At 47.6% G+C, this 70,416-nt stretch overlaps 5 protein-coding genes across 7 annotated transcripts in view; 2 read left to right on the top strand and 3 right to left on the bottom strand.

The window, feature by feature from the left end:
• Kcne2 (potassium voltage-gated channel subfamily E regulatory subunit 2) overlaps positions 1 to 915 on the top strand; it is a 5,530-nt gene extending 4,615 nt beyond the window's left edge. The window contains exon 2 of the mRNA XM_041673407.1: positions 1 to 915. This exon is cut by the window's left edge and continues 22 nt beyond it. Within this exon, the coding sequence (XP_041529341.1) occupies positions 1 to 360 (360 nt within the window). The 3' untranslated portion in view covers positions 361 to 915.
• Positions 916 to 5,050: 4,135 nt separating this feature from the next.
• On the top strand, positions 5,051 to 17,104 carry Smim11a (small integral membrane protein 11A). 2 transcript variants are annotated; one of them, XR_005976240.1, is made up of 4 exons: positions 5,051 to 5,120; positions 14,019 to 14,129; positions 14,690 to 14,946; positions 16,912 to 17,104. XR_005976240.1 is itself a non-coding variant. In XM_041673313.1 (4 exons), exons 2-3 carry the CDS (start codon positions 14,118 to 14,120, stop codon positions 14,843 to 14,845), a joined length of 168 nt encoding a protein of 55 aa, XP_041529247.1. In that variant the 5' UTR covers positions 5,051 to 5,120; positions 14,019 to 14,117; the 3' UTR covers positions 14,846 to 14,858; positions 16,912 to 17,104. The 2 variants fall into 2 exon arrangements, 1 of the variants encoding a protein (XP_041529247.1); XM_041673313.1 differs by having other exon boundaries at positions 14,690 to 14,858.
• Positions 17,105 to 26,875: 9,771 nt separating this feature from the next.
• Fam243a (family with sequence similarity 243 member A) lies at positions 26,876 to 27,631 on the bottom strand. The gene has a single exon (XM_041672829.1). It carries the CDS (start codon positions 27,629 to 27,631, stop codon positions 26,876 to 26,878), a length of 756 nt encoding a protein of 251 aa, XP_041528763.1.
• Positions 27,632 to 37,837: 10,206 nt separating this feature from the next.
• On the bottom strand, positions 37,838 to 38,350 carry Smim34a (small integral membrane protein 34A). The gene has a single exon (XM_041672940.1). It carries the CDS (start codon positions 38,348 to 38,350, stop codon positions 37,838 to 37,840), a length of 513 nt encoding a protein of 170 aa, XP_041528874.1.
• A 19,038-nt stretch (positions 38,351 to 57,388) lies between these two features.
• On the bottom strand, positions 57,389 to 66,169 carry Kcne1 (potassium voltage-gated channel subfamily E regulatory subunit 1). 2 transcript variants are annotated; one of them, XM_041673430.1, is made up of 2 exons: positions 66,095 to 66,169; positions 57,389 to 58,232 (listed from the first exon to the last, which is right to left on the bottom strand). In XM_041673430.1, the coding sequence occupies exon 2, from the start codon at positions 58,191 to 58,193 to the stop codon at positions 57,813 to 57,815; it is 381 nt and encodes a 126-aa protein (XP_041529364.1). In that variant the 5' UTR covers positions 58,194 to 58,232; positions 66,095 to 66,169; the 3' UTR covers positions 57,389 to 57,812. The 2 variants fall into 2 exon arrangements, with proteins under 2 accessions (XP_041529364.1, XP_041529365.1); XM_041673431.1 differs by lacking the exon at positions 66,095 to 66,169 and adding an exon at positions 64,580 to 64,653.
• Positions 66,170 to 70,416: the final 4,247 nt, after the last annotated feature.

Raw genomic sequence — 70,416 nt, 5'->3', positions numbered from 1 at the left:
GCCAATTTTACACAAACACTGGAGGATGTCTTCAGAAAGGTTTTCATTACTTATATGGACAACTGGAGGAAGAACACAACAGCCGAAGAACAGGCGCTTCAGGCCAGAGTCGATGCTGAGAACTTCTACTACGTCATCCTGTACCTCATGGTGATGATTGGCATGTTCTCCTTCATTGTGGTGGCCATCCTGGTAAGCACGGTGAAGTCGAAGCGGCGGGAGCATTCCCAGGACCCCTACCACCAGTACATCGTGGAGGACTGGCAAGAGAAGTACAAAAGTCAGATCTTGCATCTGGAAGAACCCAAGGCCACCATTCATGAGAACAAGGGGGCAACAGGGTTCTCAGGGTCGCCCTGACAAATAGCGAGGGTGCATCTGGTTATGAAGGGGTGCTTCTTCCACTTAGCAAGTCCGACCTGTCCTTGCTCAGAAGAAAGCTAGCTCCTTTCTGTGTGAACACTTTCGCACTGATGGCCTGGCTGGCCAGTTGGCACGGGTGACATTTCTATCTCAGTGGTTTACATGAGCCCATTGGGGTGATACTCTGTGTTGAAGATCTATTTTAGTTGCTACGCAATATAAATGTCATGTAAATCAATTTCAGTCTCGAGACTAGAGCCAAACATGAAGCAGAGGACCTGAGCAGGGGCAATGGGAATAGAAAGCAGAGATTTACAAATCCTTCAACCTTCTTTCTCGTATGAAATATTAGTTTGAATGTAGCAAACTCAATTTATGAATAAGTCAAATGTGTTATTCAGAAGCCAAGGTTTAAATCTCTCACAGGTTTGCTGAACTCACAGGCGAGCTTACTGATTCATGGGCACAGAGGACCTGGGTTCAATTTCCAGCACCAACATGGTGGCTCACAACTGTCTGTAACTCCAATTCCCGGGGACCCAACACCCTCACCCAGACATACATGAAAGCAAAACACTAATGAACATTAAATAAAAATAATTAAATAAAAAAGAAATTGGATTCCAAGTCAGAAAAATAATTTTTAAAAATATGGCATTTCTTCTAAACATCACACTTTTTACTTATTTTCAGTCCTTGTTTTTATATATAGCAGCTTATCTTCACATGTGTTTGACAAGACCGAAGCTCTGAGAACTAGACAGTGGCTGCTTCATCCTTTGCACCATAGTGTGTGTGCATGGGGAGGGGGCATGGAGAGATGTTGGTCAAAGGTTACATAAAGGGGCCTGGGGTGCAAACCATAACCCAAACCCTCAGGAGGCTGAGGTGGAAGGAGCTAACTGAGGTTCAAAGCCATTCAAGATCCATTGTACCATATGGTCAACAACAAGGCTTTCTTAAAAGCTCATAAGTGGCCGGACATGGCATGGTGGCGCACACCTTTAATCCCAGCACTCAGAAGGCTGAGGCAGGCGGATCTCTGTGAGTTTGAGACCAGCCTGGTCTGCAGAGCATTCCAGGACATTCAGGGCTACACAGAGAAACCTGTCTCAAAGCAAACAACAAACAAACTGATCAGTGAGTGGATGTCATTATCCTTACCTACATGAGATGCTATGATGTCAGCCACTTCACAATGTGTGCATTCTCAGAACATCGTGCTATATGCGTACATACAATGTAACCTATCATTAAAAAAATAAAATGAGCTGGCTGGTGGTATACACCTTTAGTCCCAGCACTCGGGAGGCAGAGGCAGGTGGATCTCTGAGTTCAAGGCCCGTCGGCTCTCCAGAGCGAGTTCCAGAACAGGCTGCAAAGCTACACAAAGAAATCTTGTCATGGAGGGGAAAAAAATGAATATTTTGTACCATGGAGTACATGGTACTATCATGCAAGAGCTGAAGGGCACTTTGGAGGTCACCTGTACCCTTCGCCTACAGATGAGAAAACTGTAATCCATCAGGACTAGATGTCTTCTTCATCAATTCAAAGATGTGACGTTTATCTGCTTGGGTTCCCATCTGGGCCCCAGGGATGAAAGGAGAGTGAGCTCCTCTGAGCTGCAGAAGCTCACACATGGGGGAGGGGGTCAGCTGTGCACTGGAATGTGAATGGTCTTTACAGAGGTCAACAGGAAGTGGACACAGCCAGAGCAGAGCCATGAGAATCAGGACACAACCGCTGAAGGCGGGAAGTCCAGGGCAAAGGAGGGACATGCTGGTCCTTAGCATGGTGTCTCCATACCCCACATCTTTCCTCTGTCGCGGCCAGGGCACAACATTGTGAGCCAGGCTTCACACCTCGGAGCATCAAGACAAGGTTCAAAGAAGTCCATTTCTGTTGCCATATGAGATGACCTGACTGGGCAATTCTTTCAGGTTTATTTGAGGCCATGTTTCTAGAGGCTGGGAAGCCTGTGAGAATGGGCACCCACATCTGCTAGGTTCCTGGTGGAGCCTCGCATGGCTTTAATTTGTGGCAGGAAGGGGAAGGCCAAGCTAGTGTGTGTAGTGGAAACCACACACCAGACACAACCTCATTATAACTATGCGTGCCCTGGTGTTAATCCAGCCCAGTGAATGAAACTCCCTCCACCAAAGGCGATGGATTCCTTTGGTGGGGGGTAACACCTCTTAAATGTCTCCCACATCTCAATATATTGGGGACCAAGTTTTAACGTGAGTCATGGTGGCCACGAACCACAAAGCCAACCAGCATTTGTTGGTTGTAGAAGATACAACACAGAGAAAGTATCTGCTTCCTACATTTTTCATTTAACTACCAGAGATACTAAACCGTGTTGGAGGATTTCATATTCTAAGTGCAGATCTGTCATGAGTGGCCTCCTCCCTCAGACCAGAAGGCTAAATAAGATTCTGACACAGCCATCCTAGATAGCCTTGACTCAGAGATGCCAACCTAGGGCTCTATCTACACAGGGTTTCTACCCGGGCAACAGACTTTTCTTTTTAATCAGTCTCTAGTCAAGGCCCTTGAACCTTCTTCCGACTAGGCCCCAGCCTTGACCAGTAAAAACTGCATATTCTTGGTACACATTTATCTCATCGACCTTCATAGCCTACGAAGTTTGCACAAACATCAGTTTTGTTTTCGTTTTGTTTTTTATCTAACACCTCAAAGCTGAATCCTGGGGTTATCCCAGCTTCTTAAAGTACCTCCTGAGGAAAACAAACCACTGGATTGCACAGTCCAGCCACAATAGCCAGAGAGGCTGCTGGGTTCTCTTCGCACAATTGAAGAAGCGCACAACTACAGATCTCTCTTTCCCTTGGAGGAATAGTTCTTCTACCATCTAAAACTGTCTCTGACACCCTGCAGGGAGAATTCTTCCAGCATCTAGAAATAGCTCTTTGAAATACAAACATTAAGACCTCGCTGGGTATGCGCCTTGCAGGTCTGAGTCACATATGGGGAATTTTTTTTCTCTTTCAGAGCACAGATCACATGGGTCCCCCCCCCCCAACACACACACATGCACACTGTTGGTTTATCTGTTACCCAAGAAAATATAGCGGTGGCTAAATCCAGAATTTCATTATTAAGCATATTTTATCATCAACACTGGAAGGCATAGTTACAACATGGATTGTAATCTGTAATAATAATGGGGGGAACAGGAGAAATTATATATATATGTATATATATATATACACACATATATATATTCTTAAGTGGTAGTTAATATGGTCAACTTGGCAGGTTCTAGACTCACATAGCAGATAAGCCTCCGGGCATGTCTGTGGGGGATTATCTAGATTGGGTTAGATGAGAGGGAAAGACATACTCTAAGTGGGTGGTACCATTCCCTGGGCTGGGATCCCGGATGGAACAAAGAGAAGACCAAGTGAGCACAGGCCTCCATCACGCTATGCTTCCCCCTGGGGACTCGGGCCAGCCTAGACAAACCCTTCCTTCCCTAAGTGGCTTTTCCCAGGTGTTTAGTTTCGCTAACAGTGCAGACAACTAACACACTGGACATGCGTGTTGGGTGTCCAGGTGCTCATCAACCTCCCCCTCCAGGGTCAACTTCCACCAAAGTGAGGCTTTCCCAGTGAAAATGCTCGTTCAAACAGCTGGTTTTATCCCTCCATCCCTATCGGAGTTTGTTTTGCTTAGCCTGTGGGTCCCGCACACCAGATTTGAAGCCATCTCAAACGGAGCAGGGCTGATCTGATTCTGGCCTCACAACCTGTGGCGAGTCCCCGCTCTGCCGCTCTTTGTGCTTCCGTCTCGTCGTTTGTGAAATGGTTATAAAGTGTGTCCTTTACAGGCCTCATAGATGTGAATTAGACAATAGTCTCGAAGTGCTTAGAGCAAGGTTTATTTGTTACTTTCTCTGAAAAAAAAAAAATCCCTTTTGGCACAACCAAGTCTGCTTTCGCCTCTGCTTGCTAATATGGCCTACTTTATCTCCACAAAGAAGCATAACAAGATTTGAACTTAAATTTCTTGGGTTCAAATATCCACCCTGCCACTACAGGGTATTTGTAGGACTTCTAATGACAGCACCGGGCATCAGCTTCCCCCTCTACAAAAGGAGGGGTCGAAGTGGGGAGCTCGGGTGGCTACTTTCCCTCTCCGCAGCCCTGTCCAGGGCTGCTCCCTGTGCGCCTCCCCACTCGGCACGCTTTCAGGGACCAATGGTTAGAAAAGAATTTGGGAACCTAATGCAGATGCATCCTTCAGTTATCCCAAAGGACGATGCATCCATGTTGTTCCCATGGAGAAATGCTAAATCTGGGGGTGGGGGGACAACAAAAACAAACCAACTGGGGACCCCTGTCCTCAGCTGTAGAGAAGAGCAAGCCGAAATCAGCCAATGTAGCGGAGGATGAAGATGCACCGCGGCATGAACCAAGGACTCCAGGCCGCAACACACCTGTGGACCTCCCTTAAGGGTCCGATTTGGATTTCTGCATTTCTCATTACCCCAGGTGACTTGCCTGATTCCCACAACGCCTGCGTTTGGAGCAACAGGCGCCTTAAACCCAGCGCGGCACCAGGTAGCGCTGGTAACAGCCTAGACCCAACACGCTTGCGCCTCAAGTGGTGACCTTCACGCCGGTGCTTGCGTGCGGAGCGGTGCATTTCGGGATGTGTAGTTTCCCCTACGGGATTGTGGGAGTCGTGGCTTGTCAGCACCCCGCCAGGAGGCCCCACCGCCTTGAGTTGTAAGTGTGTAATTGACAATTTGGGGCGCTGGGGATCCCTAAGACACTTCTCCCCGATGACACTGGCCGCGGCCACACAGCGTGTGGGAATTCTAATATTCCGGTCACCTTGCTCTGGGCACGAAGGGAGGGAGAGGCGATAACCCCGGGCCCTCTATTTCGCCCCTTAGTGGAGCGAGGGTTGCACCTCGCATGTGTTGGGGTTGGGAGCCCTACTGGAGACCCCGTTACCCAGGAATAATAAAGCCCCATTTGATTCTGTGGTGCCTAGGATCCAGTTTGCATAGGAGCACAACGTTGAAGTTGTCCAAATGAGGTGTGTAGTTCCCGCGAGCAGAGAGGTCCACCGTGGCTCTGGTTTCTCAGAGGATCCCCAAAGTACTGAGATTTATACGTTGAGCTGCCCGGCTTGGGTGGATCTGGATCTCCTGAAAACCAAGACCTATGCAGAGCGGGCTAAGTGAGGCCCAAGGATCACCGGCAACCTGAACCTACCGTAGTTGAAATGAGGAACTGAAGTGAAAGGGATGGAGACGGGAGTGAAAACAGCTTCAGAGTTCCCACAGCTGCTTGCTCGGTGGCTGGAGTAGGTGGTGCACCTTGACTTCTTAGGCCTGCCAAGAAGCAAGGGAGCTTGTGAAGTAGTATATTGCCCATATTGTTTTAATTGGCCTAACCAAATGAGTGCACATCTTTCTAGAAAAAAAAAAACCTGTCAAGTGGAGTGCTACTTTGCAATAAAGATCAGAACTAGCAGCTTTATCTAAACCGTTTTGCTACTGTTGCGGGTTAAGCTAAGCCTGTCTGGGCCCCCAATGGTTCGTTTATTTTAATGCCTTCCAGCTGTCCTCACCTCTCCAATGTCAGCCACCTCTCATTTCTGAGCAGGCTCCAGAGTACCCGGTACCAGAGTAGACAGCTCACTCTTCCCTTTAGCCTTCCTGGTTGTCTCATTTGCAGAAGGCTCGCAAGCTGCCATGGAAATGTCTGCTTTGGACTGTGATTGATTGATTGATTGATTGATTGATTTTTCGAGACAAGGTTTTTCTGAAGCTTTGGAGCCTGTCCTGGAACTAGCTCTTGTAGACCAAGCTGGTCTCAAACTCGCAGAAATCCGTCTGCCTCTGCCTCCCGAATGCTGGGATTAAAGGCGTGGGCCACCACCGCCCGGCTGGACTGTGTAATTTAAAGCAGTGGACTGAGAATCAGCAGCTCTGCTCTGGGTCCTTTGGCCTCTTCTGTTCGCACAACCCGCTCTATCACTATGACAGATTTGCTTTTCCTTTAACTCTTCATTTCTCTCCTCTTCTCTTTGGGAGAACACACTCTCCCCTTCTCTCTCTCTCTCTCTCCCCCTCTCTCCCTCTCTCTCTCCTTGGATGACCTTGAGTTCTGATCTCCCACCTCCACCTCCCAAATGCTAGGACTAGAGGCCTACGCTGTGCCTCACTTAAGAGTTCCTTGGGGTTGAACCTGGAGCTGTGTGTGCTCCCTGACACTCTAGGGCTGGGCCACACCAGTCCTCTGTTCTTTCTCAGAGCCCTTACCTTTTAACCCTCTAGTTGCCAGCCTGTTTACTATCAGGTTCTGTTGACATCAATTCCAGAGTGGGAGATTCACTTTTTGGAGCCTGATATTACAAGTAAGAGGCTCTGGAGGTTAATGGCTTTCCTGGTCATATACCCAGCCATGAGTGCCACCTGGAGCAGAATCCCGACGTCCTTCTCCTTGCCCTATTCTTTATCCCATGCTTAGCTGTCCTGTCCTGACTACACCCTGCCCTGGTGCTTTTTGTTATCTGGCAGAACCAGGAGCAAAGGCGAGAGATTATCCAAACAGTCATACTTGGCATTGATTAGTGTTTTCTGTGTGCTGCTCATGGTTCTTAGAGATTATGGGTCAACTTCTGAAGGAGACTATACTGATGAAGGAGGCTACAGAGGCCAAGTACCCGACCAAGGTCACATTGCCACTAAACACTGTGTTTTTGCCAGACTTCCCTACCCCAGGGATTGGTTTTCACGTATTTCCTTTGGTGAGCCTCTTGGGCCTTGACTTTGGGAGTCACCAGCCTGTGTATGTCAATTCACATAGGTAGTTTGTGAGAGACAGTTAAATCACTGACTATGCATGTACACAACTCTCAATTAAGAAGGAATTATAAAAATAAAATGGAAAAGAACTTAAGTATTTTGTTTTAATATACAGCATGGCTAATCCCTGAAATGACTAGTGACCCAAGGTATAAACTCTGGCGGCAAGTTGTAACACGCAAAGAGCACATTCTTCCCACCGCAGGGCAGACTCTGCTGCTGCCTGAAGGGAGTGGGCGCCTTTAGCCACTGAAAGCACATTTAATCAGAGCTTTGAATTCGGCTCTTACTGGTTTATCTGACTTTGCACAAGCCAAGGGGAAAACTTGGCTATCTTGTGCCAATAGGTAGCTGGTTTTCAGGTTCTATAACCTTGACTAGCTCGAGGTCTGACTTCTATATATGTGATACTTTTGTAATTGAACTATTTTTTCTAAACCATCTCCCGTGAGGTTTACCTAAGGAAGCCTGTTCAAAAGGCCTGCGAAGTTTCCTGCTGCTTTTCTGATTCTGATCCTAATAAGTCCTGTGGATAGAAGCAACCCTGCCTCATGATTCTCATGCTTTCTACCTGTGTCCAAGTGGCTTTCTGGGGCTAGAGTACGGATTTGACTGACTGATGTGTGGTGGGCAAGGGAAGGGAAACCTGGGAGTGAGTCTGCTTGGCTTGGGCCACACACACACACACTGCTTTCCCAGAAAAACTAGCTGGGGTCTCCCCTTCCCCGCCCCATGGAGCTGCATGCACACCTCCCTTTGTTTTTTAATTAAAAATTTTATTTCATGAATGCATTTGCAAGATTTCCAGTCCCCCTGCTCCGTCCACCCCGGTTCCTCTCGAATTTATAACCTTTTGTTATTTTACACACACACACACACACACACAGAGACACACAGCTGAGTCTATTTAGTATTGTACATATGTACATGTGTTTAGGGCTGACCACCTGTGATGTCTTCGTAAGCAGTCCTGGCCTTGACCCTGATTCCTCTCCAGTCACTGCCTGTTTCCTTCCTCCCTTTACAAAGATGCTCTCCCCCTTCCCATATATTTCAGGTGGTGTTGCAGAGCCTTGTGCCTCCCGGGCAAGTAATCTACCATTGTTCTGCAAACCCAATTAAAGTGGGAGTTTGCCCTTGTGACTCCCATGGACTCCCGTGACTCCATCAGTCGCTCTTGTCAGCCACTGGATGCTGTTCCTGTGGCTCAGCCCAGTGGTGCACAGCCTTCCTCTTCTCTGACCTGCTCTTCCTCACTGAACCTTATCTTCTCTGGAGCCTGTGTTTGGGCGTGTTGGACTCTAGCGTCCAAACACCGAGAAGGAGTCGCCCTCAGAGACCATCTCACACACCACAGCCGATGCAAAAGCATGAGGATTTTATTAATTCTGTCATGACAGGGTCCCCCAGCATTCGGGAAGCCGAGGGACCTCGAATAGCTGGTACAGTCTACTTTTAAAGGGGCCACAGAAGCAAGGGGAGTTGTTCTTTGACTATTCTGATCGGCTTATTTGAAAGGGCTATTACCAATAATTGACTGGAGAGCTGTTGCCAGATCAGATGAGGTAAGAGGTCATTTTGACCCCGTTTCCCAGGGTACCGAACCAAAGCATACGTATATGGGTAATTGTTCAGGAACTGAGTACGTGCGAGTGTAGCTGTTAGGTCCTTGGTTCCCAGGGGAGGAGGGGAAGCACTATGGCACAGAGGCTGAGAGGATTCAGAATTGTCAAAAATGGCTTCAGGATTGTCTTAAAGTCTTACAGGCGCACTTCTCTCTCTCTCTCTCTCTCTCTCTCTCTCTCTTTCTTTCTTTTAATTGTTTTTATTATGCTATATATTTTCTCCACTCCCCTTCCTTCTTCTTCCCTCCCCTTCTACCCTCTCCCTTGGTCCCCATGCTCCCAATTACTCAGGAGGTTTTGTCTTTTTCTACTTCCCATGCACATTAGATCCATGTATGTCTCTCTTAGGGTCCTCATTGTTGTCTAGGTTCTCTGGGGTTGTGAATTATAGGCTGTTTTTTCTTTGCTTTATGTCTAAAAGTCACTTATGAGTACATATGATATTTGTCTTTCTGGGTCTGGATTACCTCACTAATACGATGTTTTCTAGATCTATCCATTTGCCCGTAAATTTCAAGATATCATTATTTTTTCTCCATTGTGTAAATGTATCACATTTTCCTTATCCATTCTTTGGTTGTGGGGTTCTTTAAGTTGTTTCCAGGTTCTGGTTATGACAAACAATGCTGCTATGAACATAGCTGAGCACATGTCCTCATGGTATAATTGAACATCCTTTGGGTTTATACCTAAAAGTGGTATTGCTGAGTCTTGAGATGGGTTGTTTCCTAATTTTCTGAGAAATTGCCATACTGATATCCAAATGGACTGTACCAGTTTGCACTCCCACCAACACTGGAGGAGTGTTCCCTTTACCCCACATTCTCTCCAGCATAAGTTTTCGTAAGTGTTTTTGATCTTGGCCATTCTTACAGGTGTAAGATGGAATCTCAGAGTTGTTTTGATTTGCATTTCTCTGATGACTAAGGATGTTGAGCATTTCCTTAATGGAATCTCAGAGTTGTTTTGATTTGCATTTCTCTGATGACTAAGGATGTTGAGCATTTCCTTAAGTGTCCTTTAGCCATTTTAGATTCCTCTGTTGAGAGTTCTCTGTTTAGGTCTGTACTCCATTTTTTATTGGATTATTTGTTCTTTTGATGACCAGTTTCTTGAGTTCTTTATATATTTTGGAGATCAGACCTCTGTCCAATGTGGGCTTGGTGAAGATCTTTTCCTATTCTGTAGGCTGCCGTTTTTTTCTTGTTGACTGTGTCCTTTGCTTACAGAAGCTTCTCAGTTTCAGGAGGTCCCATTTATTAATTGTTGCTCTCAGTGTCTGTGCTACTGGGGTTATATTTAGGAAGTGATCTCCTGTGCCAATGCATTCAAGTGTACTTCCCACTTTTTCTTCTTTGAGGTTCAATGTGGTTGGCTTTATGTTGAGAGGTCTTTGATCCATTTGGACTTGAGTTTTGTGCATGGTGATAGATATATACCTCTTTTCATTCTTCTACATGTTGATATCCAGTTATGCCTGCACCATTTGTTGAATATGCTTTCTTTTTTCCATTCCATTCTTTTTATTTTTTTCCTTCTTTGTCAAAAATCAGGTGTTTGTAGGTGTGTAGGTTGATATCTGGATCTCCAGTTCAGTTCCATTGGTCTTCCTGTCTGTTTTTATGTCAATACCAGGATGTTTTCAGTACTGTAGCTCTGTAGTAGAGTTTGAAGTCAGGGATTGTGATACCTCCAGAAGTTCCTTTATTGTACAGGATTGTTTTGACTATCCTGCGTTTTTTGCTTTTCCATATGAAGTTGAGTACCATTCTTTCGAGGTCTGTGAAGAATTTTGCTAGGATTTTGATAGGCATTGCATTGAATCTGTAGATTGCTTTTGGTAAGATTGCCATTTTTACTATATTAATTCTGCCTACCCAAGAGCATGGGAGATTTTTCCATTTCCTGGTGTCTTCTTCAATTTCTTTCTTCAAAGATTTAAAAGTTCTTGTCACTTGTTTGGTTAGAGTTACTCCGAGATAGTTTATGTTATTAGTGGCTATCGTGAAGGTTGATGTTTCTTAGATTTTTTTTCTCAGCCCATTTATCATCTGTGTAAAGGAGGGCTACTGATTTTTTTGAGTTAATCTTGTATTCTGCTACATTACTGAAGGTGTTTATGAGTTGTAGAAGTTCTTTGGTAGAATTTTTGGTATCACTTATGTAAACTACCATATCATCAGCAAATAGTGAGAGTTTGACTTCTTCTTTTCTGATTTGTATCCCCTTAACCTCCTTTTGTTGTCTTATTGCTCCAGCTAGGATTTCAAGAATTATATTGAATAGATGTGGAGAGAGTAGACAACCTTGTCTTGTTCCTGATTTCAGTGGGATCACTGTTTCTCTCCATTTAGTTTGATGTTGGCTGCTGGCTTGCTGTATATTCCCTTTATTATGTTTATATATGTTCCTTGTATCCCTGCTCTCTCCAGGACCTTTATCATGAAGGGATGTTGTATTTTGTCGAAGGCTTTTTCAGCATCTAATGAGATAATCTTGTGATCCTTTAGCAGTTATAGGTCGACTTAATTTGCTTATCTGATCTTGATTTAATTTTGGTGATATTTTTATCCAGAAAGTTGTCCATTTCCTTTAAGTCTTCCGATTTTGTGGAGTACAGGTTGTTGAAATAGGACCTAATGACTCTCTGAGTTTCCTATGTCTGTTGTCATGTCCCCCTTTTCATTTCTGATTTTGTTAATTTTGATATCTTCTCTGCTTTTTGGTTAGTTTGGATAAAGGTTTGTCTATTTTATTGATTTTTCTTGAAGAACGAACCCTTTGTCTCATTGATTCTTTGTATTGTTTGTTTCTATTTTGTTGATTTGAGCTCTCAATTTGATTATTTCTTGCTATCTAGTCCTCCTGGGTGAGTTTGCTTCTTTTTGTTCTAGAGTTTTTAGGTGTCCTCTTAGCTCACTAGTGTGGGATTTTTCCAGCTTCTTTATATAAGTATTTAGTGCTATGAACTTTCCTCTTAATACTGCTTTCATTGTATCGCATAAATTTGGGTATGTGGTCATTTTCGTTGATTGACTTTTAGGAAGTTTTTAATTTCTTCCCTGATGCATTGCACACCTCCTTTTAAAAAGAGGCTTATGGACACGCAAACTGCAGTTCCCTAGCAACCCTCAGTAACTCCTGTCTGGTGTCTGGTGACCAAGCATATCCTGAAACCAGGGGACATGGCCAGATCCAACATTTACTGGTTTGGGGTGCATGCACAGTAAGGCAAACTATGACCTCAAATGAACATTTAGGGGGGAAATCCCCATTTGCCCTCCTTTGGCTGTGCCTTATTGGAATTGGGCACATACAGGATTAACATCAAATACATCATACGAAAGGGTGTGAACTAAAGCTTACATAACTCAGGCTCATCAATTAGAACCAAAAGAACACCTATACCTCAGCCCTAGCCATCAGCTCCCACCCTGTCCTGCACTCACAGAAGGAAGCCATGAGCAGTAACCAGCTGCCCTTGTCCACTCCAGCTCAGGTAGCCCATTGCCTTCTTGTAGAGCATCTGGACTGTGCTATGCTTCTGGATAAAATTCCTCACCTTACACTTTTCATTCTGTGTACTTTCAATGAGATGCCAAGAACCCTGGGACACCCGTTTATGACAGAGACCTCCCGTACCAGATGGGTTCAGATTCCAGTGACACCTTTTCTCTTCCCCCTTTAAAGTAAAGGTCGTAGAATATAGACTAGTTGGCTTGATTAGTACAGCCGGGCACAGTAGAGCCAGCTGTCAATGCCGTGCTGTGAAGTCAAGTTCAGAAATAGTAGGACCATCTGGTTGACCCAGTGTGCAGGCTGTCTCAGATCTCAAGTGTTTTGGCTGTGGGGCACGTGTCATCTCCTAAGGGAACAAGCCACAGGCCCTGGAGAACGTGTATTCTCTAGCGAGCTCTATGCTCTCACTTGCTCTGGGTCTCTTTTACTCTTTGGAAGGATTTTTGTAGCAGGAAAGCTGCTTGTTAGATCCTGGCTGCTCAGCTCCAAAATAATCACATAGAAACTGTATTCATTAAATCACTGTTTGGCCCATTAGCTCTAGCTTCTTATTGGCTAACTCTTACATGTTAATTTAACCATTTCTATTAATCTGTGTGTCACCATGAGGCCCTGGCTTACCAGAGATTCTAACCAGCATCCATCTCAGGCAGAGGATCCATGGCTTCTCTCTGACTCTTCCCTTTTTTCTCCCAGCATTCAGTTTAGTTTTCCCTGCCTAATTAAGTTTTGCCCTGCTATAGGTCCAAAGCAGTTTCTTTATTCATTAATGGTAATCACAGCACACAGAGAGGACTCCCGCATTACTTCCCTTTTTCTGTTTAAATAAAAAGGAAGGTTTTAACTTTAACATAGTAAAATTACATATAACAAAACAGGTATCAAACAAGAATTACAGTTATAATATTTATATCTACTTTATCTTTTATCATAACTAAGGAAAACTATAACTATCAATTCTTCAACTCCATCAAAGACTCCAGAAGGATATAATACTACCTAAGTAAACAGAAAGTACCTTGTAAGCAACTTCCAAAACTTTACAATTCACAGAGACATCTCGCTGCCACCATGTAGCCCTGCTGGAGACAGACGCTGGAACTTTAGTCGGTAAGCCACAGCCACGTGGCCATACACAGATTAATAGAAATGGTTTAAATTAATTTGTAAGAGTTAGCCAATAAGAAGCTAGAGCTAATGGACCAAGTGGTGATTTAATTAATACAGTTTCTGTGTGATTATTTTGGCTCTGGGCAGCCAGGACAAACAAGCGGCTCCTTGCAACAGATTTTTTTCTGGACAAATTAGCTGTTAGCACAGTGTTTTGGCCTCTCATTTATCCTTTCCCTCCAGATTTTTTTAAAGCCAGGATAAACACAGGCAACACTCACAGGGACCTCCATCCCTAAACTTTCTTGTCTTTGAGTCAAGAGATTGGAGAGGGGACATTTGTGAATGTGGGCTTTGGGTACGCGGAGGACTCGGATGAGGACAGATGTCTCAGGAGCAGCACTGTGCAGGGGGCTGTGGAGAGCCACCAGGACGAGCTCTGGGTCACCTTGTGCAGACCTCTTGACCCAGCTCTGCAGCGCTTGCTCTCTGCTCAGGTGCCCGTCTCTGCCAAAGACGTGGCTTCCTAATGTGTCTGCTTCTTTCCCCAGCTCAGAACTCCCAGCTCCTTGGACCCGACCCCCCAGCCGCCTCTCATGCTTGTGTCTACGGGTTGCATTGGTCGGAAGTGAACTCCCAGGCGGGCCGCCATGAACTGGAAGGTGAGACTGGTTTTAAAATGTGTAGTTTTGTTTGTTTTGCTTTTGTCTTTCCGCATATATCAGTCACACTAGGAGGACACCTGAGTTGATTAGCTGGCTTATTTATAGCTCGTGGGGTCCGGACATTCCAGTCTGGCTGTGGACCACGGGTGGGGGTGACAGACGGCGTGGACAGAGAATAGAAGTAGGTAAGACTTCTCACTCCCACAGCAGACCTGCAGCTGTGCTCCAGTGGCCTGAGGACCTCCCCTGAGGCCACTTCCTGAAGGTTCACTTGCACTGTGAGCTGAGCTCCTCTGCATCAGTCAGTAATCAAGGCAGTTCCCCACCGACATGGCCACCGGCCAGTCCAGTCGAGGCGACTCCTCTAGCCTGGGCTTTCTTCTCAGATGGCTGTAGGTTGTGTCAGGTGGTTGGTTACTACCCAGGACGCCAGTGTGTTCCACGCACCTAGCCTCGCTCTGAAACACTGTAGGGCCCAGTAGCATTTGCAGAATGAAAGCGGCTGGCAGAGACTCACGTGACTGCGAGAGCAATCACATGTGTCTTTCTCCCTTGAGGTTCTTGAACACGTGCCCCTGCTGCTGTATATTCTGGCGGCAAAAACCTTGATCCTCTGCCTGGCCTTTGCGGGCGTGAAAATGTACCAGAGGAAAAGCCTGGAAGCAAAGCTGCAAGCCGAAAGGAAGCAGCAGTCGGAGAAGAAGGAGAACTGAAGAGACCTCAGAGGTACTGCGCTTTGTAAGCAAAACCTGTCCTGAGATCTCTGCATCCTCAGGATGAAGGCCGTGAGAGGACACAGGGGCCCCACAGACAGGTGCAGCACCCGACCCTCTGCCCCCACTGCTGACCACTCAGAGTTTCTGTCCTCTGCTTGGCTGCCCTTTCACAGAACACGTGTGCGCACACATGCATACATGTGTGTATGTGAGTGAGTGTGTGCATGTGTGTGTTCCCACTGCTGACCATTCACAGAACATCAGTCCTCTGCTCCAAGCTTGTTGTGATTCTTAATGGCAGGTGTGTGTGTGTGTGTGTGTGTGTGTGTGTGTGCTCCCACTGATGATTATTCACAGAGTATCAATCCTCTGCTCCAAGTTTCTTATGTGAATTAATGGCAGATATGTGTGTGTGTGTGTGTGTGTGTGTGTGTGTGAGAGAGAGAGAGAGAGAGAGAGAGAGAGAGAGAGAGAGACTTACCAGCTGCAGACTTGTGAGAAGCACAGGTACTAAAAACTGCAAAACAGTATTTCATGAATCTGCTAACATGCCTGGCAGAGGAGGATAACCCTGTTATCCTCAGGATGAGGTCTGACTCCCTGGTGGCAAATAATCCCTTCCCAGTCCACTCACAATCTGGCCAAACCTCATTTGCCCCCTCTCCAGTCCACTTCCACAGTAGTGACCATGCCCCAGCGTCCCTGGCAGCTCCTCCCCGGCAGCTCCTCCCCACCATGGGGCTTGTGTTGCATTGCTGGATGTAGCTGGTGCCTCCCGGTGTGCTGTGTGCTTAGGATGGGGTAGGGAGGGCTCTGGAGCGTGCTGAGGGGAGGGGACTCAAGGCTCCTGGAGGCTATTCTTAAGACCTTGTCAGAGGTGTAACACAATCGCTGGCTCATTTACGGATCTGTTTCTTCACTTATCAAGCCTGACTCTGGACCTCTCGATTCACATATGGTGAGCAGGGATTCTAGATTGTAGATTATGGTTCTAGAATCCAGCTACAGAGCAGGATTCTACACAGCCGAGCATTTCCTACACGGCTGCATGGATGCTTGTTGAGAATCCGGCCTCCCGGGCTCCTGCTTCAGGAAAGGGCACCATGTCCCCAGCTCAGTCTAGGCAATTGTTCTTTGAAACCCTACCAGGGGGTTCTTAGTCTGCTCAGCTCCAAGTTCCTGTGGCAACCGCTGAACTACTTCAGAGCACTGCCCTCTTGACGCCATGCTTCTGAAAGTAGGCGGTCCCTTGGGCTGTTGGGAGAGAAGCAAACAGGTTTCTTAGCGATAGCCAACCTGGAACACTGAGGGTGATTTGGGGCTGGGCATTCTCCCATGCATTTCGTTAATGGCTGCATCCCTCAGCCCCTGACAGCTCTCTGGGGCAACATCAGGCTGAAAGAACAGTGGGGAGCAGAACTGGGAACTGAACTGCCCTACTCGCCCCCCCCCCCCCACCTCCTCCCAGCTGTAGGAAGTGAGACCACAGACACACTGTGGCCCTGCCACTGGACTGCAGAGCCTGCTGCCACTCGCTGGTCCTCAGGGACTGCAGACTTTGGCAGGCAGAAGAGTCTACTGCCCTGGAATCTTGCCTTTCAAATATTATCTCATTGACTGAAATGCAAAACTAACCAGGAAGTGCATGGTCTCAGTGCTAGCTGTAGGAGAGGGAGTGATTAGCAGTTGAAATGCTGAGGGCAGATCATTAGTAGGAATGTTGGTTGGATCTGTGCTGATTCCTGTTAGCTGGGAGGACAGAAATGTCAGGTGTAACATAATTGCGCATTGTGTCCCACACTGAGCTGGTGCCAAAGCACGGTGTGCTCACCTCCACGTAAACTGGCAGGAGATGGCCTCGCTCAGGCTGGCAGCTTGTCCAGAGCCTGCTTTAGAGAAAAGAATCTTCAGGAGGAAAGCAAGGCATGTGTCCAGATGCACAAGCAGGCCAGGCTTTGCAGCCTCCGCTGCAGTCGGAATGTCGTGCGTTGATGCTGAGCGTGCAAAGCAACATTGTTGTATCCAGCGCCTCCTTCATTGCTGTGGTCTCCATTCCTTTCTAGATTTTTCTATTGAAATGTCAGCTTGGGTGGATTCCAGCAGAGAAGAGAGAAGAAAGACCTAGCAATTGCTGGATGTCAGTGGAGGCCCCGCCAGCCAAGACCTTTAACTTAAATGATGAACAGCGTGAATTTTTTATGTTTTTAGAAGAACCAGTATTTTGTTACTGAAATAAAATACATTTCTAAAAAAGGCTGTCTTTGTTCTCTTTCTTCCTCCTTCCCTCTTTTTCCATACCTCCTCCTCTCCCTCCTGTTCTCTTCTTCTCCCCCTTCACACTTATGAGAGGGCTCAACTCTTCTTTTCCCTGGCACACGCTGGTTGTGGAGTTGTGATGGCTAACCTGGGGAATACACACACACAGGCCCAGACAGAGGGTGGCATCGCTAAGGGGACTGTCCTCAGCAATGGCAGCATCGTTAGATGCCTCAGCCAGCTTGTTTCCATGGTGACTGTGTGTGTCATCAGAGAAGCGGTGTGCTTGTCTGTGATGGAAATGTGAGAGCTGGACCCTGTGCTGTTTGAGAGGGTTTTTATGGTGAGGGATAGCAGGGGGAGAAGCCATGTAATAGCACAGTAGCTCAGTCAAGAAAGAGCTACTTCTTGGAGGCTTGGTGGCTCACACGGGTTCCTGTTGTTTTCCTTTACCCGCCCCCACCTGTGCACTCTCCTGCCACTAGGGGGCGATCACTCACCCATTGCCTGTGATGATCTTACTGCCTTTGTAAATGAAGCCTGGGCTTCTGTAGCTGTGTTTTAAATACTTGGCTGGGAAGCAGTGACTGGAAGTTGGTAGGCAGGCAGGATGGTGGAGCCCACAGCCGGAAGTCCTGTTGGGACCTCAGCAGCTGGGCCATAACTGAGAAGACACAGTTAGAAAACAGCCATCCCAGAGATGGCTCTCAGACCTCACAAAGAGCACTAAGGGAAGCCTATGTTCTCCCCGTGAGACATCCTTTGTGTTCCCTGTTTAGATCCTTGTTAACCCCACATGCCTTCGTGTTCTCCCCGTGAGACATCTTGGGACCCCTCGTGCAGATCCCTGTTAACCCCACATGTATCGTGCAGCTCTGTCTGTGTGCCCTGTCTTAGAGCTTCCCCCTTCCTCTCTCCCAGATGTACAGTGGTGCAGTAGACAGGCCCAGCCTCCCCCTCCTCTCTGCTCTCCCAGATGTTGTACAGTGGAAGCAGTGACTGGAAGTTGGTAGGCAGGCAGGATGGTGGAGCACAGGCCCAGCCTCCACCCCGTCATTCGCAAACTCACATCTTGCTGAGCCTGGGGACTGCTCCCCAACTGAATCCAGACTTCCTAGAGCAGCCAGGCTTGTTTCTCGTGGGAATCCTGACCCATTGTCAATCATGTAGATGGCACTGAAATATTCGATGAGTGTGCAACTGATGGCATCAAAGAACGGGAGCAGGGAGCTTGGCCAGGGCTATAAATGCCTGGAGCAGGGAGCTTAGCCCAGCCCATAAATGCCTTCCCCAACCCATCTTCTCCCCATCTCCCTTGGCATAATCCTGGGGTTTTGTGTTTGATTTTTCTTTGAGACAGGGTTTTTCTGTGTAGCCCTGGCTGTCCTGGAACTTGCTCTGTAGACCAGGCTGGCCTCAGACCCACAGAGATCCACCTGCCTCTGCCTTCCGAGTGCTGGAACTAAAGGCGTGCGGTACCACTTCCAGGATAATAATCCTGCATTTTACATAGCCATAGTGCCACCAACTTCAAGAATCGTTTCTCAGCTTTCCCTGTGACCAAGTTGGGTCAATCAAGTTTGAGCATTTTAGGACTTCCTGAATAATATTTAGAAGGGATGAGAGGAGGGACCAGAGAGCAGTTTCAGAGTTAAGAGCCCTGGCTGCTCTTTCAGAGGACTCGGGTTTGAGTCCCAGCACCACATGGTGGCTCACAACAGTCTGTGAGACCAGTCCCAGGGGATCCAATGTCCTCAGGCCTCCATGTGTACCATGCACGCACTCATGTGGTGCACACACATAAATGTAGATAAAACACCCACACAGAGGAGAATTTATTCCTTAAAAACAGATATAAGGGCTGAAGCGATGACTTGTAAGAGTGCTTGCTACACAAACGTGAGGACCCTAGTTCAAATCCTGCATGCCCACATAGAAAGCCAAGGCACAAGAACCCTAGTTCAAATCCTGCTTACCCACCTAGAAAGCCAAGGCACGAGGATCCTAGTTCAAATCCTGCTTACCCACATAGAAAACCAAGGCACAAGAACCCTAGTTCAAATTCTCCTTACCCACCTAGAAAGCCAAGCATAGCCTGGGCTTCTGTATCATAGTATGGAGGCAGAGACAGGGTAATCACTGAGACTTGCTGGCTGCCATGTTAGCTCTAGTTTCAGTGAGAGACCCTACCTCAGAGGAATAGGGAAGAGAGTGAAAGAGCAAGTCACCCAGTGTCCTTCTTCCTCTGCATGTGCAGGTGTGTGCATCTGCACACACACCACGTTCACACACATACTCACACAAGAGTGGATGAGATGGGCAGCCACTGTGCTCAACTGTAAAGCACTGGCCTGGAGGACTCGAGGCTCTGGGTTCCATCCCTAGCATGCAAACAGTAAATTAAAGAGATGGAATGAGCTTTGCGTCCTCCTTTCTCCTACGCCTGCTAAAGCAGGATGCTAAAGCAATGGGTTGTTCATCAGCCATTTTGAACTATGAGGTAACCTTGATGCCCAAACCGGGTCTGAGATAATGGAGCTCTAAGGGAGTCCCTGCAGGTGTCATGGCAGGCGGGGAAACAGTCTGCAAAGAGGTGAGACTGAAAACGCCGTCCAGTCTGACTTAGCCTGGATCACACTGCAGGAGTCTGATGCCAGGCAGTTTGTTACCAGCATATTTAAACACCATAGAATTTGGGAAAAGGTTTCTAGGCAAGATTCCCATTTCAGGTTTCCAGGCAACGACCATTCCCATTCCAGGTATACAAAGTTTAAGGTATTACTACATAGAAACTCACTTGCAAAGTCCATGTGGCCCCAAAGGCAGATTCTGTAGTGTAAGGGCCGTGGATCTGGTATCGTCTCTGACAGAGGTAGCATAGAGGTCAGCGGGCTGTAAAGCAGCTGTGACATGACCTAAAGGACGGGTTCTATTTACTGGAGCTAAAGATAAAGGTCTAGGGAGGGAGGAGTCTAGGGTTTACGCTCTGGGAGGTTTGGGTGAGGTCTGCCTCTACAGACAGCAAAGGTCCCCAAGTTGCACTCCCAGCTTTCTGCGTGGAATACAGGTATTTCATCTCCTCCATTGAAGAGACAACCTCACCTTTCTAGCATTCCCAGTTTCCCTAGGGATATGTGAGTAAAAACACAGCTCTGCTGTGCTCCCAACAGAGCTAGGACCCTGGGTCCTGGTGCCTGAGGGCCATCGTGTGCCCTGGACAGCCCCTTCTTGGCACTTTGTACTTTGATTGGGGAGAGGATGCACCTGACAGTCTGGTGACATCTCTGTGTATTCCTGGCCCAACCTAATGCCAGCTGATGTATGGAGCCGTGAAGAGATGGGCACAGGGGCTTCCCAGCAGAAGACTTGGATTCTGGTTTCTCATCATCCTGTTACTGGTGGTGTATGTGATGGAAGACAGAATCTCAAGTGCTGAAGATAAAATAAAGGAAATAGACTCATCAGTTAAAGAAAATATATCTAACAAGAGCTTAACCCAAAATATCCAGGAAATATGGGACACCATGGAAAGGCCAAATCTAAGAATAATAGGTATAGATGAAGAAGAAGTTCAACTCAAAAGCATAGAAAATATATTTAACAAAATCATAGAAGAAAACTTTCCCAACCTAAGGAAAGATCTGCCTGTGAAGATACAAGAAGCTTACAGAACACCAAATAGACTGGATCCAAATAAAAAGTCCTCTCGCCACAAAATAATCAAAACACTAAACATATAGAGTAAAGAAAAGAATATTAAAAGCTACAAAGGAAAAGGGCCAAGTAACATATAAAGGTAGACCTATCAGAATTACAGCTGGCTTCTCATTTGAGACAATGAAAGCCAGAAGGTCGTGGTCGAGCATTTTGCAGACATTAAGAGACCACAGATGCCATCCCAGACTATTATACCCAACAAAACGGTCAATCACCATAGAAGGACAAAACAAAATATTCCATGACAAATCTAGATTTCACCAATACGTAACCACAAGCCCAGCCCTACACAAGGAAGATGGCTATACCAACAAAAGCACAGACAATGGATGGTCTCATAGCAGCAAATCCCAAAGAAGGGAAAAGCACACAGATTAACATCACCAACAATGAAAACTAAATTAACAGGAGATAGCAATCACTGATCATTAATATTCCTTAATGTAAATGGACTCAACTCACCTATAAAAAGGCACAAGCTAACAGATTGGATATGAAAACAAAATCCATCCTTCTTCTGCATATAAGAAACACATCTCAACCTCAAAGACAGACATCATCTCAGAGTAAAGGGTTGGGAAAAAACCTAAGAAACAAACGGGTGTAGTTATCCTAATATCTAACAAAATAGACTTCAAGCTAAAATCAGTCAAAAGAGACAAAGAAGGTCATTTCATATTAGTCACAATGGTTTAAAATGAGAAGACAACAGCAATACTAATCCAGAAAACCCACAAACACATGGAAATTAAACAATGTTCACGTGAATCATCAATGGATCAAGGAAGAAATAAAGGGAGAAATTAAAGACTTCCTAAAATTCAATGAAAATGGCCACACAACATACCCAAATTTACGGGACACAATGAAAGCAGTATTAAGAGGAAAGTTCATAGCACTAAACACCTACATAAAGAAGCTGGAATAATCTCACACTAGTGAATCAACAGAATATTTAAAAACTTAAAACAAAAAGAAGCAAACTCATGTAAGAGAACTAGATGGCAGGAAATAAATTGAGAGCTGAAATCAACAAAATAGAAACAAAGAAAACAATACAAAGAATCAATGAGACAAAGAGTTGGTTCTTCGAGAAAATCAACAAAATAGACAAATTTTTATCCAAACTAACCAAAAGGCAGAGAGAGAATATCCAAATTAACAAAATCAGAAATGAAAAGGGGGACATAACAACAGACATGAAGGAAAGACCGAGAATCATCAGGTCATGTTTCGAAAATCTGAACTCCACAAAATTGGAAAACTTTAAGGAAATGGACAACTTTCTGGATAAATATTATTTACCAAAATTAAATCAAGACCAGATAAGCAAATTAAACAGACCTATAACTGCCAAAGAAATAGAAACAGTCATCAAATGTCTCCCAACCAAAAAAAGCCCAGGACCAGATGGTTTCAGCTCAGAATTCTACAAGACTTTCAAAGAAAAACGAATACCAATACTCCTCAAATTATTCCACACAATGGAAACAGAAGAAACATTCCCAAACTCTTTTTATGAGGCTAAAATTACCCTGATACCCAAACCACAGAAAGACATCACTAAGAAAGAGAATTACAGACCAATCTCACTTACATTGATGCAAAAATACTAAATAAAATACTGGCAAATTAAATCCAAGAACACATCAGAACCATCATCCACCATGATCAAGTTGGCCTCATCCCAGAGATGCAGGAATGGTTAAACATATGAACATCTCTCAACATAATCCACCATATAATCAAGCTGAAAAATAAAAACCACATGATCATCTCATTAGACGCTGAAAAGGCTTTTAACAAAATACAACATCCCTTCATGATAAAGGTCCTGGAGAGAGCAGGGATACAAGGAACATACCTAAACCTAATAAAGGCAATATACAGCAAGCCAACAGCCAACATCAAACTAAATGGAGAGAAACTTCCAGAAATTCCACTTAAATCGGGAACAAGACAAGGTTGTCTACTCTCTCCATATCTATTCAATATAGTTCTTGAGGTCCTAGCTAGAGCAGTAAGACACCAAAAGGAGAACAAGGGGAAACAAATTAGAAAAGAAGTCAAACTCTCCCTGTTTGCTGATGATATGATAGTTTACATAAGCAATCCCAAAAATTCTACCAAAGAACTTCTACAACTCATAAGCGCTTTCAGTAATGTAGCAGGATACAAGATTAACTCAAAAAAATCAGTAGCTCTCCTGTACACAGATGATAAAAGGGCTGGGGAAGAAATCAGAGAGTCAACACCCTTCACAATAGCCACTAATAGCATAAACTATCTCGGAGTAACTCTAACCAAACAAGTGGAAGACCTATATGACAAGAACTTTAAATCTTTGAAGAAAGGAACTGAAGACACCAGAAAGTGAAAAGATTTCCCATGCTCTTGGGTAGACAGAATTAATATAGTAAAAATGGCAATCTTACCAAAAGCAATCTACAGAGTCAACACAATGTCCATAAAAATCCCAACAAAATTTTTCATAGACCTTGAAAGAATGATACTCAACTTCATATGGAAAAGCAAAAAACCCAGGATAGCCAAAACAATTCTGTACAATAAAAAAACTTCTGGAGGCATCATAATCCCTGACTTAAAACTCTGCTACAAAGCTACAGTACTGAAAACAGCCTCGTATTGGTATAAGAACAGACAGGAGGAACAATGGAACCAAATAGAAGACCCAGATATCAACCTACACACCTACAAACACCTGATTTTTGACAAAGAAGGAAAAAATAAAAAAATGGAAAAAAGAAAGCATATTCAACAAATGGTGCAGGCATAACTGAATATCAACATGTAGAAGAATGAAAATAGATCCATATCTATCACCATGCACAAAACCCAAGTCCAAATGGATCAAAGACCTCAACATAACGCCAACCACACTGAACCTCATAGAAAAGAAAGTGGGAAGCACACTTGAACACATTGGCACAGGAGATCACTTCCTAAGTATAACCACAGTAGCACAGACACTGAGAGCAACAATTAATAACTGGGACCTCTTGAAATTGAAAAGCTTCTGTAAAGCAAAGGACATGGTCAACAAGACAAAACGACAGTCTACAGAATGGGAAAAGATCTTCACTAACTCCCTATCAGACAGAGGTCTGATCTCCAAAATATACAAAGAACTCAAGAAATTGGTCATCAAAAGATCACATAATTCAATAAAAAAAATGGAGTACAGACCTAAACAGAGAACTCTCAACAGAGGAATCTAAAATGGCTAAAGGACACTTAAGGAAATGTTCAACATCCTTAGTCATCAGAGAAATGCAAATCAAAACAACTCTGAGATTCCATCTTACACCTGTAAGAATGGCTAAGATCAAAAACACTTATGAAAACTTACGCTGGAGAGAATGTGGGGTAAAGGGAACACTCCTCCAGTGCTGGTGGGAATGCAAGCTGGTACAACCCTTTTGGATATCAGTGTGGTGATTTTTCAGAAAATTTGGAAACAACCTTCCTCAAGGCCCAGTAATACCACTTTTGGGTATGTATCCAAAGGATGCTCAATCGTGCCACAAGAGCATGTGCTCAACTATGTTCATAGCAGCATTGTTTGTCATAGCCAGAACCTGGAAACAACCTAAATGCTCCTTGACCGAAGAATGGATAAGGAAAATGTGGTACATTTACACAATGAAGTACTACACAGCAGAAAAAAAATGATGACATCTTGAATTTTGCAGGAAAATGGATGGAGCTAGAAAACATTATTTTGAGTGAGGTAACCCCGACACAGAAACACTTTTATCACATGTACTCACTCATAGGTGTTTTTAAAACATAAATCAAAGAAAACCAGCTACAAACCACAACCTCAGAGATCTTAGACAACAATGAGGACACTAAGAGAGACTTACATAGATCTAAAGTACATGGGAAGTAGAAAGAAGAAAAAGACAAGATCTCCTGAGTAAATTGGGAGCATGGGGACCTTGGGGGAGGGCTGAAGGGAGGAGGGGAGAGGCAGGGAGGGGAGCAGAGAAAAACGTAGAGCTCAATAAAAATCAATAAAAAATAACGGAAATTAAAAAAAAAGGATGTGAAGATATTGTCATGTGGACTCTAAGTACAAAGATGGGAGATTTGATCCAGAAGAGCAAGAAGTGATGAGACCACTAGTCAAGGGGTGAGCAATCCATCAGAAGCTGTGAGAAGCATGTGGCAGCCTTTCCTGAAGCCCGGAGCAGTGCAGCCATGCTGGAGCCCCAAACAGTGTGGCCAAGCTTGATTCAAATCAGTGAAACTGATGTCTGCCTCCCTATGCCCTCAACAGGAGAGAATGAATTGCTACTTCCAGTCACCAAATTTGCAGTCATTTGTCATAGCAGTCACCAGAAGCTCACCGAGCACAGTGTAAAAGTCGGGTCTGCAACAGGTGAAACTTTGTAGGTCCAAGTGGTTGGTGGTTTGGTGTGTGACACCCCTTCTTTATGATGTATGTTAACATCCTCTTTCCCCCAATTTGAAAAGACTGCTGAACTCACCGCTCATCACTGAAGAGCACTGGGCACCCCTTTTCATCCCACAACCTCTTTCTGAATAGCACAGGAACGTTCTAGAAAGAATAAAGTCAAGCCAAGAATATGACGCACTCTGCATCTGTCAAGAGCCTGGCTTCCAGCTTCACCTGCAGCTAAGGCTACTGGGAGTTGGTGAAAGTTCTCAAAGGATATTTTTTAAAATATTTATTTATTTATTTATTATGTATACAATATTCTGTGTAAATGCCTACAGGCCAGAAGAGGGCACCAGACCTCATTACAGATGGTTGTGAGCCCCCATGTGGTTGCTGGGAATTGAACTCAGGACCTCTGGAATAGGAGGCAATGCTCTTAACCGCTGAGCCATCTCTCCAGCCCTCAAAGGATATTTTTTAAGATTTTTTTTTTTTTTTAGGTTTGGCAAAACCAAACACAAAGTAAGAGCAGAGTTCTCAGACCCCTTTGCTCCTGCCTCATGGCTTTCCATATTTCCCCATGTTGGTCGTTATTTTATGCACCTCAGGGCGATTACTTCTGTTGTAAAGTTGTCGCTTGAACAGACACAAGGAGAATGAACTTTGTGGCAGGTGGCAGAGGGACAGGCTTTTTCTGTCCTTCCGGCCCACAGCAGACACTCTGAGTTTAGGAAACTTGAGGAAGCTCAGCTCAGAGTCCTGAGATGATCAACCACGGCAGCCTTGGACCCTCCTGGTGGGATTCTTGCAGGCTGGATATGTGGTTCCATAGCACCCCGACTCATGCTACCTACTTACCATGTGATGTCTCCCTGGCTCCCTTTGGTGGACCTCTCGCTTGTCTTAGATGTATGGTGGGGTTTGACCTGCACGGAGGCCACTCACCTACCACCACCCCGCAAAGAATTATTGTCTCCTTGGCTGTCTAATCATGTTTTGCTCATGGCAAGCTGGATCTTCCTGGATTTTTTTTTTGGCTAAAGATTATTAGTTTAGTACTTAATTTTCGGTGTTTTTATTTTTTTCAAATATCTGTACACTTGATTCTCTTTCTTTTTCTTTTTTTCTCTCTCTTTTTTTTGGTTTTTCAAGAGAGGGCTTCTCTATAGTTTTGGAGTTTGTCTTAGAACTCGCTCTGTAGACCAGGCTGGCCTCTAACTCACAGAGATCTGCCTGTCTCTGCCTCCCAAGTGCTGGGATTAAAGGCGTGCACCGATACTGCCCAGCTCTCTCTCTCTCTTTTTTTCTTAAACCTACATTTTGGCCATACATCCTTTATCCCCACTCTTTAGCCACTACAGACCTCTGGGCTAGAATCCCCCCTCCCATGAACATGATCCTTGAGGTAGCCATCACAAGATGAGAGTTGAGACCCCCATAAATAGCAACAAGCTTTAATGTGGCCTCTAGCAACCACAGGACTTTGCCAGAACCCCAGGAACCTCTCAGCCCAGGCGGCCCTCCTGTGAGTTCACTCCCGAAGTGTCTGCCGTCACAGTGGGCCAGAATCGTACTCCACAGTTAGCACTGAAGACTAGGCGGCTCGTCACTCGGTAGAGGAGATGCTCTTAAGAAAATTTCCCGAGATAGTAGTTCTCCCACCTCCGCACTTTGTTGGTGAGGGCCTTCCACTTGCTCAGGGTGACCTTCTCAATCCCTTTGCTGATTAAGTCACTGAAAAGTATGTACTGGTAAGCGTAGACGTGGTCGGCTGACTGCAAGCAGAACTCTTTCCTGTTGTTGATGATAAACCATTTCACAGAAGACCAGGCCGAGTCTAAGGGGTTCAGGTAATTATAGGGGGAAGGCAGCGAGATTAGCTCATGGCCATAGGACCTGGCCACTCCTGGGGAGCACACGATGCTTGTTAAATTAACGCTTGTTGGGACATAGGCCTGGGCCTCCCCTTCCTTGTCCGCCTTTGGCTTCATCTCATCTTGCTGCCTTCGCCCTTTGACCACAATGGCGCACTTCCCGTAGGCCTTCTTTACAACATCACAGAACTCAAAGAAGACGCCGTCTTCCTGTTTGATACACAGGTCATCCCGTAGGAACATCCGGTATTGCCAAGGCACCCACCCCTGACTGCCTCCGGCATGCAGAACACACCAGGTTGGCGTGTGTATGTAGTAGCTGTCACTAAAATCTTCCCCAGTGACAAGAGTTTCTGGGATCTCAGTTTCCCCGAAGTACACAGTCTGATATCCATCATACTGTAGCGTTCTCAGAGTGTTCAGATACTGGAGGCATTGTTTCTTCCTGACGCTGTCAAACTGAGCTCTGATAATGATGTTCTTCAGAAGAGCGTTTGTTAAACGAGCCATGGGGGCCCCCCAAGTGGCTTACATTTCTCCATCTGGGGAGTTCTAGAAGGAGTAGGATGCTGACCTCAAAACGGGCTCTCCCACAGCTGCGCCAGCGCAGTAGCCACACTTCAGACGCAAAGCATCATGGATGTTGACCTCACAAAGGGCTTTCCCACAGCTGCGCCAGCGCAGTAGCCGCACTTCAGAAGCAAAGCATCACCAGCCGCGAGGCGAGAACACCAACCACGGAAAATGCTGCCTAACATCACTCTGGAATAGATCATTTTAGGATGGTCTGTCACGTGTCTGACTCCTCTCCGTTTGGATATCGAGATGAATATTATATTTATTCATCCATTTCAGAGGTATTTACCGGTTGTGCCGTGTGCCAGGGGATAGCCATAACGTGTTCAGGGAGGCCTGGAGTGTGAGGGTTGTGTGCCTCTGTACATGCGGGAATTGTGCCACCTACCTGCCTACTGTTAGAGTTGTTTTCCAGGTGACAGAGTAAAAGAAACAAGCTGCATGCCCGTCCCTCTCAGGGGCTGCTGTACTTGGGCTGATTCAGTTCATTATCTGAAAAGCATTTGATTTGGTATAGCTTTATGAGATAAGTTATTGCTATGAAACCCTAAGTGGCCCAGTAGCTGGCCCAGGCTGGCCTTTTACTTTTAGCAATCCTCCTGCCTCAGCTATTTAATTTCTGGGATTGCAGATGCGCACAGCCCCACTCAGCCTCACTTTGGTCTTATGCTTGGGAAACGACTGTTTGCTTCACTTCCTCTGCCCTTTTACTTTCATTTTCTTTGCGTTTTCTTGTCCTTTAATCAGAGCCAAAAGTGGTTGATAAATGCGCTAAGCTCCAAATGACAGCGTGGCAAAATGATTTGTCCGGTCATTTGCATCTCTGTCATCCTCTTCCCTGACCCAGGTCTACCAGGGTTTTCTTGGGTCTCAGGCAAACCCAGAATATCACCAGAGCCAAGTTCACATGAAGCGCGTGGCTACCAGATGTCCTCCCCACCTAGAGGCCGCAAGCAGCAGCCAACGTTGGCTTTGTAGTTCTGGCCATTTTTTTCTGGAGATGTTCCTTTAGCATGGAAAACACTTTTCCAACAAATTGGATGTAGATCCCAACTATGTGAGCAAAGAGCTCTGAAGTGGTGATGGCTGCTGTGGAAACTCCTTCAGCCAATAGCCTTTAAGATACCAGCCCACTTTGGGAGTAGTCTCATGTACCTTTACCCAATAGTCTTTAAGATACTGGCCCACTTGGCCATGGTCTCATGTATTATAAATGCAGACTAAAAGCGCACTAGGGTCTCTTGGTTGCTGGTGTCGGCTCCAGTTATCAACACACGCAGAGTACTGTGGGTCACTACTCTTTCCGTGAGTTTATCCGCAGATAAATATGCCTTTGTTGTGCTCCATTCCGGGCTATCGTAGAACTCTTGTACAACAGCAGATGATAGTCTCATAGTCACACGTTCAGAGTAGATCCCAGCTATGTGGTCTGAGCGCTCGGAGGTGGTGATGGTGCGTGTACAGTTGGCTCCCTCTCCTGCCCTGCCCGAAGGGTTCTAAGAGGCTGCAATGCAGTACAAATCTATTGAGTGTAATGATGTCAATTTTGACACAATTTTCTGTTTCTCTTATTAGAAGTTATGGCCATCTTGGCCATGATGAATTAGACTGTCAGTGTGGTTTTGATTTGCATTTCACTAATGGTTAAGAATGCTGAATACTTTTCATAATTTAGTAGACATTTGTAATTTTTCTTTTGAGAGCTGCCCATTCATGTTATTAATCTTTTTGGTTATTAATTTCTTGAGTCTTTAATATGCTCTAGATATTAATCCCCAGGGTAGATTTTCTCCTACTCTTTCTGCTGTGCAGGAACTTTTTGATTTCATGCACTCTCATTGGTCAATTCTCGCAATAATTTCTTGAAGTCATCTCCTGAGTCTGTATCTTGAACTGTGTTTCAAGATTTCAGGTCTTACATTAAGTCTTTTTCTACAGGGCAAGAGGCAGGCCCACCTCACTCTTCTGCATGTGGGTGTTTCCCATCACTATTTGTTGAAGAGACTGTCTTTTTGCCGATATGTTGTGGGTACTTTTATTGAAAACCAGATGAGTGTGGCTGTGTGCGTTTACTTCTCAGTCCCTGCTCTGCCCCGTTAGTCTGCATGTCTACATGTCTGTTTTTGTGCTGGCCATGCCGTTTTGGTTTGTGAGATTTTGTTACTGACATGGAAAAAAAACCCTTAGTTTATCAATTGATGTTATTTGTATTACTTAGATATTGTTTTGTGCTAGCATTTCATTTTGTTGTTTAAATTGTAATTTGAATATAATTGTGCAGAACTGCCAAAACTAAGTAAATCTAGAGAGCGGGATGTGTTCTGAGGGGTATGGGTCCTGTTTTCCCCTCCATTCCTCCTTCCTCTAAGAAATCATTGTGTTTAGTGTTTGTTCTCCAGTAATTTCTATGGGAAAATATAATCAAATGTGTATACCTGCACAAACAGAAAACACATCATGTGTATTCTCTCATACTTCTCACAAGTTTGATCTCTGGAAGTGGACCTCCGTATGTGGAGGGTGATGTTTGACACCCAGAAAACCCACCCACGTAAATAAACAAGGAATCAAATGTGACACAGAAAGATGCCCATACACCCATCTTTATTATGGCTCTCCACAGTAGCCAGAATATGAGGAGTGGGCTTCGATACCCATAAATGGATGAGCAGATAAAGAAAGTATCACACACACACACACACACACACACACACACACACACACTTACTTTGCCCCCTCCAGGCAATGGAATGTTATTCACCCTTTAGAGGGAATGTAATTGGGCCAGTGAGAAGGCTCAGGGCTGTCGTGGTTTGAATGAGAATTCCCCTTATGGTCTTGGATGTTTGAATACTTGATTACTGATGCTGTTGGGGAGATTTAGATAGCACAGCCTTGCTGGAGGAACCATGTCACTGAGGGTGAGCACTGAAGTTAAAAGCCTTGTGCCATTGCCGATTTGCTCTCTCTGTTTCCTGCTTGGAAATGTTCTCTCTCGGCTTCCTGCTCCAGCCCCATCATGCCTTCCCATCGTGATGGAGTCTTACTCCTCTGGGATGGTGAACTCTTCCTTCCTTCTGTAAGAGTCTGGTCATGGTGTCTTATCTGAGCAGCAGAAAAGTAACTGGCACAGGTTGTAAAGGCACCTGCTGCCAAGCTTGCCAGCCTGGGACCCGCATAGTGGAAGGGAGGAGACTCCTGTTACATGATCACTTTGGTACCCACACTACCCACCCACATAAGTAAATAAATGCATGCATGCATACATACATACATACAAAATTCCTTTTCGAAGAATAAAGCACGAGGTTTGCGGGAAATGGATGGAACTGGAGAACCATGTTAACTAAGACAGACTGGGGAAGACAGGTGTCACATTCCCCGAGTATACATAGAAGAAAAAAAAAAAACCTAAAGTAGGAGAGTGTTGGGGAGTAAGAAATTAATGTGGGAGGCAGGCTGTAAATGCAGACAGTGCCTGGACAAGGAGATAAGAGAATGTTACATACATGTACCAAAGGGTTATAAGGTAACTGTCGTTTTGTGTAATCATGTACATTAGTAGGAAGTAAATATGCAAGAGAAGTTGATTGGTGTTGAGATGCAATAGTCCTCCCCTTAACAAGCCAGGAGGAATCTTCCTTCCTTCCTTCCTTCCTTCCTTCCTTCTTTCCTTCCTTCCTTCCTTCCTTCCTTCCTTCCCTCCCCATTTACATTACCTGTTAGTAAATCGTGGAAGGACCACGGTATCCCCACAATCTTGTAGGAAGAGTCCACGAGTCCTTGCAGAAGGGACAGGACTCCGGCTGCAGTGGAAGGGAGACTGGAGGGACCCTAGCTTCCCCAGGAGGAACGGGACAGGCCCCAGCGTGAGAACCCAGGATGGCACCCCTGTGAAGAGGGGCTTGTATTTCAGCAGAGACAGAGCTTCAGGAGTTGTGGCCTGAAGGCGAACATGAACAAAATAATCCCACACTTGGAGCCTAGGCAGTTTGGATGCTCACCTTACTAGACCTGGATGGAGGTGGGTGGTCCTTGGACTTCCCACAGGGCAGGGAACCCTGATTGCTCTTTGGGCTGACGAGGGAGGGGGACTTGGTTGGAGGAGGGGAGGGAAATGGGAGGCGGTGGCGGGGAAGAGACAGAAATCTTTAATAAATAAATAATCCCACACTCGCTCTGAACTGAGTATAATAACGGGTTCTTTATTTAGGGGGAACTCACAGATCACAGGCCTCCATATGAACTGGGAAATGGAACCGAACCTAGCATCCAGGTGAGAAGGAGGGTGGGGTGGGCAGGCACACTTTTTGGTATCCCAGGCCATGCCCAACCTGGTCCATCCTCTCAAAGGCCATTATCTAAAGGAGGTTCCCCACCAGTGGCCTTTCCTTCAGGTTGAGGAAGAGGTAGGTGCTTCTACAGGCCTGTGGCCTGACCACATTTCAATTTCCCTCAGTTTTGTGAGGTCCATGTGCACGCTGCCTGTGAAGTCCAGTGTTAGTGGAAACCCCACTCAACAGATGGCATCAGGCTTGTCTTCCACCACCTCCCAGGTGATATCTGCTCCCTTGATTGTCTTCAGCAAGGACCCTGGGAGGCTTTGTTAGACAGAGAGCCCCTCATTCCTAATTCTTGGTCTTGATTGTTTCCCAGCCACTGACCCAACACTATGCCTTGGTTTCAAGTCCCATGTCCCCAGGCTGTGCCAGGGTTGGGACTTCTCTGTCTCTCTTCTTATTGCAAAGGCTGTGCCGCAGTAAAATCCCACTCCAGCAACAATCTCCTCCCCGAGTAACACCTATTGTTAAAGCACGCTTTAGAAACTATCGTTAAATAACTGTGTTCCACTACTTTCCTAGACTCCAGGGGACTGGAATCTGATGGTTCTATGGAGGCTGCAGACTCTATCCAGGGGACGGTGGGGTTAGAGAGACTCAAAGTGGTGACCAAAAGTCAGTGAGAGTAGATGGGGGTGGAGATGGACCGGTGGCTGCCCGTGTGAATGAAGTCGCAGCTCAAGGGACAACACTTCCCAGAGTGAAGTCACTCGGCCTCCCTGTGTTGATGCTGTCCATGCACATCCCGGTTGCCAAGTGGTCAGTCTGTCCTTTCACACACCTGAGGAGTGACAGTACCCCCTGCTGGTTCGGGTCTCCCAGAGCTAGAGGGCAGATAGGAAACGTTCTACAAAGGCTGTGTACTAGGCTTGGCCCCCACCCTCTAGGGCCACTGGGGAGGAGGAGCTTTCAGGAGCTGTCAGATGTGTGCTAGGGGGACAGAAACTCTGGTCTGTGCGCCTGCTGTCTGTCCTGGTCCTCTGTCTCTATGCGTCTTCCTCCCCCCTCTTTCTCTCCCTCCTTCCCTCCGTTCCTCCTTGTTTTGAGCAGGTCCCCCCACCACAGTTCCCGCCCTCAATACACAGTGCTGTCAACCCCCACGATAAGTGTGCAGATTCCCATCTACAAGAATGGCAGAGGAGGGGCCAGGCCAAACCACACACAGCGGCCCTCATAAAGGCTGTGGTCTTTGCTACTGGGTATTCATATGTCTTGTTCCTTACCAGTTCAGTAAGCAAGTTAGCATTTCACAGTGGGTGCATCTGACAAAAAGTGAAAATAAGAATTTAATATAAGATGCACAAATTTAGTTGCCTTTGGAGATATGTTAGAGCAAGTAGGACTTGGGGTTGAGGTAAGCCAGTCAAGGGAGGACTCCTGAGAGGACCCCTGGGATCCTGGAGCTTTGCTGAATGTCACTCAGAGGTCACAGTACTTAGAAACTAGTCATACAAAACACAAAAGAATCCAACCTCCCACTAAGCCTCAGGCAGCTGCCACTATAAACAGATGTATACTGTGGCTAGCTTCTCACTGCACAGCCCCAGCCCCGCTGTTTGGAAGCCACAACACTTACTGATTTAATCAGATTACACTGAGATGTGCACTGTTGGGGCTCCCAGGGGCAGCACAGCAGGGCATTGAGGTCACCCCCGGGGACTGCTCAGGTCCAAGCCTTTGTGGCCCACTGCCTGGGCACTGGAGTCCGCTGGGCTGAGACTCTCCGATCCAGCTCCAGCTCATCCCGCCCTACACCTACAGCCCCTACAAGACACCTTCAGGGGACAGTTGACCCAAGAACCTGACAGGTTCCTAACCAAGAGCCTCTTCTGATCATAGACTGGAGGACCTCTGCCCTTGCCTGGCTCCCTTGGTGGCTCCTTTGTGGCATTGTCCCTATCTCTTATGGGTCTGACTTGACAAGAAGGAAGAGGTCCTGAGAACAAACTGAACCAAAGCTCAGCAGACAGCCCTGCCTCGTGTGTGTGTGTGTGTGTGTGTGTGTGTGTGTGTGTGTGTGTGTAACTGACTGCTGGACCCTTCCAGTCTCCCCAGATGTGCTCCTGGGGTGATATTTCCAATGAGAAAGTGGCTCTGTCATGTTAGATCACCATACAGCCGTGCAGGCCCAGCTGCTAGTGACTGGGAAACAATGTGTTAGTCCTGGGAGCGGCTCTCTCCCCTTTACCTGTTATCTAGTAATCAATCCCTGTGCCCATGTTATTGAAATAAACACCATCGCCCTGTTTACAAAGCAGACAGAGAGAGGCTAAGTGCCCTCCCTTCTCTTCTCAACCAAGAGCAAACTCCTTGACATTTTAAAAGGAAATCCTTGAAAGGAAGCATTGGTGTAAAGTGTGCTTTCCGGAACGAGGATCGTTGGTCAGGACAGAGCATGGGAGTATGCGTGTGTGTAAGGATGCGTGTGTGATGTGTATGATATATAGGTGTATATACATATGTATATGTATATATGTGGGGGTATAGTAACATATGTGAGTACATGCCTGTGTGTGGAGATGATTCCACATGCACACATGGATGTGGACATGGATGTGTCTTTATGTGTGTAGGCACATGTGAGACTGTAGGTGTACACACAACCCTCATGAATGTCCTGTCAGCCAACCTTAGTGTGAGGATGCCTTCCTCGGGCCTGCAGCCCTCCCATGGCCGTCTTCTCGTGGCGTTCCCAGCTGCCTGGCCTGTGTAGGAAGGCTAATGAGCAGGGCCAGGTAGCAAGCTGGTAGGCAGTGTTCTTCCATGGTCTCTGCGTCGGTTCCCTCTTGAGTTCCTGCCCCAACTTGTCTCAGTGATGGACTGATCTGGAAGTGTGAGCTGAAAAAGAGCCTTTCTTCCCCCGAGTTGTGCTGGTCATGGCGTTCATTATAGTAACTGAAGGCAAGCTAGGCAGATGTAATAGAAACGTCACGGGGCTTCGAACTCTGATAGACACTGTACTGAAGCCTCTGCTGGCTGTGTGACATACAAATGGCTTAGCTTCTCTTGGGTCTCGGCTTCCTTGACCCTCCTTTGCAGCATCTGTGAGCGGGTGGTCAAGGCTGGTGTGTGTCCCTGCAGCAGCACTGCCCAAGACCCTTCAAACTAGACCCTCCCTCCGTTGTACCTTAAAGGGTTAATGGCTGCCATCGTAGACTTAATGGCCCCTGTACCCTTCCCACAGAACCCCTTTAGCCCATGTGTCCCTTTGGCCCATGTGAACGGTATCCCCCTAAGAGCATCCCTGCTCTGAGTTTAGACTGAATGACGTACTCCATCATGGCCCACTGCCGGGTCCAAGGTGTGTCTGTGTTGTGGTTTATGTGTGAGGTGTTCCCCCTTCCACAGACTTGTGTTTTGTAAATTTTATCCCTAGATGATGGTTCATTCTCAGACATGGTATATAAACTTTGGAGGAAGTGGGTCCCAGGAGGTGTGCCTCTGTAGGTTTTGCCTGGTCCCCAGTCCCTTCTCTCACTGCATCCTACCTGCCATGAAGGGAAGATGCACCCTCACAGGCCCCAGCAACAGGGCACACAGGGTAGGAGCATCCTGCCACCGTGATGTTCTGTCCAAGTACCTAGGTGACTCTGGCCAGACCCTCTCCAGCTGGGATTCCAAATTAACCCTTTCTCCTTGAGATTATTCTTTCCCAAGTGTTTTGGTCACATGTGGAACCAAGCAACATGGCCTGTGTCCTCCAAGTCCTTATAAACCTCAGGGTTCTTTCTTGGACCCCTAGAGACTTGGATTATGAGAGGGGCCAGCCTTTGTCCTACCCCTCCGGGGGCAGGTCAGCTTCACCCTTGACAGAAATCTTGTCTGGCCCTAGAGCACTCCAGAGTGTGGGATCGAGGTGGCCCCTGCTTTTATGTGTGGTTTTACTAAGCTTTTCAGGGAACCCGTGTGACATGTATTTGTAAGTAGGGGCTCTGGGACGAAGAACCCGCCTGGCTTGGAGATAAGGCAGCTCCCAGCTGCCTATGTACTGGTGAGACCGGTCCATGCCTGACCTGAACAAACTGGGGGCCACTTGTGTAGAAGGTGACGATGGCCTTTCACAAGCCAGGAGGACTACCACTCCTCAGACAGGACAGCACCCTCCTGACAAGGGACAGTGGCAGTCAGTGTTCATATTCTCCAGAGAGCTCCAGGCATGTGAGCACATGGCATGGCAGGCATGACAAATGGCTGTGGCTGACCTCGTCCACGGTGTCGAGTTTTCAGAAGTGTCTGCTTACAGCATGAATGTTGAGGCTGGATGGCATGCGTCTCTTTTCCTGCCTGTCCTATGATAGATCAATCAATCTTTTCAATTCTGTTGTAATTGTTATCGGGCATCTCATACATACTTCCTGGCAGGGTCCATATATCCTGGACAAGAATCCCTGTGTCCCACGCTGATGTCATCCCTGCCAGGTTTGGGAGTGTCTGGCTGATGGGGGTGTCCATGAACTACACAGAACCGAGAGAGGGCAGTTGTTTATAAATATGATCTGCTCTGGCTCCTGGCTCTGTGGGTGCCGGGGCCCTGGGATGCTCTAGGAGGGAACCTTTGCAACCCCTAACTGCTGGCCAGGATTACCTGCCTCCCCACTGCTCCTCTAAGAACCTCTCGGTGGTGTGTGTGTGTGTGTGTGTGTTTGTAGGTAGATACAATACACCACAGATATATTTACACACATGCACATTCACACACAGAGATCTGTGTAGAGACAGACTGAATTATATATTCATATGTGTGTGTTTGTACACAAGAAAGTGGAAAGAAGCTATGAGGGAGGATGCAGAGATCTAAAGGCAGGGGAGCAAGAGGAGGTGACAACGTGTGACATGAAAGCAGAAAGGGACGCTCTTTGGAAAAAGGAAGAGGCCGGCAAGAGAAGAGCAGGGACTGAGGGAGCATCAGCAAGATCATAGTATAATGGTGTATGGAAATATAATAAGTACATTTGAGTGCTAACTAAAATTTAATTCAAAAAGGATCTGAATTCTGAAAACACCAAGTACTAAAGCCATCAACACCGTCATTGTCATTGCTGCTGCCACCTGATCCAGCCGCATTCGCTGTGCCCATTGTCACCACCACCACCCGCCTCTGTGTGTGTCCTCTGAATTTGCAAACGCAGCCACATGCAGGATCTCCCCAGTGCTTATCTTCGTGCTGCACTGGGCAGCTCTGACACTGTTCTCCTCAGGTGACTGTAAGCTGAGTTTCACAGAAGCGCATTGATAGGTTCTCAGATGGCAAAACAGGGCTAACCATGCCCAGACCAGAACCTGGGGTTCCTGAGTCCAAAGTGGCTGGCTTGTTCAATGTACCCAGCTCTTTCAAAGAAACTGAAGAACTCTTAGCTTCAGCTATGAACACGTTGGTCCTAAATTCAAGGGAGTAAGTCTTTAAAATGAAGTCACTTTTGGGGACAATCCCAACTCCCAGGTGATCAACTGCCACTCAATAAAAGGATATGATCCCTAGAAGGTGAGCATTAATCCCAAGAATTTGACTCCAGGTTCAGCCTTCACCCATGACAAGAAGCCATCCCTTTACCCTCAGGAGTATCCCCGAGTACCCTGAGTCTCCCTCTGACCTGTGGCTTCTATTGTTTCTTCTTATCCCAGGAAAATCTGAGCCATAAGCTGCTGATGGCTCTTCATACTCAGAAGTGTCATGGCCAGAGATGCTCACCCTGCCCTCATCCAGGGCTCAGTTCCTTCTTTAAGATCCCAGGCAGGCCCCAAACTCCTCCACCTGCAAAACAGCCAAGGCCTCCCAATAGTCGTCTATTGGCCCTGACTTTCAAGGGACCGCCTGGGTTCCTGTGTGGAGCCTGCCATTCTCACCCTTTGGTTCTGGGTCGTCTTGTTGAGGCTGAAGGGCAGCTGTGTTGTGGATGATCAGGGAGCACTTAGCCACCTTGCTCTGAAACCCTTTCCTTTTGAGTTCGGAAGTTAAGTTTGAGTAATAAATGTCCTCCAGGGACCTCTCGTTTCTCCTGAGGATGTTGCTGGCCAGCCGGAAGACAAAGATCACACCATAGATGCCGATGATGGCGAGGATGTACCAGGTGGCACTGGCCGCGTCTGACAGCCTCAGGGTCCTGGTGGAATTGGTGCTGTTCCTCCCCTCCACAGGGTCACGTAAGAAGGAGCTGCTGGGCTGGGTCTGGTTGAAGGCATCCTGGGGTTTCCATTTGATCACTGGGAAACAGAAAGGCCAGATGAGACAGTGTCCTGGGCTAAGAGTGGAGGAGCGAGTGCTCAGAACAGCTTTCGGAGGCTTTCTGTGTGCAAAGTGAGAACCTATCGACATACGTGCCACAATCCTCAGAAATCAGCAGTTCAAAAGACGAGTTCTTGACTATAACGTCATCAAGTTTAACCACACTTCACATTGTTTAAATGTGTTTGCATGTCAGAAGACCAAAATCTAGGAGACCGAAGAGACAGCTCAGTGGGTAAGAGTGGGTGTTGCTTTCGCAGAGGATCTGAATTCAGTTCCCAGCACCCATGTCAGAGGGCCCTCTACTCCAGGAATCCTATGCTCTCTTCTGGTCCCCTTGGGCACCTGCTCATGCACAGCATTCACCAATACATAACTGAAAAATTAAAGCTTAAAAATGTACAAATGGCAAACTATAGAAACCACCGTTTATACTGCCGATTGTCTCATCAGCCTTCAGTCCTAAAAGAAGAAAAAATCTAAAATCTCAGCAGGAAAATGTGCAATCAGATCACAGGAAAAAGAGGAAGGACCTTCAGTGTAAAGGAAAATGTCACCATGAGGGAAGTGTAAATAAAAATGGAACTTTTTTCATTAGCTTGTGCCGCTTCAGAACTCCCTGTGTGTGTGTGGACGGGGTAACAAGGCCCTCCTGTCAAGTGCTAATCAAGCCCATCAGTACAGAAGGCTTCTTGGCGGGCTCTATTGACACTCAAGATGCACTTATTGACCCTGCCACCTGTCCCGAGCAGCTGGTCCCAAAGACGCTCTAGCACAGGTCTGAACTGCAGAATCGGCCCCCGGGTTGGCGACCCCTGGATTGGCGGCCCCCGGATTGGCGGGCCCCGGATTGGCGGCCCCCGGATTGGCGGGCCCCGGATTGGCGACTCCTGGATTGGCGACCCCTGGATTGGCGACCCCCGGATTGGCGACCCCTGGATTGGTGACCCCCGGATTGACAGCCCCCGGATTGGCGGGCCCCCATCCACAGACTGAACCAGCCCTGTAGGAGTATGTGCGAAGGAAACACTGAGTCTGTCTTGAATACCCAAGGGCCTCTCTCCTCCTGTTAGTCCCCAAAGAGTACATTGTGACAGCTGTTTGTGTAGCAGTTACAACTGGCCACACAGGAGAATGTGCACAGGGTATTTTCAAATTTTATATTATTTTACATAAACGATTTAAGCATTCATAGATTCTCTAACTGTGGGAACCCTGGAACCAATCCTCCCAAGCTGCCGAGGAACTCATGGATAACTAAGTCATTACAGCCCACGTGAGGGTGAAATACATGTGGAATTTCCATGCAGAGGAGCCCTGAAGAGATTTTTAGATCTAAACATTAGTCAGTGAAAACTAAGCTAAAACAGACATAGTGTGGAAACCTGCGAGTGCATTGATTTGCCTGTAGTTTATGAGCGTACGCTCAACCAGATTCCCTTCCCTGACGCAGGTACCTGAGGTGAATGAGATTATGAAAAGGAAAGACCATTCGGTCCCAGAGGTGCAGGGCTTTCACCTGTGGTCACTTGGTTCCATCGTTTCCATGTCTGTGACAGAGCAGTACAATGGAGGAGTGTGTGGAGGAGGAAGGGGCTCTCCATATGGTGGCCAAGAAAGAGAACGGGTGGCTGGACTTCCAGAGTCCCCGTCAAGGTCACTCTTCCAATGACCACCTCCTCCAAGCCACAGCAGTATAACTGGGAGAATACACAAGAAATGGGTGCCCTGGTTGCCCCGAGAAGGGAACTGGGGGTGTGAGATGGACTTTGCGCACTTTGGTTATATGGTATGTACTTAGTTTTAAAAATAAGTTAATTTTCACAAACAAGAAGTACAAGTTGCCTTTTCTAGTCTCTTTGGTTCTGGGCAAAGACATCGCTTGCTCTTGTCTGATGGGAAGATTAAGATCTCAGCTGCTGTTTAACTCAAAACTGTTCTCTGCAGAGGAAGCCAGAGAAGCCACATCCCCCGAGTGTCTTTGCTGGCTTCAGCTCAGTCTGCGGGCCCACCACATGGTCTCACACCTCCCGCCCCCTGGACGTTTGTTTGCTGCGCTGTTTTCTAAAGCACGACATCAGAGTTTGCTTTAAATCAGAGTTCCTTGCCGGAATGAGTGGATGCTCCTACTTGTTTTACATAAAGGACGGATTAAATGTGAATCTTCCAGCCACACAGAGCCCAGGACCAGTGAGATTAGACTCAGAACTGTAGCTCTTGGAAGTATTTCTACACGCTGGTCAAATAAATAGTTTAGGACTTTGAGGAAGCACAAGAGGAAAAAAAATCTCACAATTACTATTATTTTTTAAGTAGCAAATCAACCCTATAAGAATACAGTAAGTTTTGATTAGTGTGAGGAAAATTTTTTAAAGTTAAAATGCATGTATAAACTCATAGGACTTCCTGGAAATTGCTAGAATGCTGTTATATATTCAAATGCAGAATAGAATCTACCCAGCTAAGAGCAACAGACATTCAGTTGCTTTCAAGTCAGCCTGCTCTCAATTTGAAAGAAGCTAACTATATCGACGATGCAATCAGCGTGCTTTGTCTATGTAGGAAGAGAGCAAACTAGCTTGTATTATAAAGGATGAATATGTCCCGTGGCAGGGGCATGCCCACCGACACCTGTTGTTCACTGACAGGGCAGTCGCTCCCGCTACTCACCGTCCATGAGCTGGTCTTGGCCTAGACTCTCAGGAGGCAAATTCAAGGGGCTGCCCCAGAGGGGAGAGGAGACGATGACAGGCTCCGTCCTGCAGGTCACAGCCCCAGTGTGCCCAGGTGGCACCCAAGCACTGCAGAGCAAACCCAAGCAAAACCTATCCCACTGCAAGTGAAGAGTTCACTTCTGAAGCGCAGCAGAGGGTCTGAGTGATTCCTTTGTGCCACGCGAGACAGCGCCAGCTGCCTGTGGCTTGTTAGGTCCAAAGCAAAGGACTCTTCAGTTTGTTTATTTTAAATGCAGGTCCTAGGAAGCCTGTAGCCCTCCGCTGGCAATGCTGGGTCGTTCTCTCTGAGACTGGCTGGCCAGTCCAAGCTGGATGGTTCCTGCATGGTCCTATCCTGCATTGCCCTGTTGCGGGTGTGGCCACTGCCCAAGTGTAGCAGAGGTCCATTGTCACAGGGCCAGTGTCCAAGCGCAACAGAGGGACAGGAAGACTCATGGCCAAGAGTCACCAGCTTCCTCTCTGGCAGTCTCCTGGATGAAGACCTGCAGCAGGAAGGAACAGTCCGAGGACAGCATGCGGGGATCCCTAGGAGGAGCTGGTGAGTGTACTGGCCAGGGTTCTCTAGAGGAACAGCTAATAGAAGAACAGCATGCAGGAAAGGGGTTTACACAGTGACTTACAGGATGTGACCTGGGCAGTCCAGCAATGGCTGTCCCACACTGGAGAGGCCAAGGTCCTGTCATTGCTCAGAGCAGTCCTGACCTGGCACTGAGGGCCTGGAGAATTGCTGGAAAGCTGCTGGCTCTAATATTGGTGATGAAACGCCACAGCAATAGGGTAGGTGGACTCGCCAACGAGCATGAAGGCAAGCAGGCAAAAACCAAAGTGTTCCTTTTCCCTATCTTCTCTCCATGCTACCACCAGATGGTGTGGCCCAGATGTAGGGCGAGTCTTCCTGCTTCAAATAATATGATCAAGAAAACCCCTCACAGTAGTGTCAGGCAGGCTGGACTTTAGTCATGTTGACAGCCAGTGTTAGCCATCACAAGTCCTACCCTTGTCAACTTGACACACAATGTGCCTGAGGGGGCACACTGGTCTACATGCAGAGGGCCTGAGGGGGCACTGTGAGCTGTCGGTGTCTACTCCTGATGTCCATGTTACGGTACAGTCAGCTGGCCTTTGGATTTAAATTTAAGGACTAGTTAGTTACAAGTGTTTAGGGAATGAGCAGCAAAGCCAACCCTGATGAAAGTTCATTAAAAAAATAGAAAGTGTAAGTGTAGATTTTAGACCCCAGAAAGACCCGGATAAATAATAATCCATCTGAGATCTGATTTCCTAGGATTAACTTCCCTAATGAGAAATGAAGGAACAAATGCAAACGTAACTGTGAAGGGATGGCCGCTGGAACAGTAATGTCACATGACCCCACACTTTCCTTGTCTGTGGATTTCAAAATCTGGACCAAACAAAGGTTCTCAGAAAAACATAAATTATCAAAGATGCCCCCAAAGCAGCTTTAAAACTCAGAAATGTTGGTTATCAGAGAGAAGATTGGAGGGGGCTTTAACATCGCCACCCAGAGAATCACACGGTACCTCCTTCTCAGAAGTCAGTCCTGCTGGTGCTCACTGTAGCATTTGAGTGGGGCCTTTGTTTTGCTTTTTTAAACACTAGAAATTATGAAGAAAGGAAAGAAATCTCTGGATTTATTTCAATGAAGCTAATCTGTCATTGATTCACCATGCTTCACCATGACACAAAGAAACAGCAGGCCTGCTTCATGCATGGATTTAGAAGTGTAAACACAGTAGGAACCAGTGTTGGTGGCCGTGGGTGGAGCTGGGGACACACTCTGCAGAACCAGTGGATTGTGATGGCTGTGGGTGGAGCTGGGGACACACTCTGCAGAACCAGTGGATTGTGATGGCTGTGGGTGGAGCTGGGGGCACACTCTGCAGAACCAGTGGATTGTGATGGCTGTGGATGGAGCTGGGGACACACTCTGCAGAACCAGTGGATTGTGATGGCTGTGGGTGGAGCTGGGGGCACACTCTGCAGAACCAGTGGATTGTGATGGCTGTGGATGGAGCTGGGGACACACTCTGCAGAACCAGTGGATTGTGATGGCTGTGGGTGGAGCTGGGGGCACACTCTGCAGAACCAGTGGATTGTGATGGCTGTGGGTGGAGCTGGGGGCACACTCTGCAGAACCAATGGATTGTGATGGCTGTGGGTGGAGCTGGGGGCACACTCTGCAGAACCAATGGATTGTGATGGCTGTGGGTGGAGCTGGGGACACACTCTGCAGAACCAATGGATTGTGATGGCTGTGGGTGGAGCTGGGGACACACTCTGCAGAACCAATGGATTGTGATGGCTGTGGGTGGAGCTGGGGACACACTCTGCAGAACCAGTGGATTGTGATGGCTGTGGGTGGAGCTGGGGACACACTCTGCAGAACCAGTGGATTGTGATGGCTGTGGGTGGAGCTGGGGGCACACTCTGCAGAACCAGTGGATTGTGATGGCTGTGGATGGAGCTGGGGACACACTCTGCAGAACCAGTGGATTGTGATGGCTGTGGGTGGAGCTGGGGGCACACTCCTAGCTGCCTGGTATGTATAGCAACCTGAGTTCACTCCCTGCTATCCTCAAGGAAACTGTGGTGGAAGTCAGGCTTGCCTACTCATGCCTGCACTTCAACTCTCCAGAAACAGAGGCAGGAGGAGTCTAAGTTCAGGGCCAGCCTAAGCTAAATAGTGCAGTCCTGTCACAAACAATGATTTAAAGATTACAGAAATATTGTTTGATGTTCTGAAACCCACTACTGTGATTTATCACAGAATTCTCAACTGAATGGGTTCATCTCCATAGATGAGGGATGCATATCGGTTAAATTACTATTCCATCCTGATTTTTTTAAAGCTGGATGGATGGAAAGGGGCCTGTGTCCCTGTATGCTAGTTAAATACATCTCAAGTCAGAAAGCAGACAGGTTTACTCAGGAAACATCAATGGACTTAGATGGAACGTACATGAAAAGCTAAGAAACTCCAAGAAAAAGGTCAAGAAAGAAGTCAGTAGGAGCTCTGCAGACTGTGAAGCTGTGGCAATGGAAAGCACTTCCCTCTGGCCCTGGAGCAGGCAGACAGACTAATGGGATCCTATACAGTCTGGACACAGACGGGCGGCCTTCAGGAAACGTTACAGAAGGAAGAGATTTCACACTGGTGGAGAAAAGATTCCTCAGACATGGATGGGAATCTTGAGTCGCTTGTGAAGGAGGAACATCTCACCGCCACTCAGTGCCAGACCAGTTCCCAATGGAAAGAGACTCAGAGGATCCAACAGAGTGTAGAGAGAACAGACACAAAAACTTCCCTGTGTGTGTGCACACACTCCACAACCTTGTAGGCATGTATGGAGGCCAGAGGTTGATGTGGAAAGAACTCTGTTAGTTGTCCACCATAGAGTTCTAGAGAGGGGATCTATTTATCTACCAGCCATCTATCCCTGTCTGTCCGTCCGTCCGTCCGTCCATCCATCCATCCATCCATCCATCCCTCTAACCATCCATCTATCCATCCACCTATCTGTATATCATCTATCTATCTATCTATCTATCTATCTATCTATCTATCTATCTATCATCTATCCCTCTATCACTCTATACATTTATATATCATCTATCAATCCCTCTATCATTTATCTGTCCATCTATCAATCATCCATCCATGTGTCCATGTCTATGAGTGTATGACACATGTCTGTTCAAGCACAGATGCCAGAAGGGAGCATATGATGTCTTCCTCCATTGCTCCCGCCTGTTCCACCGAGGTAGGGTCTAATCCTGAGTCCTGGGCTTGCTCCTCAGCAAGGCTGGAGAACAGAACACCTCAGCAATCTTCCTGGTTCTGCTGTCCTCAGTGCTGAACTTCCCAGGTATTTGTAAGGAAACTTGTCTTGTTGTTGGATGCTGGCCACCAAAGCCTGCTCCTCATAGTGACAGAGTGTTCTTAACTGCTCAGCCATCTCTGCAGCCATTCCACATTGTATTTTAAGACCTAGTCTCGCGTAGAATCTGGAGCTTGCTGTTTTGTCTAGACTGGCTGGCCAGCAAGTCATGGGGGTTTGCCTGTCTGCCTCCCTAGTACTAGGAGTATAGACACACAGTGCTATGCCAGATTTTTTTGTGGGTGCCAGGGATCCAAACTCAGACTCCTCAGAAGGAACAGCAAGTGCTTTACCCATTGAGCACCTTCTCTTCCCCACAAAGATTTATTTTGATAATTACAGATCTAGTAATCTTTTCAAACATGATACAAAAGTTCAGAGAGATGATGGGAAAGGGATGGGAGGGGGAGGGACACAGAGTGGGGCGGGAGAAAGTTATCAATTCCTTAAGAACTAAAAGTTTCTTCATGGAAATCCTCCCCCTTTTTACCCCTTCCTCCCTCTCTCTCCCTCCTCCCTCCCCTCTTCCCTCCCTTCTTTCCTTTTTCCCTTCCCCCCTTTCTCCCTCCACCCTGCCCTTCCTCCTTTCCTGTATGTTGGGTAGACCTTGCACATGCTAGGCACATGATCTAACACTCAACTAAGCCTCCAGCTCCATGATGTCTTTCTGCAGATAATAGGAATATAAATGCTCATGACAATCATGCAGAGATTCCATTTCACTGCTTGGAGTTGAGAAAAGATGGTCGTCGAGTGGACCTCCTCACGGTGTCATCTCTCCAGACTCACTAGAGTTTACAGCACTCAGAACTGTGTCCACACATCACGGCAGCTCATGGGTGTCACCTGTTATTATGTAGGCTATTAAGGACAGTGGGCATAATTAAAATCTATAGCATGCATACCTTCTGGTCCATCACTCATCTCCTGGGAATTTAGGGTAACAGTGTGGGTGTGTTTACAGGGTACTGGTGCAGATGTAGCCATTGCCCACTGTTTAACAGCCAGAGACAGGAAACCATCAAGAGAGGAGCAGCCGGGAGAGGGTGTCTAGGTAGCCAGCTCCTCTGCTGGTGTTAAGGTAACCAGGGAGATGCTGGCACTGTTGAGTTTAGGAGGAGGACTAGACCTTGGCTTGCATACATCACTGGACATTTCTGCATGTACAAAAGTATCCCCAAAAGGAGAGAGAGCCTTCTGTTGTCCCCAGACTGCATCGTTTTGCCCTGTGTGCACTGTCAAGTGAAAAGGAGATTCTATTGTTTAAGAGTTCATAAGGAGCCTATTAACCCTTACAGGGAGTCACTCTTTTCTGTGTGTGTGGCGAATTCTTGCTTTTGAGCATTTAAAATCTGACCCCTTAGCCTTCAGTCTATGCTCTTGATCTGCATTTTCTTGCAGGAATGCTCTATGTAAGCTACAAAATAAACCATGCATGCAGGTTGCCTTGACTTCAACCTCCTCCCTCCCCCAAAAAATCCTTTTCGAATTCAGTCATTCACTCCCAATTTCAGGCCTTCCTAGCACCTTGGATGCTGGTCTGGAATCTGCTTCTGAAACCAGAAATTGGGACCAGAATTCGTGCACCACAGAGCTGGTTGGTGGCCGTGGATGCTCTTCCCCCTTGTGGCGAGAATGTGTTATAGCAACCAGGCCATTGCCACATGGGTGCGTTGTAGGATTCTCTATGTGGCCAGCACACAAAACCTCAATAGGCAGCCATGCAGGTATCTATCTAAATAATTATTATATGTGGATTTTATACATGGACATGCAATAATAATTTTTGCAAATATTTTTGTAATAAAAATAGTTTTAAACCTGCAAAAAAAAAAAAAACCAAAGCAAAAACAAATAGATAAAAGGCAAACCAACCCAAGCAGGTGTGCATACACAAGCCACACACATAAACACCACCCAAATTTACAGGTGATAAAATTTATGCAAAGGATTGTAGAGTGTGTTCAGCCTGGTCCTTCCTCAGTGTTCTCATCGTGGCTTCCTTGCATGCCCTGGAATATACACCATAGAACCTCCATGAGGCCAATTCTACATGACCATGTAATAAATAAAAAAAAATCAAGATGGCTCTAGAATATGGCTTTGCCAAGTGCATTTTTTATAAAGAGCAAGGTCATAAATAATTTTGGATTTGTGATCCATAGACTCTTATCTGTTGCTGTTTTTGTATGGGGTGTGGTATAGGTATGTGCCTATATGTGTTCCTGTGGATGTGTGCCTATGTGTGTGCATGTGAAACCCAGAATCAGTGCCAGGTGTCTTCATGGATCTATGCCTACCTTAATTTCCCCAGGTTTCTGTTTGGTTGGCTTGGCACTCACTGTTTCAGATAGACTGGCTGGCTGTCCCTGCCCCCAGCATGGTTCCAGGTATACATGAATACTTAGGATCTAAGCTAAGGGCCTCATGCTTGCTAAGGATTCAACTTAAATTATACGCAAATAAACGTGCACGTGTTCCAATAAAACTTTATTTACAGGAGCACCAGTTACATACCTACCAGGCCCAAATGCAGAAGGCTGACAACAGCAAACCCTGGACCGGCACAGGCAACAGGAACTCTCCCGGGGCACTTGTGGGGCTGTGGAAAGGTACAGTCACATACCACGACAGTAGTGGCTTCCTATAGAGCTAAGGACACTCTTGTCTGTGACCCGGCAGCTACAGCCCCTTGGCCTTTCGAGGAGTTAAAAACTTCTGCTCACAGATGCTTACCCACCTTTGCACAAACTTGGGAGCAGCCAAGATGCCCTTCAAGCAGAAGAGTGGAGAAATAAACCATGCTGCCTTCCGAGTATAGACTGTAATTTAGCTCAAAGAAGTGGGGGTGTCGAGCTATGAAAAGACAAAGGAAACTTAAAGCAGTTGCTGAATGAAAGAAGGCAATTTAGAAAAGACAGTGTGTTGTGTAATTCTAACTACGACACTGTGGGAAAGACAGAGAAAGGTTACAGGGTGGCAGGGAGGGGTGAGTGGGTGGAGCGGGGCAGAGGGCAGAGAATCGACTGTAATGTAACAGCAGACACATGTCCACGCCTATAAAGTACATAATTCCAAAAGTTAGCCTGTTATGGTTTGAGTCTGAAACATTCCCCAAAGGCTCATCATTTGAATGCTTACTCCACAACTAGAGGGCCAGGGTGTGGGTGACTGTGAAACCCTGAGGGGTAGGGTCTGGCTGGTGGGAGTAGGGGGTTGGAGATGGCCCTTCAAGGTTACCCTGGTTTCACTGATCCTCTATTTCCCGGTCTCTGGTGCAGTGAAGAGTCTCTACCACATCCCTGCCATCTTGTCCTCGCTGCGGGATGACTGGCATGTTCTGGAAACATGAGCCCGGGGCCAAGAGGTAGCCTAGTAGGCAAAGTGCTTGCCTTGCAAATGTGAGGATGTAGTTTCAATCCCAAGACCGTGTAAAATTGCCAGGCATGGTGACATGCACTTAAAATTTTAGTGCTGGTGGGACTGACTGGGGCGATGGAGAGGATAGAGTTCAGGTCTCCCAGAGAAGTACAGCCATGGGGTCTCTCTGCAGAGACTGCAGCCGTGGGGTCTCTCTGCAGAGACTGCAGCCGTGGGGTCTCTCTGCAGAGACTGCAGCCGTGGGGTCTCTCTGCAGAGACTGCAGCCGTGGGGTCTCTCTGCAGAGACTGCAGCTGTGGGGTCTCTCTGCAGAGCCGTGCAGCAGTGGTCTTTCTGCGGAGCCCTGCAGCTTTGGACTCTCTCTGCAGAGCCGTGCAGCTGTGGAGTCTCTCTGCAGAGCCGTGCAGCTGTGGAGTCTCTCTGCAGAGCCGTGCAGCTGTGGGATCTCTCTGCAGAGACTGCAGCCGTGGGGTCTCTCTGCAGAGACTGCAGCCGTGGGGTCTCTCTGCAGAGACTGCAGCCGTGGGGTCTCTCTGCAGAGCCCTGCAACCGTGGGGTCTCTCTGCAGAGCAGTGCAGCCATGGGGTCTCTCTCTATGCAGAACACCGATGGTCCTTGCTGGCTGAAAGGTCCCTTCACCTGGGAAGGAGGTTATTTTCCTGGGACTTGGAAGAATGATGAAGTCATCGCTGAAATGAGAAAGGGCTGAGGTTTCAGCAAAGAGATCTCTGCAACTTTCCCAGAACCTGAGCTATGACCCTAAGGTCCCTGCACAGAGGGATTGTCCCCATCACAGCTGGAGAAGGTGTGTCTTTCGGGACATCGGTACCATCTCCAAAGCACTGTTGGTTGATCAGAATTTCAGCCTCCCAACAGTGATAAAGGCTCTCAGAATACACCGTGATGGAGCTCAGGCAGGGTCTCTGTGCTTAGAGAAATATCCTCAAAATTACCACCAGGGGGCAGCCGCACCCAGAAGCCTAATGCACCGTACAAAGACCAAAAAAAAAAAAAAAAAATTTTTTTTTTTTAAATCTGTGTGATATGTGTCCACTACCTTCCTCAAGAAAACATGGGACCAGAGCTCTCCTTTCCCATTTTGATCCATTTTATGCATCCAATAGCTACATACACAAGAAAGAGCCAACCCTATCAATCGATGCAGAGTGTGTGTGCGTGTCCTGGGTCCTCATGCCCGCCAGGCTTTTGCTTCTTTCTTTAAGACCTGACTTAGTGTTTATGTCCCATTTGCTCCCATCAAGAGTCACCTACTGATGAGGACTCACGATAGCTACCCCCCCTCCCCCCGGCCTATGTATTCAGGAGATGGACTTGTTGGGATTGTTGAATTACGATAGTATTCCCAGGGGCCACTACATCCAGATTCCAGGGAAAAGTTAAGTCGTTTCCAGGAAAATGGATGCAACTGAGGTAACGGTATCAAATCAGCCCCAGAAACACAGTATTGTAGGTTCCTCGTGGTTCCTGGATACGGAAGACTACATGTGTACTTGAGCAAGCCGCAAAGCTGTCCAGGGACCAGAGGACTAAAGGGGCAAAGGAGGAACAGGGCATGGGGCTGGGGACAGAGGACTAAGGGACAAAGGAGGAACAGGGTGGGGGCAGGGGACAGAAGGACTAAGGGGTGGGAAGGGGGAACAGGGCATGGGGGGAGACAGAGGACTAAGGGGTGGGAGGGGGACAGGGCATGGGGGGGAGACAGAGGACTAAGGGGCGGGAGGGGGACAGGGCATGGGGGAACAGAGGACTAAGGGGCCACTAAAATCATCTATATTATAAACCTAAAAGTTCCCTTAGAGTTGGCCAGGTCATTAAAAACTAAAATCCCAGCACAGAGAAGGGACAGAGACACAAAGTCCCACCCCTAACCAAGAAGCTGTCTGCTGGGAAGGGGAAAAGCAGTTTTCTTCAAAGCTTTGTTTTTGGTTAAATCAGTCACACTCTATGGCAGGCCCCACACCCAGGGTAGTTGGTCAACACAGAACGGACTCCACAGGACTTTGTTTCTTTGGGTGTGTGTTGAAGGGGTGTAAACGGCCGGCAATTAGAATTAACTAGACTAGCTTTAATATAAAATATTCGGCTTTAATAAAGGGAAGAAGGGGAACTTACAAAGCCAGGGTTCCAACGGAGCGCAGGAAAAAAAAAAGAGGGAAACAAACGCACATGGATGTTTTTATATGTTTATTTTGGCCCAAGGGGAACATGCCCAAAACTGAATGTGATTGGCTGAGGTTCCCCATCAATGTGTATGTGTGCATGGATTTTTTTTTTTTTTGAGAGAGAAAGAGCATAAAGTTAGTTGGGTAGAGAAACAGAGTGAATCCAGGAGGAATTGGAGGAGGGAAAAGAAATGATAAAATTAAATTGTGTAAAAATAAAAGAAAAAAGAGAAACAGAAGACTAAATCACAAAGAGCCAAGTCGCAAGGGACAAAATATTTTTTGCTCACACAGGTGTATTGTGTGCTGTGTGTCCCCACCCCATGCCCTGTTCCCCCTCCTGACCCCAAATAAATAGGAAATACTAAACAATAGCTCGTTAACAATTATGTATAGGAAAATAAAAGCATCAGCTTTGAGTCTTTCTCCTCCTCGCCAGAGCTCACTGAGGTTTTGCTTTTGTGACTAGTGGTGGGTTCCCTAGTAAGCGCCATCTTGTCCCTCTCTTCCGCTGCCAGGAGCCCTTGCTGTAATGAAGCAGCCAGGGAGGGTAAAGACTGCCCGAAGAAAGCAAAGCACAACCTTGGGCTGCTGGCTTTCTTCTTTAAGCAGCCAGAGGCCTGGGGTGCCTTCTTGAACCCCACTAAGCCTCAGACACCCCTGCTAGTGTCTAGCGTACTTCCATGGCGCCCTTCAGAGCCCACTGAACGCATGTCTCTTCTAGGGAAGTTTAAAGCCATGCTCCTTGCCAGGCCAAGGTGCTGCAGGCCAGATGAGGAAAGACGGGGCTTGTTCACACTGGGTGTTTGATGCCTCCACGTCAGCCCTGGAATGGGAGGCTCTGAGTCTTCATCCGCATTACGGGGTCATCTAAGGTTCCAGGCCAGACTTCCAAAGCTTTGTCTCCAGTATAAGGAACACAGTCAGAGCTGTGATGTCCGTCCCTATGGTGGTGAGTGTGACAGTCAGGTGAGCCAGCTGTTCTCAAAGTACCGAGTGAGGGCAGCCCAATACAGCATTTCATCAGGAGAACTTGGAGTTCCCTGGGCCAGGGCCATCCTGGGGGAATTACCTGTGTCTGTTACCATGCCTAGGCAGGGGTCCCTCTCGTTTATCTTTTCTGTGTCTGTTTTCCACTCTTACAACTCATTTGACTCACAACGTTGGGTGCTAACGCCTATGGTCAGGCTCCCCATCATCTCGGCCTCCAGTTAGGCCACCGGGGCTGTCTCATGGCAGATGTACATGAAGAAGGGAGCGATCGCATGACAAGATGGGATGACAGAGAGTAGGGAGGGGCAGGTCTTACTTCTTTTTTAAAAATTATTTTAGTGAATGAGTGTTTTGCCTGAATATGTGTATATGTATTACATATGTGCCTGGTGCCTACAAAGACCAAAAGAGGACATCAAACCTCCAAACTAGAATTTACAGAAATTGTGAATCACTGTGTGGACCATGGGAACCAAGCCCAGGTTCTCCCTAAGAGCAGCAGGAGCTCTTAACACTGAGCCATTCCTCCACACACACACCCTTACTCTTTAGAATGACCCTAGTCCTCAGAGAACTGCACTAATCCCTCCCAAGGACACTACCCGAGCAGTCTAACCACCTCTCCGTAGGTCCCACCTATTAAAGGTTCTAGCAGCTCAATGCCACCACACTGAGGACGAAGCTGCTTCCAGCCTTGGAGGGAAACCGTGTCCAAATCAACGTGCTTCCTGAGAGGTGTGTTCTGGGGCTGAGCACAAACCTAGGGTACTTCGCAATCCCATCAGCACCGTTCTCATTGCTGAGACCAGACTCCTTACGAGAGGCAACTCGAGGAAGGAAGGCTTCGTTTTGGCACAGTTTAGAATATGCGTGTGTCTGTGTAAGTGGGATGTTCGCAAAAATACAGGTGCCTGCGGAGTTCAGAAAGAGGGCACCAGGCCTCAGAGCCTCCCGGAACCGCAGTTACAGCTGTGTGAGCCACCTGGCATGGGTGCAGGGACTGAACTCAGGCGCTCTTCAGAAGTCAGTGCTCTTCACTGCTGAGCTATTGTTTTTTTAAGGCTGTTTATGTCATGGAAAGTTTTTCTTTCTCCAACTATGATTTTATATATCAGATAGTTTTGCTGGATATATTAGTCTGGTTGGCCTTTGTGGTCTTTTAGGACTTGGAGTGCATTTTCCAAGTTTCCAATGAGAAATCAGCCATCATGCTGATGGATTTTCCTTTGTGCACAATTTGCAAGTTGTTCATTGTTTTTCCTTTCACAGATCTCAGTATACTTTCACTGTCTACTTAGTGTTTTCACTCTGACATACTGTAGAGGTTTTCTTTCCTGGTCTTGTCTATTTTGTGTTCTGCATGCTTCTTGTATTTGTAGGGATACGTCTTTCCTAGTTTGGGGTAGTTCTGTTATCTTGTTGAGGATCTGGTCTCTGCCATTGACTTGAGAGTCTACCCCCTCATCCATGTTTATCATGGTGTTCCACATTTCTTTTTCTTTTTTTAAAAATTTATTTATTTAAGCCGGGCTGTGGTGGCGCACGCCTGTAATCCCAGCACTTGGGAGGCAGAGACAGGCGGGTCTCTGTGAGTTCGAGGCCAGCCTGGTCTACCAAGGGAGTTCCAGGACGGGCTCCAAAGCTACAGAGAAACCCTGTCTCGAAAAACCAAAAAAAAAAAAAAAAAAAAATTTATTTATTTATTATGTATACAATGTTCTGTCTGCATGTATGCCTGCCCACCAGAAGAGGGCACCAGATCTCATAGATGGTTGTGACCCACCATGTGGTTGCTGGGAATTGAACTCAGGACCTCTGGAAGAGCAACCAGTACTCTTAACCTCTGAGCCATCTCTCCAGCCCTTCCACATTTCCTGTATGTCCTTTTCCTGTAGTTTTTTTTTAAACTTTTCATTTCTTATTTATTTTCATTGCTTATTTATTTATTCCTTGCTTATTAATCTAAACTTTTCTTAATCTCATTAGCTGTTTCATTGTTTCTTCTTTAAACTGCTTGAATTCTTTAATGAGATTTATGGGTTTTTGTTAAAGTCAGTGTTTTGGAGTCCTTCTGGGTAACTCTCCTTGGCATCAGTGAGATCTGTACATGAGTGCTGTCTGGCACGGACAGAGCAGGTTAGGGTGGAAGAGAGGATGCACGGGTGAGTTGGCCAACAGGTTGAAAATGTCATAGGCGGAATGAAATCAGGGGGACAGAGGGGACAGGACTGGTGTGCCGGATGTGTGCAGATCTGGCTGGTTGGCTGTGCTGGGGGTGGTGCTATTGGTCTAGGCGGGCAGGTCAGACTGGGGAAGGTGTGTGAAAGGGATGATCAGACAGACTCTCAGCTGCCTGTAACTCTAGTTCCAGAGACCTGACGCCCTCTTCCCGTCTTCCTCAGGCACTTCACGAACTTCGTGCACACATATACACATGAAACAATAAATCTTTAACTTAAGAGAAAATAAGATGGTGGTCTGGAGAAATGGCTCAGAGGTTAAAAACACTGGCTGCTCCTCCAGAGGTCCTGAGTTCAAGTCTTAGAAACCACATGGTGGTTCCCAGCCACCAGGTCTCCTCTTCTGCCGTCCACGCACACATGCATGCAGAACACTGTATAAATAATAAATAAAGATTCATGTTTAAAAAAAGAAAATGGGATGGGAAAGTGTTTGAGGAAGACACTTGGCATTGCCCTGACCTCTGTGTCCACTCTCTTCCCCACCCTCTCTCTCCTCCCTTTCTCCCTCCTCCTCTCTCTCTCTCTCTCTCTCTCTCTCTCTCTCTCTCTCTCTCACACACACACACACACACACCCCAATAAAATAAAGTCTTAGTAATTAGTACTTAATAGTTAAATTAGTGCTGACATATGAAAATCAAGAGACATCTCTTACAGTCTTACAGAAGATGTCTGTAATCCCATCATCATCCTGCCTGTTTCTCCACGTTTGCTGACGCCAAGTGTCAACACCCTGCCCCTCTACAGGGTGTTTTGGTTTGGTTTCTGTTGCTGTGACCAAAACCAAAGGTGACTTGGTAAACAAAAGGTTTATTTCCCTTACCTGTCCCAATCGCAGCTCATCACCAAGGGAACCCAAGGCAGGACCTCAGGCAGGGCAGGAACCTGGAGGCAGAAACTGAAGCCATGGAGGAAACAGCTGGCTGGCTTCCTGTGGCTCCTTAGCCTGTTTTAGTCTACAACACAGGACCACCTGTCCCCCTGTGGTGGCACCGTGCACCATGGCCTGGGCCCTCTGTGCTGTGCCTTGCAGCTTGCCTATAGGTCCATCTGGAGGGGCAGTTTCTCAGTTGAAGATCCTCTTCCCTCACTGGTGTCAGCTCCACGGGTGACCCATGTCCTCTCTGAGGATGTTCCCTCACTTTTAAGCATAGGGTCCGTGACTCTCTGCCTTGACACACTGTGCCTTAATGGCTGACTTGACTTTCCCCAGGCAGCCCGTACTCCTTCTCCAAGCTGCTGGGGCTGCCTAGGAAGCCCCTCAGACATCTGCTCCTCTTCCAAAAGTAGCACAGTGATGTGAATTCAACTCCCCTGGGCATGGCAAGGTGGCAGACCTGAGAACAGCTCCCCTGGGCATGGCGAGGTGGCCTAACTTATGAGCATGGATTCCTCAGCGGGGTACCTGGGTTCAGTTCCCAGCACCCATATGGCAACTTCAAGCCATTCATAACTTCAGGCGATCTGACACTCTCTCCCGACCTCCACAGGCACCAAGTACACTTACATACAGACAGACAGACAATCAGGCACAAAACTAGAACAAATCTTGTTTTTCAAAAAAGACAATACAAGTTCGTGTTTAAAAATGCTTTAATTTAAAAACTTAATAATACAGCAAAAATAGTGTGTGAAAAATAATGGCTGAGAATCTCTGAAGGCTGAGAATGGTCCCTGGCCCAGCCTGGCCCTCCCTCTATGTGTGTGCAATCAGTCAGATGTTACAGTACTCCAAGCAGATGACATTTTGAGGCTCAGTTCATTCTTACTTGCCTCCTCCCTTCTGCCTCTCCAATGCAGGGGCCAGAGGAGTAGAAGGGAGATAAGACCTCTGCAGTCGGGCAGCGAGCATGAGGCCCAGTCTCCAAGGGCAGATAGCTCCAAGGCCTGGGGACCTCTCTGCCTTAAAAGGCCCAGGAATTCCTGTGGGGAAAGGAGCTGGTGACAGGAGGTCTGTGTGCCAGGAATATCAAGGTCACTGTGTCACAAGCTAGTCACAAGTACTCTGGGCCTTCTCCAAATCTTCCCTCCAGTCTGGGCAGCAGGAATCACGCAGCAGCCACAGCTGAGTTCCAGTGGCTCAGGGAACTCTCTAGACTGCAGGAAAAGTGTCCAGGAGCATCTTGGCCAGGGGAGGAGTAGAGCATTCATTAGAATTCAAAGGACTCTGGGACCCAAATAATTATTCGAGGACAGTAGCAATTCAAAGGCTAATCCACATCAGGATTCTGATGCAGAGAGGTCCCTGCCCCCGCCCCCCACGGCAATCACTGCTTTATGGGAAATGAGAGCTGTAAGCGCTAAATGTGTCTACTGGAGGGCAGTCCATGCTGCGTCAGGGGTGCTTTTCATTAGAGTGTGTGTTTAAACCTTTATTATTATTGTTTTATATGTGTATGGTTGTGTGTGTCTGTGCGTATGCACTGTGCACCGTGTGGAAGTTAGAGGTCAACTTTCTTTCCATATACCGTGGGTTCTGGGGTTCAAACTCCAGTCACCTCTGTGAGTGAGCTTTCAAGGTGTCATGGTACAAAAGCTCCTTGTATCCCAGGTGGCAGCTGGAGAAGGCTGGCACTCAGAGCGCTGGCTCCCATGCTCACAGGGCAGGTGGCCTGAGATGTCTTCGCCTGTCTGCTGTGAACAGCAACCCTGGCGCCACCCCTCACCTCTCCACTCTCCTAGCTCCTTCTGGTTGGAGTGGGAGGGGCAGATACTGCATTAGCTGGCTAGACTGCTTTATCAAAGTCTACCAAGCAACAGACGGGCATTGTCCTATGTTCTCCAGGCTGGAGTCTGAAACGAAGGCCCAGGAGGGCCTAGTGTCCTTGAAAACTCACAAGGAAAATTGTTCCTTGTTTCTGTCCAGAGTCCAGTGGCCATCCATTTTTAGCTCTTTTTGGCTTTTATCTTTGTCTCTGGCATCTCCTAGTGTTCTCCTTGTGTGTCAAGTGTCCCTCTTCTCATAAGGGTATGAGCCCTACTAGAGTAGGACCCGCCTCAATTGCTCATTGAAAGCTGATGGTTGGACAAGACCCTGTTTCCAAACAAGGTAGCATTCGCTAGTGCCGGGGGGCTGAAACCTCAGTGTGCCTTTTAGGACCAAATTCATCCAGCAAGTCAAACCTGTCACCCCAAGGACCCTGCCACATCAGTCCCATGTGTTGCCAGTGCCCACAAACACACCTGCCCCTGTACCCTTTGGGATGGCTGGGGTGGCCACTTTCCCTCCTGCACACCTTGCTCAGGGTACCTGTTCTGAAGGGGTCATTTTTCTACTCTGTCTCAACCCTCTGAGAAACAATTTCTATCCAGATTGAACTATGAGGTGTGTGTGTGTGTGTGTGTGTGTGTGTGTGTGTGTGTGTGAACTGTGAGGGATGCATGCGTTTGTGTGAATCGTGAGCGGTGTGTGAGCGTATGTGTGTCCGTGTCTGTGTGCATTTGTATGTATAAGGAATGCAAGAGGGGTGTGTGATAAGGGAGGAGGGGGAGATAGAAAGAGAATAGGGTCACAGTTGTGAACAAAGAGACATGGATAGGGGGGACACTGTGTTTGGATACCAATTCTGTGACGTTAGCAGAGACCAAAAAGCAGTGGCTGCAGGAGCTGTGGGGAAAACTCTTTCTAAGCAGTGGGCAGGGCACGAAGGTGAGGGGTCTGCGCCGTCTGCACCACTCAGAGTGGATTGCTGTTTCTTTCAGAGCCGCCTCAAGTGTGTCAATGTCCTGTGGGGGACAAGGAAGATGGAGGACATGCCTTTTCCTTTTCAAAGGCTACTTATGAACTGGACTCATCGTGTCCAAGTCTCTGACCAGAACTCAGTCATGTGACCCTGCTAATGTCGGGAGATTTGGGGAAACTCGGCTTGCATTCTCAGAGGTCACATTGTTGCGTCTCTGCTAGATTTAAAAAGAGAAGGGTAGGTGCTGCAAAATTAATTGATCATCTACTAGAGAAGGAATGTGATTTTAGGAAACTAGTGTTATCAATTCATTCCTCAACCCTCAATATCAAAAACTCTGATGGTACCCCTACAATAAAGACTATGACAGGCATGTAACCAGAAAGATGAGATTGTCACATGTAGGGCTTGTCTACGCATAATGAGCTATGGGGTTCACGACAAAGGCTTCAGTTCAGGAAGGTGTGTGGCAGGCTGTTCTACAGCCACCTGGTTTTCAATGACATAGCAGGCTCTGAAGCTCTCCAGAACACGGGCCTGGAAGAACGCTTTGTCTTTCTCCTGCCAGGCGTCCGACTCAATGTACACGTTGAATGGGTCGTGCGAGTGCTCCAGCTTCTTGGAGCGGATGTAACTCAGCATGATGCCCAGGGTGAAGAAGCCAAAGAAACCCAGCACCATGAGGATGTAGAGAGCTTCCAGCTTGCTGTCGTCTCGAAGCTGAGACCTGCGAGCCAGCCCCGACACATTGCCGCCCTGTTCGGCGGTCTCCTGCCACAACATGGTCATCACAGTCGTGGTGTTAGACAGGAACATCTTGGGCTTCAAGTTTTTCTCGGATGTAGAGCAAAATTCCTGAAAGGAAAATGCAACTTAAAATCAAATAATATGAACCAGCCACCTCCTAGCCATGCTAACAGTTCTTTAGAGTCTCAGGTGACAGGGGGAGTGGACGGCCATCCTTCTGTGGTGTATACCATCAGGATGTGAACAGACATCCTTCCGTGGTGTATATATCATTAGGGAGTGGACAACCATCTTTCTGTGGTGTATACCATCAGGAAGTGGACAGACACCCTTCCTTGGTGTATACCATTGGGGAGAGGACAGACCCCCTTCCGTGGTGTATACCATCAGGAAGTGGGCAGACATCCTTCCGTGGTGTATACCATTAGGGAGTGCACAGCCATCCTTCCATGGTGCATTCCACCAGGGAGTGGACAGCCATCCTTCTATGGCGTATGCCATTAGGGAGTGGACACACACCCTTCCGTGGTGTATACCATTGGGGAGCAGACAGCCATCCTTTCATGGTGTATCCCATTGGGGAGTGGGCAGATATCCTATTGTATATACCATGAGAGTCTTACTGGCCTCTCTTGGTCAACTGACGTTTGATTCATTGTAGTTCTGCTCACCGTCCCCTCAGCTCTCTGGTAGGCAGCCATTGGAATGAGTTTCACCAACACGTTACTGTGTCATAAGTGATATGGGGTCATGTGTGTCACCGGGTCTTTCCCTTTTCCCTGACTGCTGTCTTCATGGCCCATTCATATGCTGCATGCATGTGCAGTTCCTTACATTCCACCTATGTCCGTATCAGACACTCCTTTCTCTGCCCACTCCCTACAGAGATGGACACTCTGGTGTCCACTCCGTAAACAAAGCAGAAGCCTGGCAAAGTAGCTCCCTGGGTGAAAGTGCTGGTCATAATTCCATCCCTGGGACCCACATCATATACAGAGAGAGTTGACTCCCACAAACTGTCCTCTAGCCTTCTCGTGTGTGTCCCCTCCAAACACACATACATGTACACAAACAAATAAATAAGCAGATTAATAAATGTACTTTTAAAAAAACTTTTAAAAAATGCAGAGGCAGGAGGATTCCTATGAGTTTGGGTCTCCAGAATGAGTTGCAGGCCAGCCAGCGCTGGTGAAATCCTATCTCAAAAATAAAAATATAAATAATAAACAAAAGAGAGATGCAGCCTCATTCTGTCTCTATGACCCCGAAAATGAATTCTACATTCCTGCACCAGTTCTTGGTGGCTGTGGTAATGGGTGGGGACCTACCCCATGGGTTCATGTATTTGAGCACTGGTCCTGGGCTTGGAGCACCCTTGTTCCGGGAAGCTGTGGGACTTTTACGAGGTGAAAGTGTGGTAGAGGAAGCACAGCACTTGGGGTGGGCTGGAGGGCTTATAGTCCCGCCCACTTCCGTTTCACTCTGCTTCCTGTGTGCAGAGGACAGCTATGGATGGGCTCTGAGTTTGCAGATCCCTGCTTTGTTCCTCCGTTGCTTCCCCTGTCCCAGACTCCACCCTGTTCAGACTTCAGCTCCACAGTGATGCTGGCCAGTGAAACCCCTTAGTAGTGCAACTAACGCTCTCCAATTCAGCCCAGCTCTCACCTCCATTCTGAAGCCTTCTTTGGTATGTAGGACTGGGTTAGCATCGATTGATGCCCCTGCCAGCTTCATCCCCTCCCAACTCTATCTCCACCAGCTGAGCTAAGGCGTGGACCACAGCAGCAAAAGAGCTACCCAGAAACATTTCTTGAGCTGATATCTTCAAAACTTACTACCATCCCACAAACAGGGCCTGGCACTTTAAAGCCTGCTTATTCTAATTAAAAGAGGCCATCAGGCTAGCTTCAGAGCTTCAGTTAACGCCCTTTTCAAGTAGGAAAGCAGCTACCACCCAAACCTACTCTGCTCAGACTTTGGGGTCCCACCTCCAGCTTTGGATTCTGTCTTTGCAATTTCCTGGACACACGATTCTAGAAATGTCCCCAGCTTCTCCTGGGCATGCCTTTTCCTCTTTGAAAGATGGAAAAACTCAACACTGATGTTTTCAAGCTGTTGGAGCAAGCATGGAACGTGGCCAGTGCTGGATTGGCATTTCGTGGTCCTGAGCATGGGTGTGAATGGGTGGTCTTGACGGTCAACTTGACCGGATTGAGAGACACCTAATGATACTGGTAAAACACACTTCTGGCTGTGTCTGTGAGGACACTTCCAAAACTGATTAGCTCATGCAGGCTTTGGTTAGTCAATGGTTAGATCCATAAATGGATTCAGAATTTTAATAGACTAACAGAGGCAGTAGGACCTTTGGAGCTGAGGCTGAGTTGAAGAACGTGGGTTGTCGCTGCCTTTGAAGGGTCTGCATTCCCCTTGGCCCCTTCCTGATACTGCTTGCTGCTTCCTGGCTGCAACAGGTGAGCAGACCTGCTTTGCCGTGTGCTGCTCCAGCCTCACCACAGCTCAGAACCGGTGGAGTCAAGCAACCACAGATTGAAGCCTCTGAGAGTGTGAGCGAAGACCAGCCCGTCCAGAGTGCTTTCTCGGTGTCTGTCACAGTCCTGGAAGTGACTGACACAAGGAGGTCATTCAGCCTCACCTAGAAGTTGCACTCTAAGAGTCTGTGGCTTCAGGCTTAGGTTTCATTTTGCCATGGTGGACGACTGTGGCTTCTCCCCCCCCCCCCCACTTCCTGGAAAGAGCTTTCGTGAATGAGCTCTGAAGCTCGTCTGTCCGATTGCTAGCCTACTGAGTATGTGCAGAGGCCTGTTGGGGTGGAGAAGGTTGAAGAGACATCAAACTACTGATTCCTTAGCGAAGCAAAAATCTAGTCCCTTTCTGAGCCGGGGGACAGACAGGAGTCATCTAGAAACAGATCAAAACTCACAGCTCAGTGGTTTTTCTTAAAAGAGGAGAAACCATTTAGGGAGTCTCAGGCCCCTCCCCCAGAGAAGAGCAGGCATTGAGCTGCTCTTTTGGAGATTTTATTTCCCAAATCCCAGCGCAACCACACTGACCTGCTACCAATTGCTATGAGGGAGTTCTCACAGAGCAGTGACTATGTGGGAGATGGCAGGCAGCACTGGGGGACCCAAAGGTTAATTGGTTTAGAATCAATAACTCTACACATTAAACTAATTTCAGAGTCAATTCTGTATTTAATTTATATTTGTGGGTTTGCTAAAAAGCCCCGTTTCTTAAAACAAGGTGGAAATTACCATGGCCAGAAGAAACAGGCCTGAACATCTGTTTCAAACCCCTGGGCTCACACTGCCCTCCCTCTCCTTTAAGGTCCTCCTTTAGCCAGAGAAGCACCTGAGCTACAGCTCACTGAGCTCTGCCTCCAGGGTCTCCTAAGACTTAGGAGCAGACTGGGAATTTGCATGTCAGGTGTCTTTTTGAGTTCTCGGAGCTCAAGCTACCACTCTGGGCACCAGGCTCTTCACTTTGAGACTGTCTGTGAAGCACTTAGAAAATAATGACGCCTGGATCCCACCGCAGAGATGTTAATGATGTTGCTCCTGCCCGACACCGGACTTTTAAAAAGCTTCCTGCTATGGTTTGAATGTGTCCCCAAATCGGGTGCTGGAGAGAATTCTCAATGAAACCGCGCTGAGAAGTGGGGCCTTTAAATGGTGGTTAGGATGAGTTGGGGCTGTTCACCCCACTCTCTTTCTTCCCTCTTCCACTATGGGATAGTATGGGAAGAAGGTTCTTGTTAGGTGTGTGCCTTTGGCTTCAGCCTTTCAGCCTCCAGAACAGGAAGAAGGAACTGTCCTCTTGTGTGTGTCTCCTGTGGTCCATACTGGACTTGAACTTACTGTGCAAGGAGGATGACCTTGCATTCCTGCAGGTCTTGCCTCCACCTCCCCAACGCTGGGACTCTATTATATCACCACGCCTAGCTCACACCTGCTGAGGACCGAGCCCAGGGCACCACACACTAATAAAACGCTCTCCCAAATGAGCTACACACCCAGCTGGAAATGAATTCCTTGTGTTACTGAGCCTAGGTGCCTTTTGTCATAGAGTTCTCTACCCCTGAGTGGCACTAACAGTCAGGTTTACACCATCTAGGCTGTGCAGTGGAAACGCAGGAAACGGACTGATGTTTTCTACAGAACACCTGGCAAAATTAACTGTCTGAGATATAGAGCGTGGCTTTATGGTCAAATGTTCTCATCTTTCTGTTTTCCAGATCTTTCGCGGTCTTGCATGCTTCTCCAGCAAGCATCGCTTTCATGATGCTTGTGCTGGCTCGCCCTGGCATCTTACACCATGACTAGCTTTATGCTAGGCCAGAAAAACCAGCGGAAGCACCTGCCTTTCAGATAACAGCTCTACAGTTTACAGGTATCGTTACATACTTTACATGACTGCATTGCCTTGCTTTTGCTAAATGTTCCCTGCACCCCACAAAGCCTGCAGACAGTTCACTATGGCATTTCGTATACTGAGAGTTCAAATGAGTTTGTCAGTGGCCTTGTGACAGTCCTGGCAGAAATGACACAGGGTCCAGTCTGCCATTGGGAACTTATGTCAGATCCCCAAGTTCACGTGCATGACAGTGGCAGAGCCCCCACAGCCCGGCGGCCCTGGTGTCAAGACTGTGGGACTCAGACGGCTGGGAGAGCAACTGATCCATTCATTTTAATTTGCAGAAATCTGAGCCCCACAGTGCAGAGATGATAACCCCAGGGTTATCTCTCCTATCAAAACACACGAAGCATAATTCTTTAGCTACCAGTTCCCATCTTATCAGTACAGCAAAGGGAGTTTCTAAAGCCTTGTAGATAGGAGTTGGAACCAGCCACTTCCCGGGTCAGTTGGGTCTCACATGTGAGGACTGGTTTTAACATTCCCTGAACTATTAGAGGTTGGCCCCCTCTCAGTTCTCCACGGACACTCTGTCCCGAGAGAGCCATTGGTCTGAGTCATTGAAGTGGGTCCAGGCTGGCAAGGCAGCAACAGTAAGACCCTCGAACCCACAGCTTCAGCCATAACCAACCCTGGGCTCAGGTTGTGTGGAATATTCTCACCCAGGCACTGACTGGGATTTCTACACATTTCCACAGATCTTGGGCTTGAGACAGGGCATGGTCCCAGGCAGAATAGTGCAAGTGTGTTTTTTCCTCAAAAGCTCAGGCACGGAGCTGCAGGCCTGCTGGAAGTCGCTCAGGACTCAGGCCTTGGGAGGCTGAGCAGAACTGAACGGCTGTGGCTGTGAGTGGAGCCTGTGTGACCCCCAGTGTGCCCTTCTGCATTCCTGCCCCACCCTGCTCCGTGTGCTCTTATTAGGTTACCTATCAGCACCAATAACAGTCTGGAAGCTTCCGGAACAAAGGCTTTCCTAACACTGGCAACATTCAGAGGACTTGGGTTTTGCTCACCTGGCAGGGCTTTCTTCTAACACTTTAGGTTCCAGGATAGACGGGGGAGCTGGGAGTCATGGCCAGAGCTGGGGTCTGGCTCCTGCCCCTCTCAGGTTTGGGTGAACCAAAGAGCCTCCCCTAATGGCTCCTTGTCTCAGTGGAGGGGGGGGGCATTCTTGTTCTCACTGACAGGATTCCTGGAGCATTTCCTCGAAAGAGCACTCCTTAAGCGAGATGCAGGGGTTGAGTCTCTGAGGCATTGGGCCTTATATGTTCAGAAGCAGACTGTGAGCAAAAGCAATTCTAGATAGGCCTGACTTGGATGAGCGTGACCTTGGCTGAACCTAGAATTTACACCAGTTGTCACTTGGAAGCAACTGTCTATTGCTTGTGCCTTTGTTTCAACCCTACGTCCAAATTCTGGAAACACACATGCTACGTTTATCCCTTAGCAAGGGGCCTCCAGACTCTCCAGGCAGCAAGCTGGCCTTGCCTTGGTCTTCCATTTCTCCTCTGGGAACTGAGGCCGACAGGGCTTCTCAAGGAATTAGGCCAGAGTATGGAGACCCAGAACCGCGAACGGGAAAGCTACTCTGCCATCTCCTGGCTGCATGCAGACTGCAGCCTCTGAATCTGGTTCTATTCCCCCGGCATCCCCAGACCTCCCCGCAGGGGACAGACATGAGGAATGGAAATGCAGGCATAGAAGGTTCAACAGGGGAGGGCTGTGAGAATTTTGGATAAAGAACGAAAGACAACTGAAGTCGTTTATAAGGAAGGCGGTAGGAACGGTACCTTCAGCAAGTCAAGTCAACCCAAGAAGCCTCAGTTTCCCCATTTGAAAACTTGGGATGGGGAACTCTACCCTGTCTACGTGCACACACCACAGGGTTGTAAGCAACATCAAATGACCCTGCCATGACCTTTGCCCCTGCCCTTTTCAGGAGCATGTGTAGACCGTCTCTGTGGTCATGTGCTATAGGTTCTTCAAAGGCTAGATGGAACGGCAGACTGTGAAAACCCCACCTTGTCTCCCCGTGCTGGCTGCTCGTGGTACCAGTCTCTCTCTCTCCTACGATTGGAGTGTTGGCAAGTCTGGACTTTTCCTTCCAGGAACCTCCCAAGTCTGTAGACTATTATCTACTTCTGTTCCCCACTCCGGCTCTTAGATTACTTCAAGAAAGACTTGCTGTGTAAACGCGAGCTCAGGGTCAGACTGGATACCACTGCAGTGAGAGAGCAAATAGGAAAGAAAGCGCATTGCATTCTGGGAGTCTTCTGTGAGATGACTGCAGGAAAGCCCCGGAAATGCAGAATGTTCTCCTGCTAAAGTTTATATTGTTTTGTTTATTTTTAATAAATCTTTTGCATGATACAATTTTCATTATCTATATTGCTATATATGGATCTGAAACTCACCCTATCTCCAGAAAGATTTAAGGCTACCAAACGGCAAGGTTTGAGAGCAGGGATCTTTGTGTCTGCAATTTTTCATTCTCTCCAGAACAGCTGGAACCGAGGCTGTGTCTGGTGGGAATGCAGTAATCATTCATCAGAAGCAGGCATGCATGCATGAATGCATGACTGTCTCGAGTTCCATCTGACCCCCAGCAAGAGACCACACAGGAGTCTGCTCACCCCAGAGATGTCGATGACCTGTGTGAATCTCTCTGAGGTCCGTCAGCTTTTGTATTTGGGGTTCATTCCCAATCCACTATCACAGGCAAGCCCTGCGGGGTGATGTCTGGGCTGTTTCCTTGGGAATTTGGGGTTCCTTCCTCACTTGCTGGAAAAGCCCAGGCAGAAGTTTTGGCCCCAGTTGACTGCCTGAAATTCCCACTACTCCCAAGAATTCAAGCAGTGCCTGTGAACTCAGCAAAGGGCCCATCTCCCTGGCCACACATGGCAGCTACAGTTAGTCTTCCTTCGTGGGGATGGCCAGTGCTTCCTGTGCTGAAGTGAGCTACCGGTGCAGAGACATCTAAACAGCCCAGGGCGGGATGCCCTAAATGACCCAGAGAGCCCTCTTGATCTCAGTGGAGTGGGGTAGGGATCAGGCACACAGCTGGGCTGTCAACCAGCTTTCTTCTAGAACGTTACCATTCCCTCTGCCATCATGATCTGATAATAGTCCTGTTCTCCAAGTCCTGTGCCTTTCCCGTGGGAAAAAGGCCAAAACCCAGGAGCCTTCCTGATCAAAATCAATACACGAGTAAGGTGATAAAAATGAAATCAGTCCCGTCATGGCTGCTGTGCCTTCTATTGCTGAGCTGAGGGTAGGGGCTCTCTGAGACTGAGCAATGGGGTGGTGGTTTTAATTTCCTTTTGATGCTTTAAATATTTTCCAAATCTTCTCCGAGAATGCCTATGAGTTAATAAAAGCAAAATGTTTTCCTATGACTTCCCTGGAAGTGAAGACAGGCTGACAGGGGTTTGGCTAGGGGCTGAATAACAGTCCCAGTATGAGGGGCATCTGTAGGCCAAGACTGAGACATGGTCCCAGGAGGGCATCTGTTCCAGGGGCAGCAGCCCCGGACTTACCGGGTTGGAAGCAGAGGGAGCCCGGTGTGCAGCGGGGTTCTTGGCTCGTCCTGAGGTTGGGCTCCTCTAGCGGAGCCCTAGGATCCTTGTGCGGTGCTGTTTGGTGCGGGCGGAGCCTCACAGAGCCCGGGGTGGGGGTGGGGGAGCGCTCTGGCCCTGCTCCGCCTACATTAACCAGTCCAGGTCCCCGAGGTCACCCAGCCCATCCTGCACCCAGCACCAAGGGCAGGGAGCACGTTGAATCCGGCGGGTGGGCTCAGGGCTGTCAGACAGTCTGTAGGAGAATCAAGAGAACAGACCTGGGGAACACTGGACAAACACCCCGTTAAACAGCGGCAAACACAGTCACCTCAGAGATGGCTCAAAACCTCTCCAGATTCCTTTCCCTTAATATCCTTCTGGGTCTCTGTGGCCTTGCAGCTACTCAGAGAATCTATATTGAGTATCTACTTACCGGGTGCTTGGTCCTGGGTGAAGGGTGCAGAGGTGCCCAGATAGTTGGGGGCTCTGATGTAGGCAGTCAGTTGTTGGAGGCACCCCAGCCCTGGCACCACCTCCAAACTTCTTAGGCCGGTGTGTACCGCCTTTTTCTCCCAGCGGGAGCAAGTCCTAGAATGACTCAGAGAGCTTCCCAGCCTGTTTGTTTCATAGTGTTACCCACCATCTGGGCAGGTGCAAGTCAGCGGGAGGCTGCCTGGTGAAAGGGTCTGGCCAGGCTAGCCAATGCCATAGCAGCACAGGCTTTGGACGTGGGTAGCCACAGTCAAGGGTCTGTGGTCTTCTTCATCTGGTCACTTCTAAGTGTGTTCCTGGGAACCCTCTGCAGGTGGAGGCCCTCCCGCGGCTCTGCCTGCCACACTCCAGGGCAAGACTTGATAGAGGCAGCTGCAGAGCTGACCTCATGTGGGTGGCGGACTCCACAGTTAGCCACCTTGTAAAGACTGCCTCTAGCTTCTGACATCTAATTTTATTCTGAGAAATCTATTTTAGGGAGAGGATCTGAGTTTAGAGAAGTCTTAAAAATACAAAGGCTCTTTACAGGTTATTTACAATAATTAAAATCTCGATATCTAAAACCAGAAAAATAATTAAATCACGGCATATATAATACAAGAGAAATACCATATGAAGTTACTAACGGGTTGTAATGTGGTGTCTGCCTGTTTGCCAGCTGGCTGAGACAGTCTCACGGTGTATTCCCAGCTGTCCTGGCACACTGTATGTCCACCAGGCTGGCCTCAAAGTCACCTATCCACCTGCCAAGTGCTAAGGTTAGAGTCATGCCTCGCCACACCTGACTCAACACAAAAGTAGCTTTATGCTATAGTGTTACATGCAAAACACAGGCCCTAGGCTTTACACGGAGAGCAAAGCATTATTTCCAGAGGACGTAAGGAAAACCACCACATGACGTCAGTCTCGACTCCATTGTCACTGTCTGATGTCAGTATGGTCTGCTGTGGGAATACCCAAGGGGGATCTGACTGGTTCTGCTCTCTATATTCGATATCTGTTCATGCTCCAGAGGGGGAACCCGTCAACTTGGTCTAAAAGCTCCTGATCTTTCTCCTCAGTGCTGTGAGCATGAGCATCTGTCTGCCCACCTCTCCAAAGCCAGAGTCCAGCGGGCAGGGAAATGGGTGAAGAAGACTGGAGCAGCATGTTTATCCTACCAAGCGTGTACGTGCAGTCCTTTCATACACAATCCAGACCCAACCAGCTGCCTGGATCGCTATCTCGCTCATCAGGGCGTGGGACGATGCCTCCCATCTGTCCCTGGGCATTGTCAACGGGAACATTTCCAGAGTGCATGTGGCAGTGTCTTCAGCTCTCTTCCCGGTTCTCTCCACTTTATTATTACACAGCTGCCCATGCCGGTCTGTTTGTCGCTGTGAGGCAAGCTCTGCCCTTGGGGAACCTGAACCAGCTTCCCCATCTATTCCTCTGCTCCCTTTGCTTTCAGCCTCCCCTCTTCTTGTCTTAGGCGTGATGGATTTGTAATCCACCTTCCTCCTCCTCTTATCTTGGTTCCTTTACTAACTAAAGTCATGACAGTTGTAGCCCCTGTCCTCAGTAGGTCTACATTCATCTTTCATGAGCCGCAGCTTTGATGAATGTGACATCCACAAACCAACCACTTCTCATCATCCTATCTTAGGAATTCCTCAAATCTGGACATTCTGCTTTCTCATGACCCTGCTCCTCCTCTGATGCCAAGTCACCCAGGCTCAGTATAAGCACACGGTACTTGGCCTAGGGCTGCTGTTTAGCTGGTGTTCTTCCTGCATCAAGGGGGGGAGGGGCAGTGATTCCTGGCCCTTTGGCTTCCCCATTGTTGTTCAGGTCAGTTAGCTTTGCGTTAACTTAACAATCACCTTATAAGGACAAAGGTTCACTTTGTCTCAGATGTTAGAGGTCTCTCTTCACTCTTTGTTGGACGTATTGCTTTGGGCCTGTAGTGAGACAATGTGCCATGGTGGGAACACAGGCAGAGCAAAACCAGTACCTCTCAGCTAGGAAACAAAAGACAGGGAGGGGGCTAGAGTGACCCTGCTCCTTGCAGGTATTCCCCAAATATCTTAAAGGCATCCCGCCAGGCTCCACCTCTTTTTTTTTTTTAAACCTCATGTTAAGCCGGGCTGTGGTGGGGCACACATTGAATCCCAGCACTCGGGAGGCAGAGGCAGATGGATATCTGTGAGTTTGAGGCCAGCCTGGTCTACAGAGCTAGTCCCAGGATAGGCTCCAAAACTACAGAGAAACCCTGTCTTGAAAAACCAAAAACAAAACAAAACCAAAAAAACCTTGTGTCAATAGCACCAAGCTGAAGATCAAGCCTTTAATGCACAAGACTTTGGGGCATTAAATGACCCAAACCGTAAGGTTGGGGATGCTCCGTGAGTAAATTGCTTGCTTTGTATGCATGAGGACCTGTGTCCCCCTCCCTCCAGAATTCAAGCTTTAAAAAAGTATGTGGGGTGTGTGTGTGTGTGTGCATGCGTGTGTGTGTCCGTGTGCCCTTGTAATTGTGGCGATGGGGAGGCAGAGACAGGAGGATCCCTGAGGCCAAACAGCCTACCTCAATTGGGGAGTTCCAGGTCGGTGAGAGACCTTAACTCAAAAGAAGGTCAGCAGCACCTGGGACCAGCTGGAGGTCATCATCTGTTGTCTATCCGCAGGCACATGTACTGTACATGGATGTGCAGTCCTCATGCAAGCACATGCATGATCGTGCACAAAGATCAGCGCCATACAATACCCTTGACCTTTCTATCCCATGATTCCTACTGCCTTTGGGGCCAACCATCATTTCCCTGAGGGTTCTGGGTCTTCCGTAGGGAGCACCCTCATACTGCCGAGCTTTCATCTTAAACATGGAACCCAGCTGCAGCAAGTTAACCACGCTAGTGCTTCCTCACCAGGGCCAAGACCAGGTTGGGAATGGCTCCCAAGGCCCATGCTGACTCTCCTGAAAGATGGAAGCGAGCCTCTGGGCCATCTGGGTCATTGTATCTCCATCCTGCACCCCACAGGCGTGGCCAGACCCCTCTGTCTTCTCTGCTCACACCAGATCCACCACCTTCCTCTTGACTACAGTCCCCCACCCGATAGGATTCATGTAGATAAAGGAGATCTGCCTTCGTTTACCCCCAGAGCTCCTCTGTGGAGAGCTTGCTCATTAAAGGCACCTTTCACCAAAGCTGGTTTCTTGGCGCTCTCCCGAGGCCTCCTGGGAGAGTGCCCTGCTTCAGAAAAGAAACTTGTGATGGTGGCACATGGCTTTAATCCCAGCAGAGGAGGCGGAGCTCCGTGAGTCTACAGAGTGAGTTCTGGGGCAGCCAGGACTGTGTCACAGACAAACCAAAAAGAAAAGGGAGGGAGGGAGGGGGAGAGAGAGAGAGAGAGAGAGAGAAAGAAAAAGAAACTGCCCACTACCTTCTAAGCTCCTCAGGCCCTGACGGCTGGGACAGTAGAAGAGGAGCCCCCATTTCCCTGCACAGCCTGCTTCCTTCCCGAGGATCCCCCATTCTATACACAGCCTGCTCTTTCCCACGTGGCCCCTCCCTCGGGGATTCTACCTTCTCAGCTTTTCAGCCCACACTCTCTGGTCCTCCCCCACATGGAGCCTAGGGCTGGTTCAGACTTCAGTCCCACAGTAGGGGGTCATGGGCCAGCTCTGAGTTTGTAGGTCTAGGTCTGGTTATTTAATTTTCATTTAATTTTTTACTTTAAAAATGGAAACATCTATATTTTTGGTTTCTATTCTCAAAGTCAAGAATCTGACAAGGCCCCATCTGGTAAGGTGAGTCCCTTTGTACACA

This window comes from Microtus oregoni, unplaced genomic scaffold (assembly GCF_018167655.1).
Source record: "Microtus oregoni isolate MIOR12 unplaced genomic scaffold, Mior012 000023F_ref0000262, whole genome shotgun sequence".
NCBI classification, from domain to species: domain Eukaryota; kingdom Metazoa; phylum Chordata; class Mammalia; order Rodentia; family Cricetidae; genus Microtus; species Microtus oregoni.
This window is presented reverse-complemented; position numbering and strand designations above follow the sequence as displayed.

What these genes read in the sequence shown, in the direction of transcription:
- Fam243a (XM_041672829.1), bottom strand. Translation starts at nt 27,631, where the DNA reads ATGGCTCGTTTAACAAACGCTCTTCTGAAGAACATCATTATCAGAGCT.
- Smim34a (XM_041672940.1), bottom strand. Translation starts at nt 38,350, where the DNA reads ATGTCGATAGGTTCTCACTTTGCACACAGAAAGCCTCCGAAAGCTGTT.
- Kcne1 (XM_041673430.1), bottom strand. Translation starts at nt 58,193, where the DNA reads ATGTTCCTGTCTAACACCACGACTGTGATGACCATGTTGTGGCAGGAG.